The 72,089-nt window shown below is 35.4% G+C and overlaps 1 protein-coding gene and 1 long non-coding RNA gene across 3 annotated transcripts; one reads left to right on the forward strand and one right to left on the reverse strand.

The window, feature by feature from the left end:
• Positions 1–920: 920 nt before the first annotated feature.
• LOC135076121 (uncharacterized) lies at positions 921–40,623 on the reverse strand. Of its 2 annotated transcripts, XM_063970587.1 has the most exons (12): positions 40,600–40,623; positions 40,406–40,469; positions 23,609–23,670; positions 7,740–7,827; positions 7,384–7,497; positions 6,720–6,859; positions 5,602–5,838; positions 4,905–5,174; positions 4,331–4,427; positions 3,034–3,152; positions 2,158–2,229; positions 921–1,196 (listed from the first exon to the last, which is right to left on the reverse strand). In XM_063970587.1, the coding sequence occupies exons 3-12, from the start codon at positions 23,663–23,665 to the stop codon at positions 1,080–1,082; spliced, it is 1,311 nt and encodes a 436-aa protein (XP_063826657.1). In that variant the 5' UTR covers positions 23,666–23,670; positions 40,406–40,469; positions 40,600–40,623; the 3' UTR covers positions 921–1,079. The 2 variants fall into 2 exon arrangements, with proteins under 2 accessions (XP_063826657.1, XP_063826656.1); XM_063970586.1 differs by lacking the exons at positions 40,406–40,469; positions 40,600–40,623 and adding an exon at positions 24,879–24,985.
• A 12,139-nt stretch (positions 40,624–52,762) lies between these two features.
• LOC135075859 (uncharacterized) lies at positions 52,763–53,466 on the forward strand. The gene is made up of 2 exons (XR_010258131.1): positions 52,763–53,086; positions 53,348–53,466. It is a non-coding gene; the product is annotated as an uncharacterized LOC135075859 (long non-coding RNA).
• The last annotated feature ends 18,623 nt before the right edge of the window (positions 53,467–72,089 follow it).

Raw genomic sequence — 72,089 nt, forward strand, 5'->3', positions numbered from 1 at the left:
TTATTTTAGTCCATCTAAAAACGATTTTGCATTAAAAACGTTAGTCGCATTTTTTATATAAGTAGTTTGCCGTACGTTTCACAATATAATCATACACACTAACATATTAACCATTACTATAATCATCATAAAATGTCATTTTTGCTTGTTTAATGGACTAGTAGGTTCTATAGATTTTTATCGATTTGAAAATACATCACTTAAATAGTCCATTTTTTATCTATTAAATTCAGGAGATTAATGTCCCACAACGTTTTCTCCTACTAAAAAATGAGACTGTATATCATCGTTTTTATACTTATTCAAATAAAATTAAGTTACCAATATGTATCAACTGTGAAGAATATTGAATTATGCGCAAACACGGACCCACCCTTGAGAGTTCCGCCAATCGTTGATTGCGAAAATAGACTTTACAGAGAAAGCCATGGAGTGTTAATTGACGGCAATGTAACAATAAAAACAGATCTTGTGGGATATCTTTGGAGACTCAAAGTAAAAGTCGATGCTGGCGATGGAAAATTTCATCGTGCTAATGACATGAAATTCACATGTAGTCATATTATTGTGAAGCTAATTTTGGGAGCAATAAATGCCAAATATGACCAAAAAACGTGCACGATTAAGAAAGGCACTTTAGTTTATAACAAGATTGACGTAAGCAAAATCGATAGACTTGCTAGGTTACCAATGAGAGAAATGGGATTAAATCATTGGCTAATAAGTCTTTTTAACGCAAATGAAACAATATTATGTATACAACTTACTGTCATGATTTCAAATGATAAGAAGAGTGTTAAAAAAGGTTAAAGATATACTTGTACTGTGCACACGAATAAATTAAAGAATTGGAAAAGTTTGCGTTTTATTGGGTCAGGTATGTACCTACATTGTTCGTATTTTAGAAATAAGTAAATAAGTTCGTAACACAAAAAGTTTATTTTAAAATCTTGTATATTGGGTATCCTTAACTAAGTCTTTGTACAAACTTTTAGAATATTTTGTATAACTACAAAATCTACAGTAAAATATACCTAACTATCTAGTAAATAGAGTAATACAATATTAATTTGTGAATTTTAGTGGGATTCTGCGGTTTCAGATTTTGTTGTTTCTTGTTCGACGATAACAACTTTGTTGCCCCGTCTTCTGCCGTGAGGACCCCGGCGGACTCTTGCAGTTCCATCTTCTGAAACCTGTGAACCAAATAAAATATATTACAAAATAAATAAAATTTTAAAGGACTGATGTAGGTACATCCAGAATAAGATGAGAAAATTAAAGAATTTTGAATGACATAATTTGCGTCTTCGGACTGGTGGTTTCTATGCCGAACTGCTGCGCCATAAGTCATGGATTCAATCAACGAATAATGCAATAAATAATTTTATTAATACAATTCATAATCACAATATGTGTAGGTACCTATGCCTATGTGTTGGTGCACGCTTTTAAAAATACATATTATTTCAGTTTGTTCTGGTATGATTGTATGTAGGTATAGTCAGCGTCAATAGTTCAAAGTTGCCAAAAAGTTCGCAACACGTCTGTGTTACAATTGGAATAAGATTATGTTGTCAAATTTTTGGCTACTTTGGGTGTCACGAACTATTTGACGCTGACTGTATGTAGTGTAAATTTTATCCAAAGATGTTAACTTATTTTCGTAACTAATTAACAAAAATCATAAAACATAATTAACTTTTTAAAAAAATAAAACCGACTTCAAATGCGTGAACACAAAAAAAAACTAATAATTAAAAATATTGCGTATAAAAAAGTTCATCCCCAATTTTCCACCCTTGGGGGTGAAATATTTTCTTCAAATTCGCATGAAACCACCCTTTTGATAATACCTATTCAACAAAAAAATAATCGTTCAAATTGATTTATAATCGGCGGAGATATTGCGTATAAAAAAGTTCATCCCCAATTTTCCACCCTTGGGGGTTGTTTTTTCTATTATTAAATTTAAATGGGACCACCCTTGAGGTATTACCTATACGCCGAAAAAAGATTTGTTCAAATCGGTTCGTAATTGGCGGAGTTATCGCGTAACAAACATAGAAAAAAAAAAAACATACGGGTCGAATTGAGAACCTCCTCCTTTTTTGAAGTCGGTTGAAAAAGAATAATTAAAACCAAATTAATGCTAACCTGTACAGATTTCTTGGCAGGCACGTTGTTTTCGAGGAACTTGTTTACAGCACCGAGGGTGTTAATTGGTATCTAAAATACAAAACAACGTTAATTTTCTAAAGAAGGTTTTTGCCCTCGTAAACAAGGTAATTTAATGTATTTAGGGTCTGAACAAAAATATTTATAAATGAGACATAATAATGAACAAGTCTAAATATGACACAATATCCAATTTTAACAACAAAGAAAAGTAATTAAAGTAAACGCCATTTGAATTTAACAGTCAGACGTGATAAAATCAACTTTTACACGTTGGTTCTAAAATCAACACTTTATTTTGTAAATAGACAATTTCACATCCAAGGAGAATAATTTAAAAGGTATAACTTTTAATAAGTATTAAAAAGTTAAACTCACCCTTTCACTCACCTTCCGCTAGTTACTACTTATAAAATCAAGAGTAAATTATGTATTTACATAGTTACTATGTTAAAAACACCAAATCCAGCTTGATATTTTATCTATTTATTTAGTCCAATTCTTACCTTAACCGTAAACTTTGTGCCAACACGCATTAAAAAAAATTGGGACTTGAAAAACACCACAGAAACGAAAACAACATCCCAATACCAACAAAAACAAAATGTATTGCATAAAAATATAATATAATGGTTATAGTAATATTAAAAAAAGTAAATAATATTAAGCACAGCACAGGAATTGTAAATAATACAATACACATAAAATACTTACTGTAAAAGCTTAAAATTTTCAAATAATATAATAAATGATTAATTATAAGGAAATAAGGTTATAAGCTGAATAAATAGAAAGCATTATAATTATGAGGTTAGAAGCCAAAATTGTGTGGAAATTAGATGATGATGAACTTACTGCCAAAATGTCGTCTATGACTCTAGACACGTTTGGTGTTTCGACTGACACATGCGCAGCTGATGTTGATAGGGATGATGGTACTGCATGCTTGGCAGATATCAAGTCTGAGTCGGCAGCTTGGGGAATGAACAAAATGGGTCAGTAACATGCTGTGAAGAACAATGCTTAAAAATAAGAATAGCACAGACCACAGCACACCATTCAGGCGTTGTAACTTGTAATTATTTTCTTTCGTACTTTTTTCTTGTCTTTTTTTTATGCGATTAAACAACAAAAATTCAATTTCTGATGTGCGGTTGACTGTGCAATCATCCATGGTTTTTAGTTACAAAATTCGTTTGCGAAAGAATATAGGCAAACGTAACATTTTAGTAGAATATGAGAACGATAACAGAAAGATTAGAATAGTTATTGACAATTTGAACTCAGTAAGTAAAGATGACGTTTAATAACATTCAAATGGACGTGTAGTGTGTAGCGATAAATAAATTAGATAAGGATGATGCTCCAATCTTTTTCGTTTGAAGTTTACAGTCTTACCTATTGAGCCGATCATAAAAAATAAAAACATTATAGGTGATACCGTAAAGCTAGAGTATCATTGGTATTATGAGGGCAACGAAGCTGCAAGATTATCTCTGAACGCTCCCACTGGGTCGTTTTGTGGTCCTTATCTCTCTGCTATAAAATGGGTATGAATACATGCGTTTCGCGGGAATCGTGCAACACAATTACAGGAAATTCACGCGAAATAGTTTCCAAACTATCGACTGATATCGGAATAAGCAAAAAAAATACAATTTGGAATTTATTTTCGCATACAGGGCTTTACCTACTTTTATTTAGGGAGGCCTAAACGGTTTTTTCTACTTTCTTTTATTTTGATCACTTTACATTATTTTTATGTTCTGCAGTAATTTCATATTTTAATCAAATGAAGTTGATCCGTAATCTCATTATTATTTTATCATTAACTCCATTTAACTTCTTTAAAATTAGGTATGATTTTGGCTACCGATTTGAATCACCAAGTTATTGATAATCTTTTGGTAAAACAATCTTTGAAAATTATCAGATGGAAAAATAGGGAGCAAAGTCTTAACGGTTTCTTTGTAAAATGCAGAGCTTAAAATGCACAGTAGAAAACTGTTTAAGCTATTTTTACTTGAAGCAATCATAATAAAATCACGTTCTATCAATCTTTATTTTACAAAAACGTAAAGAATATAAAATTAACTTAGACTAATCAGCTTAGAATCTTAGGTCTATTGTATCTAATAATAACCGTGAGCACCTGTGTGGATAGAGGCCGACTTCTGAACCGAAACGTTGGTACTGCCGGCGGCGTTTCCAAGGAAATTGCCCACCGCTTTCAGGGTTGAAATAGGGATCTGTGGATTAAATGAAACGTTACAACAATTTCCGTTTATTTCGCTATTGTCTTTTACGGTGTTGTCCTCGATTATGAACGGAGAGATCATTGAAAATTTGGGTCCAATTTCAGCTCTGTGCCTATTTCCTTAATACGGTTTTAGATTAGACATTGTATTTATATGCTTTTGCTACTCGATGAGAGCGAATTGTGTAGCTGTGTTAGATGGTATTATTTATTTACTGGATAACATGTGGCAAAATATGCTGATAGAGATAGATAACATTAATAATATTGAAGTACGGGTATTGATTCCTGTTTACGTATTTTTGGAGGTAAGCTATGTGTAGTTAATTTCACTATCAATATGACACACAGAAGGAATCGCAGACTTCTAATTAAGTTATAACAAATTCTGGTCACAGCAAGATTTTAATTATTAGATTCCTTTTGATTGGATAATTGCATGCTTAAACAAATTTTGTAATATACTTACATTGAAAATATCCGCGAAGAAGTTGGGATTCCGCTGGAACGTCACTTGTTTCGTGTAAACCTGTCCAGCGTTTCCACCAGCTCCAACATCAGCTGCTGCTCCAGCGTTTGCTTCTACTCCAACATCAATCCTTTTCTGGATAGCTGGTTGAGGCTGAGCTACGGCTACATCGCCTCCAACGTACGCGATCTTACGAAGGTGGTGGCGAGGCTTGGTGTGTTTGTATACGTGCTTTTCCACTACCTGAGGTGGTGTCTGCACGTAGGTGGTCTGCAAATTTGTAGGACGATGTTACTCAGTAAACTTACTTTAAGTTAATTATAATCAAATAATTGGTGAACACAAATTTGTGCAATTATCCGGGTCTGCTGGATAACATATACAGATGACGATGAACATTTGAGGTTACTTTACAACAAAATACGTTTAACTGACTGAAGTAGGTTTCTGTGCACAATGATGGATCGTGAATGGCTGCCAGTCTGTCTTGTAGCCACATTTTGTACACATAACTAAATAAGTGTCACCGACCAACCTGAGGACTTCTGTAAATACTATTCAATTGTGGTCTCCGCCACTGTGTCTGCAGTCTATACTCAACATGTGGCATTCTAAATCGGATATTCATAACACTGTCAAGGTAATTATTGAAATAACTGCCCGTTCTATAGTTTGTGGGCTGAAACAAATAACTCACTTCCTTAACTACGACTGGTGTTTGTTCTTCTACAGATGGTTTATCAGCTGCCAAAGGAACAAAGTTGACTTCGTTTGCAGAATCAAGTTTAAATTCTTTGTGAACTTTTTTGACGTTTGTTTGATCTGGCAGAGGTTTCACTTCTACAGTATCGACTTTTCCTTTAGTTCCTCCAAGGAAGGAATTAGTTCCAGAAAAGGTAAATCCGTTTGCACCAGCACCAGAAGCATCTCCTCCCTGTAATAAATTTGATATTTGTAATACCTTATAAGTAAAATTAATGTAAAGGCATCAAGTACGTACATAATTCATGCAAACATGCGCTCATGCACGAGTCGATGAAAATATCTGAACATTTCCCCATAACGATCAGCATGCTTATATTTATTATTATACTTGTTACCTTATATCCAAAATACCATTTAACATGAACATTGTATCCATGTCTTGTGGCAATGACACGATGATTTGTTTTAGTAAGGAAAACAATGATTATAATTAATACAGTGAAAAACGAACACACATAATATACCTACACACGAGTAGATTTTGTTCTTGTTTACACAAAAACCTTGAGTTAAGACCAATAGAAAAAGCAAAATAATAACAGTCAGAAAAAAAGTATTGAAAGATTAAGGGAAAGGGGTTTTCGTGATTCCTTATCGCCAGACTGTGTCCAAAAAATGAGTTGAGATTTGGACATGGTGCATCTTCTCACAGATGAATTCTTCTGGGAGAGTCATCTCCTTGTACTTCCATTATTTTCCAGAATAATGAAATTTTCAGTTTTAAAATTTTTGTAAACATAGTTGTTAGTCTTAGTTTCTGTAAAGTGTGCCCACTTGAATGGTAACAAAAATCCCTCCCACCCTCTCCAAAACCACTGGATTAACAAAATAATTTCACAAACTACCATCACGTTTATTAGAAACATTGAGTATTACGGACATTACAGAATTACAGAACTGCAACATCTTATTAAATTTAGTAACTTTAAAGTTTATATTATAGTCCAGCACCAGTTAATATTTCTTTTCGTTAACACGCTTTGTTTTTTTCTGTTCTTTGCGCTTTCTCCTCTCTTCTTTTCGCTTCTGAGATGCTTCTTTGTCACCTACCAGTCCTGATGAGGCAAATTGGTTGCCTGCTTGAGCTGATGCGAAACCGTTCCCTTGCACTTTATTTCCATTCACTGCGCCGCCGATACCAGCTTGCGCGGTAATTTTGTTTCCAGCTGTTGCTCCAGCGAAGAGACCACCTAAGACATAGGCATATTAAAGAAAATCTACGTTATTTCTGTATCTTTCAATAAACGCTTTGTTAAGAGCTACTAATGAGAATTACGTCTGAAAATGTGACTAAAATTAGTCGTTGAGATAATCAAGTGCTGCTAGGTGCTGTATTTAGGCCTATTTAATTACTCAGACGTTAGAATAAAGTTCGTGTTTAAGTGTAAATCCAATTTCATTATTACGCTATCCAGAGACAATAGGCGTTCATTATCATGTAAATACAGACAGTATGAATACTTCCTATTGTTGATTAAATCTCTTTGATTTTATATCCTACTTAACCTTTTCTTTAATAGGTAGCTTTAAAGGTTATTCTAAACATTTCTAAAGCCCTCAAGTTTAATACAAACATTACGTGGGAGTAATCTAAAGTTTTGTTGAAGAAAATTTTACTGAATTAAAATGGAACTTTAGTGAAATGATCTCAAATTGCCAATTTGTGTGCTTGAAACCATTGAATGTCAAGAGAAATCAAAGAAAACGTATTTACCAACTGGTCGACCATCAGAATTCATTGAACCCCCGAAGCCAGCATGTGCCGCTTGACCGTAGGGTGTCCCAGCCTCTGCGAAGAGCCCGCTACCAGACGAGCTTCCATTTTGACCTGAAATTACCGTAACATGAAATTTAAAAAACCTTTTAATTTAATATACCTCTTTTGTAAATTAATTGGAATGGAAATTCTAAATTATCCTCATGGATAGTTCGTAAATATAAACAAAAACGATAATTTCTAATCACTAATAATGTAACAACAAATTAATAAGGGCTCAATTTCAAACTTGCTTTGTTGATGTTACAAAATCAAATACGCTTTTTAGCCAATGAAATATTGAAAATGTTTACCTAATATGCCACCGATGCCGACTGCCGCATGATAACCGCCGAAATTGACCCCCAATTTGCCGTCATTGAAGGTAATCCATTGGGGGGCCTGTGAACAAATTAAATTATTATTTACCATGGTTGATTTAAGGGAGCCCTTGTGTTTTGTCTCTCAAAATGTTTCATTTCCTCCGCCAAAGTTAACAATCACTGGAGTTTAATTTGTGGAGTGGCGTTCCCTTTGTGTTGTTCAACTGACTGTTTTACATAAACTGAGGGAGAAACCTCGCACCCGTCGAAATTGTTTTTTTAAATGTTCGTATAATAGTTTTCGTTGCTTTGATGTAGTGAGTGATGCAGCTTCGTGGCTCTAGTGAGTCTTTACTGTAGTTAATTCTTAGTAAAGTTAACTCGTAAACTGAGACAATAATTTTTTACGTTCAGCTTTTGTGTAAGTAGTAAAAAGTGAATGATATTTATGAACGATGAATATCAATCCAAGTCCTCTACTGTTGATATAAGTGTTCTTTATTAATTATGATAAAAATATGTTTTAATGACACGAGCAACATTTACAACTGACAATAAATTATTATAAAAACTTGCTTAATGTCATCTTTTGAAATACGTCCACAGTAAAAACTTTGGTGTGAATGCACTATAATGTGTTCTGAGTTATTTAAAGGTCACGACTGCAGTAAGTTACGTACTTAAAACTTGATGTATCTCTAATCTACTGAGATGTCAGTCCGCAAGTACCGTTCCTTAATGCAAAGATGCATTAAAGAGCGCTCACTTGGAACAGGCAAACTTCATCTAAGTAGTAAACAAAATGTAAGTGACTCGATTTATTTATAGTCTAATTTTGACTTGACTGCACCTCGCGGCACGTTAGAGCCATCTGGTGTTGCTATTATGAGACAGCTTCCATCACAAATTTGCAGCATTTCATCTAAATTATTTTCGTTTGGAGACTTTCCAAGTAGTTAATTACAGTTTTTGTGTGTTGCTGTCTTTTGAATAATGCTTGGTGGTTCCGAAATGAAATAAAGGTTTTTTGTATAATGAATCCTTGAACTATTGATGTTGCGGGTAAAAACCCAAAGCAGCCTTAAAAGACCACAGTTGTATACGTATTTTCTGATGGAAATATAAGTTATTACTTAGTATTAATAACATAAAACTAGCTCATTCGATAGTTTGGATATTATGAATAACTCAATGTCAGAATTCCGAAAAAGAAAAAGAACTATTAATCTCGACATCTTGAATAACTTAGCTCTTGTTTCATACGATGTTCTCGTAGTTAATTAGGTATTTGAGAAGTCAAGGAACTAAAAGGAAAATGCAGAGTTTGCTGACCCAAGGAAGTTAATAGAGACAACACGAGAAAGTGGAAGCGTTTTGGCAAAGTATATTTTGCCATTAGTCAATCCGACAACAAACGCTGTAGTTAAGTAGATAAGGTGAGTACACATTGTAGATTTGCAACATCAAAACAAGTCGTTTTTTTCCCGACTTGCGCACGTACCTTTATTAAGTTTTTTGCTCTTTGAGATCGTGGAATAATACTATAATTTTTACCCGTCACTTTTTTGTTGAAGATCATTGTTTTTTCTTTGCAATCTTCATTGCATTGATTTGATTACATAATATACCTAACCAATCGTTAGTAAAACTTAATAATTTATGAAAATGAGGCAACTGAAATAATAAAGGTACAAACTTTTACTCATATCAACCAAAAGTTTTTACTTCCCAAAGCATGTTTTAAAATAACTAATAAATTAATATTGTTTTAACCTTATCAATTTGGTTTTGTTAAGCTTTGAAATGGACTGTTGTTAATCACTTGCGATGCGCCATCACCTAAACTTTCTTATTAATATAAATCAGTAGTGAGGTGACCTGTTGCTCCAGGCTACCCATTATTGGTAATAATATAAGTTCCTGAGCCTTTGTGTTATGTAATATTATTGGCCGAAGTGCTTCTGATCATAGTTCAAAGAAAAACAACAGCCCCTTCTACACCAACATTGAAAGTTTTATCATTTATATATTTTTTTTAAAACAAAAAAAAAACATGTTGACGTCATCAAATTCTGAAATTACGGTATACTATATTTTTATTAAATTCAAATTTGATAACAAGTACCTACCTATATCAAATAAAAGTACCTACCTAAACCACAAGCCCTCTTCTTAACATTAATAAAATTGTGAACAAAAAGTGGTGGGACCTAACGTAATTCCTTTGATTTAGCTGTTCCTTCTAATGCTGCGAATCCCAATAGGGAAATTAATATTGCAACCAAATATAATTACTTATACGATGAATTTGCTATTAGTTAGTTACGAGTTACCTGAACAGATAATGCATTTTGGCGTAGCTAATTATTACACTAATTTAGTATCTGTTTGATCGACGTATTGGGTAATTATCTATTAGGTATTTCATCATAGTTGGTTCATATAAGCCAAATACAACATTTTGATTCATCCTTCATATTTTTATGTCAACCATTACATTATTTATTTGATTTTTATGTCTAAGTAGTTTTAGTTCTTAGTTTCAATAGATTCATATGACGTTATTTTTATCACCCATTCCATAATTTAGATCTACGATACCATATTGAATCTAGACAGACTGAATTCATGGCTTAAAAAGAACTCTCTCCTTTTATAAACAGTTGAGAAATTACAGATTAATCTTTACCTTGAGAAAAATAAATCGTGAGGTTCTTAAGAAACAATAATTTTAGGCAAAGACGCGTAGATAGGTAGGTATTTCACACTTAACATTACCCACTTAGTTTGGAGTCTCTAAAAACGTTGGTTGACAGTAGCATTGTTAAAGGAGTGGTACATGTAAACATGAACTTCATTGTAAGAATTAATTTACATTGAATGTGAAGGTTTGTACGCCCCTTACGAGTTTAATTTGTGCGTTCATCCAACAGCCTTACGAGCCAGCGAATGAAGCCAAAACGTTTTCTATATTCAAAGATCGAAAAGAAAACTAGCCTTCATACTTATTTTTGTTACATTGATTATGAAGAAGGTATTTTTTATTATATTTTTATCTCATTATTCTATAATTATTATGTAACAGAACTAACTGCTATAAGTATAAAAAGTGCGAATAAAATATCACATTTAATTTGAGCCATTGAACTAGGAAGATTTTGTGAACCCAAAAACGTCCATCCATCATTAGATATAACTAGCTTTCCGCCCGCGGCTTCGCCCGCGTGGAATTTTGTCTGTCACAGAAAAACTTTATCGCGCGCGTCCCTGTTTCAAAAACCGGGATAAAAACTATCCTATGTTCTTTCCCGGGACTCAAACTATCTCTATGCCAAATTTCATCAAAATCGGTTGCGAGGTTTAAGCGGGAAAGCGTAACAGACAGACAGACAGACAGAGTTACTTTCGCATTTATAATATTAGTTGGGATTGTAATCTGGAACCATGTTGTCACAAAAAAGAGATATTTGGGGAGACAAGATTTGTGCTAAGCTTCTAAAGGATCCATTATTATTTCAAACGCTACAGTTACTATATCCGTCAAATATTATTTTTAAGCGTAGGTACCAGGGCGTGTCCACCTGTCAAATTATTCAAAGGCTAACTAGAGTGTACTAGATAATGCATATGCAATAAATTATAACCGAGATATTTCCGCCATCAACCTAAATGATAAAGTAACTTGTGCAATTTTGTTCTTTAACTTTGTACGTTAATAGGTTATTATTGCACTTGAAGTTGTTTATTTGTTTATGCCACTCAATTATAGCAATTAGCTGTAACTCTACCGACTCTACGCACTGGAATTTAATCATTATGATCTGCAAATGGAAATCGTCGTTACTAGAACTGTTTAAGTGCTAACGTCACAACACAACGTATTAGTCGTTACCGTAACGTATTAATGAATCATGGAATCTTACCGCGTAATAACAGTGTAAGTTGCGCCATTAGTAGTTGCACCATAGTAAAAGATGATAGTAAAACAGCTTTACGTAGCGCCTTGAGTTTGCACGTATAGTATTGCGCGTATGTGACACAAATTCTCAGATTATGTTGCTTGTAAGATGGTTGATGGTATTTAAGACAAGGCAAGAAATATAATTATTCTAAGTAAGGTAGTTTTGATAAACATTGTCATGTACTGGTGGCGTCACATACAAGCTCACTTGCACTATTGCGAAATCAAATTACTAAGTATAAAGACGTACCTACTACTGTTTTCTTTTACTTGTGGTCATACTCCGATTATAAACTAGTGCATTATAATAATCACTGCGTTTTGTACGTTATTACTGGTACATTCGAGGTTGTTTATTTTTAAACCTTGTTCGATATGATGCAAAAAATAAGAGTATATTATTTATGTTACATATTAAATTAAGTGAGCTAGCAAAAATTGAATTGTTAATTAAATTCAGAAGCTTAATTGGCAGCTCCGGATATGAACTTGACATGAGTGAATACATATTGACATATATGGATATTTCATGCATATTTAACATGTTTTCGGTGATTGGATATTTATGGTCAGTTAAATCCTTTTTTAATTTGCTTCTCCACAAAAAATCGATTTACAAATTGGAACAGTTGATCGGATTCCGATATTGTTTTATTTGCATATCACAAAACTGTATTTGATGACAAACTGCGTTGGGAATAATTGATTTATTGGTTTTTACTATCTATCGCGTACTTGCGCAAACTGACAGCCCGGTTGTTTGTGCAATCACTACTGAATTTACTGGTAGGATGCAAATTCAGTTCCAATTGGCGTTTAACTCAACTGTAACAGCACTTTAGTAGTAATTTTAAGATTTTTTAAGATTTAAGTAAACTAGTTACAATGACATCACTTATACATAGATTAAGAAAAAATATGGAGAAACATTTTTGCTACGATTATTAAATGTGATACATAAATCTCATCTGTTTTCACTTAGATTGAAGAAAAGGTCCTTTTACGATGACATGTTTTTTAAATATTTATCTGATTAATGTAATGACCTGACAATAAATCCTTTCAATTACCTAAGTCAATTATTATTAATTTTAAGCCTTAGATACTTAAATTAAACAAGTCTATGTTACACACAATAACACAGCACGCAGAAAAAGCAATTCCATGTTAGTTTTGAACCAAAATATTTACACTAAGCTTTCATAGCTATGTGTAAGTTGCACTTCTCAGTTTAAGTGGGAAGTGCAAAGCAGTATAAACCCAGTTTGCAAATTACACTGTCCAAGGATTAAGTTTTGTCCACTTCCGGATGCAACTTTGACCGGGTTTGTAAGTTTTAGGTCACAAGTGTTTACGACACCTACTTATACCGACACTGAGTAAAAGATTTAAAAGATACTCTACATGTAGCCAGCTAAGATGCCAAAGTGGTTCAGCTTAGCGTGCCGTTTTCGTACATTGAGGAGTACTAAAAATAAAAGAAATAGTTCAGCTTAATTTTCCTGGGAAAAATAATAACGATATCGAATTTGCTGTGACGATCAGAATTCACTTATTAATAGATTTCTGCTGATTTGTCTTAAAAGTACGCTATAGTGTGACAGGTCATGTAATAAATAATTGTACCTACCTATGAGTACTTACTTAGATAGGTAATAACTACATCACGCAACGTACGTAAGTAAGAACAAAGGTGATGTTGTTATTGCGTAAAATACATAGTTATTCTTCCAATCATTCTAGATAAAAGAAGAGTTTTTGTAGTACGAGTATATGTCAGTTATAAAACAGATTGGCAGCTGGATTAATTTACATAACATTCGGAAACAACATGACTGACTTTGATAATATGATTTCAATGGAAATTTATTTTATAACAAATACTTTTTGTAGATCAAAAAATTAACCAGTCATGTATTAAATGTATATTTACTTCCTTTAAAGTCATTTGCATCAAAATGTTTTCATACCTTAAAGTATACACGACTGAAATTTCAAGAAAATCACGTAAACGTAAGTTTTCTTCAACTAAACATCACTAGCAGTTGAAAGTCAGTCATGTATACAACTTACCAAGTCGAAAGTTACGACTTGGCAACTTCAATCAACTCGCAATAAGTTTGTACACGGAGCACAAATTCTACTAAAATAATATGAATCGTTCTAACAAAAGACAATGTTATCACTTTAGAAAGCGAATTATGTAGAAGTTCTTACGTGTGGTATAACTTGTACGAGCCTTGTATAGTCTGCAATACATCTGTTCTTCAAAATTCATTCTTAATTTTGTCAATTAATTTTCAACTGTACCCTAAAGATGTAAAGTGTTGCTTATTTTCAAAAATGTTTGACCGACGTTGGTCACGTTTCTCCACTCACGTGGATATCGATTCGTTACAAAGCGTGATGACCACACATCCCTCAGCATCTGTGTGTTTTCCCGGATTAAAAGTTACCCTTGTCCCATTTCCTTAGCAACAGTATCGGATGTGGTAGTAATCCATTTTCATAAAAAAGGTCTTTACTTTATCTTGTAACTGATGTTTTGGGCTAAGTTGCACCATCTTACTTTAACTACATAATTTAACAAACGTCAAAAATCTGTTTAACAAACAGTTACGGTCAAAGTTAGGTGGTGCATATCAACTTACAATATCAACTTACAATATCAACGTTTTCACACACAAACAGACAACGTCACGCCTTCACTTTAAGTTAAATATATTTAATATTATTTCTTAAACATTTACATAATGGAGTTGAGGTAAGAAGCGTATTGCATAGTGAGATGCTCATAAAAGGAACGTTAAAGATGTTACCCAACTACGTTGAAGCACAGGTTGAAGCTAAAGGAAAGTATGTAGTTATATCAGTTTATTGGTCATTCGGTTTCTATGATATCACAACGTTTTAGATGGGAATAAAAAGGGAAAACATTACAATATCTGTACATAATTGCATGAAAAATTATGCAGTTTTGCCATTGACCGACTCGTCGGTTATGCAATCCATTGTGGCGGTTACCGACAATTACTATTCACGATTATTTTGAACCTCGCAATTGTTGCGACACGTTGTTATTATAGCCACGTTAGTTCTACTCACAATGGGAAGATTGCGTCGATACAGCTATTGATGATTATATGTGACAGTAAATACACCGTGTTACTTTGCATTCTTGCCATATTCACAGAGATAAAAGTAGGTAACAATACCTATTATTTAAGATAAACAAGAGACTCCCATAAAGAAAGTACACTAAGATTTTAGTAAATTTGGTTTTTCAGTACAAATTGGAATAAACCAATTTTGTCTCGCACGTTCTACAGGTGCAAGTGGAATAAACCTAGTGGGCGTGGCCTAGTTCTTTATTTTATGGCTCTGGGTACCAGCCTTTTTATCCAGTCATAATAACTATTTTAAAATACTCTTCAGTTGATTTCAGATTTTCCTTTCTACTTTACGGGCTTAGGACCGTCAAAAATACGTAATAATTAATAGGGTTTCAATTAATTTACAACATTGTACCCTATTTTTACAAATTAATAAATTAAGTATGAAATGAAATCACCTTATTCACAATTAATTATTTATTTATAAGTTACTACTTACAAAGTTTACGTACTGCGATGCAAGTGTTCAAAGTGTCCTCCGTTCTGATGAAGGCACAGTCTAGCACGGCGAAGCGTAGGTTTTTCGCTTTAGTTTTCGCAACACATAAACGTTTTGTATCACAGTTTCACTAAAACAATCCTTTCATGTAACGCGTTTACACTGTTTATCTCTTCTGCACATACCAGTCGTTTCAAGTCACTCCAAAAATCCATTGGTGTCAGGTCCGAGGATCGTGGTGGCCAAGCTACTGGACCCCTCGTCCAATCCACTGTTCACCAAACGTATGATTCGCGCACTTGACGTCCTTATTGTAGGGGAGCACCATCCTGCTGGTAGTAGAGCATTTGGTGTAACGCTAAGGGTACGTCATCAAGCATTTCGTCTAAGACGTCTTGCAGACACTCCAAGCACCATTTTGATTAAATTATTCGTTGTTTGAATACACTTCAGTCATTTTTGTATTATTTATAACGTGATTTGTGTTTGATGGATTTTTCAGTTTTTTACAAGTGTCAAAAAGACATTTTAAAGACAATAGATATTTAAAAATACAATAAAAAGTAAAAAAGTCTCCATCGCCATCGCCAACAAGTGATGTGCATGCGTTACGATAATTAGTGGTGTGTTTAACAGATCTATATACAGGGTGGCCAAAACAGTGAGGTCTAAAAGAAAAATTTAGATTCCTTACATCGAGGTGTACCTAAATCACCCCCATGTATGTAATACGATTGTGCATCGTTTAGGAGATAGAGTTAATTTTGTGATATTTTCAAATTTTGTGACCTAGTAGGCTTTAAACATTTTTATCTTTTTTTTGGGTTGACTTTTTTCAGATTTCTTTTTTTCGACAGATTTGTTATTAATTGCAGATGTTTGAAAAAAATAATCACCTTCCTATCTTTGATTCAAGATACAAAAGTTTTGCTAGAAACATTAAAATTATGCTTTTATCAGAACACTATCAAATTTTCAACTTAAAAGTTTAAGTAAAAAAAAGAACTTCCATAGGTCCAAAACCATTTTAAAAACTGCGCCGTTTCCTGAACATTCATAATAATACAAAAAAACATGTACTTAATGGGCCACTATTTCCTGTAATCGGTCCACTAAAGTGGTAAGTCGGAGTTTCCGTTACATGTTTTTGACTTTCTTAGAGTGAATTAATATTGGGAATCCTCTAAGTTTACATTACGTAGAACAGATTTAGAGCAGTAACTGGACAGAACATGTTTTTATTCTCAACGAGGAAGCTCTTGCCCTTCATCACACCTGGCGGAAACTGATGATTAGGCTGAAGGTGGACGGGAACTTCAACTACTAAGGAACTATGGCTTCCTACCTCCAAATGCCTGAATACAGTAATGCTATTAACATTATTTTTATAGTGACAGACTTGGGAAAATAGAGTTGCTAGCCAGGCAGACTTAGATCAAACCCTACCACCAACCAAACCGAGCAGAAAATTTCACCTCCACTGGGAATCAAACCCGGGACCCCTGAAGCTTACCTCTTACCACTTGAAGACAGAGGCAGTTGTTACATTTTACTATTACCCTTGAAATACCTACTAAAGTGAGAAGAAGAAGGAGGGATATTTGGTTTATGTTCATTAAAACTTACTTAAAATAACAATGTGTTCCGGAATTTGGAGGTAGGAAGCCATAGTTCCTTAGTAGTTGAAGTTCCCTTCCACCTTCAGCCTAATCATCAGTTTCCGCCAGGTGTGATGAAGGGCAAGAGCTTCCTCGTTGAGAATAAAAACATGTTCTGTCCAGTTACTGCTCTAAATCTGTTCTACGTAATGTAAACTTAGAGGATTCCCAACATTAATTTACTCTAAGAAAGTCAAAAACATGTAACGGAATCTCCGACTTACCACTTTAGTGGACCGATTACAGGAAATAGTGGCCCATTAAGTACATGTTTTTTTGTATTATTATGAATGTTCAGGAAACGGCGCAGTTTTTAAAATGGTTTTGGACCTATGGAAGTTCTTTTTTTTACTTAAACTTGTAAGTTGAAAATTTGATAGTGTTCTGATAAAAGCATAATTTTAATGTTTCTAGCAAAACTTTTGTATCTTGAATCAAAGATAGGAAGGTGATTATTTTTTTCAAACATCTGCAATTAATAACAAATCTGTCGAAAAAAAGAAATCTGAAAAAAGACAACCCAAAAAAAAGATAAAAATGTTTAAAGCCTACTAGGTCACAAAATTTGAAAATATCACAAAATTAACTCTATCTCCTAAACGATGCACAATCGTATTACATACATGGGGGTGATTTAGGTACACCTTGATGTAAGGAATCTAAATTTTTCTTTTAGACCTCACTGTTTTGGCCACCCTGTATATAAAAGAAAGTCGTGTTAGTTACTCCACTTATAACTCAAGAACGGCTGAACCGATTTAGCTGAAAATTGTCAGGGAGGTAGTTTAGAGCCAGGAGAAGGACATAGGATACTTTTTATCCCGTTCGAAATAAAAAAAATCTGCTTATTTATTGCCATTAAGGCGGAACAAAGTTCGCCGGGTCAGCTAGTTGTCGATAAAATAAAATACTCAAGATTAAAAAAATTTTTTTTCGGGCATTATTTTTTTACGGATTTGTGTTCAGTATCAGTAATACAGTGTGAGTCACGTTAAAGTGTACATATGAAAATAGATGAAACTAAACCTATTTTTATCGACAAAAAAGAGGTCAAATTTTTTTTTTGATTTTTTTAAAATTTTTTATAGATTTTTTTTTCTTCCAATTACTTATTGCAAAGAAAACGTAATAACTTTTAAACTAAGCGGTATATCCTGATAAAATAAAAACAGTAATAATGCTAAATAACAGGCAATACTAAAAAAATACATAAAGTACACAAAAAATGCCAAAAAATAATAAAAAATGATACTTTTTGAAAAAAATCTGCTTTTAAATTCGTGTTTTTTTGGTTATTTGATAAATTTCTCCAAAAAATGCCCCTATAACAGGTAGTTTTTATTACTTTTTATTATTCTCTATCGTATTATCTTTGTAAAACCAAAAATCGCATGTCTCTATCCCTATCACAACATTTGCTATGATCGTTTGAACAAAGGCCTGCCACAACATTATTCTCCGCTACAGGTAGAGACAATTTTAACTTTAACTAAAATGCTTATTTTACTTCGAAATCTTTTGTTTTTATTTCAAATCTAACTTGCCTTTATCAAAATTACAAATCTAGAGCCATTTTCAGTTTCGTTGATAACTAAGCTTTGAATGGCGCGCCCGGAAAGGCTTAGTTCACACGATCATTGCAAACGTTGTGATAGGAATAGAGACATGCGATTTTTGATTTTACGAAGGTAATACGATAGAGAATAATACAAAGTAATAAAAAACACCCGTTATAGGGGCATTTTTTGGAGAAATTTATCAAATAACCAAAAAAACACGAATTTAAAAGCAGATTTTTTTCAAAAAGTATAATTTTTTATTATTTTTTGGCCTTTTTTGTGTATTTTATGTATTTTTTTAGTATTGCCTGTTATTTAGCATTATTATTGTTTTTATTTTATCAGGATATACCGCTTAGTTTAAAAGTTATTACGTTTTCTTTACAATAAGTAATTGGAAGAAAAAAAATTCTATAAAAAATTTAAAAAAAATCTCAAAAAATTTTTGACCTCTTTTTTTGTCGATAAAAATAGGTCTAGTTTCATCTATTTTCATATGTACACTTTAACGTGACTCACACTGTATAGTAACCTCTGTAAATATGGCAAGAATGCAAAGTAACACCCTGTATAATAAACAAATAGTTTGAAAGCGATTCCGGAAAAACTTTTTTTGGGATCTTTTTGTATTTAAAAAATCCCGTGTCGTGTAACTAATAGGCTTTGAATTAAATATTTATGTTGTACTTTTTCTGTACTTAGATTGAAATGTCCCTAGGGTATCTACGTCTCTTTGACAAATATCGTGTAAGCTCGAATTCACCCGATATCACCGATAGTCTAGGTATAATGCAAACACTCCATTTGCCCGAGAACTTGATCCATCATTCGCAAAAGGTATATTTTTACGTTCAACTCCCGAGAGTCATAAGTAAATGTTCGCGATTGACATTTGAGCCAGCGGAGCACGACTCCCGTTCTCTAGCAAAACGAATACAACGGTAGAGAAAATAAAAATCGGACAAGTGCGAGTCGGAATCGCACACGAAGGGTTCTGTACCATCGTACGTGATTGAACGCCGTAATATGTTTTCATTATATCTATTAACTTTTTTCCTTAACGCTCTCTATGTGTTTTTATCGACGGTCAAGTTTCCTGATCCAAAATCTTGGCTATTGGCAGCGCGCAACAGTGAGAACGAAAGGTGGGAATAGTCATAATGTTTATTTTTTGTATTTCATAAAGCGGCAAAAGAAGTTCACATTCTGCAAAAATGTCAACTGTCTGTCGATTCATAAGATTGACCTCTACATACCGCTAACAGATGGACGAGTGGGCAGCACCTGCTAAGACTTAACATTAGGGTTTCTTTGGCACCCTTTGTGTACGGAACCCTAAAAACAAGTCATTCTCGTAAAAGAATATTGAAATCTGCTTAGTGCTGGTTTTTGGCCGTAAGTTAATGCATTTATTGTTGGTTGGCAATAAATAAATTACATTTCCTGCCCCAAACGTCTGATTATTATAATATAATGGTTTCTCAGAAACAGGAGCCGCTGTCATACGCATTCCGATTTCCCGGGAAGTTTGTCTTTATGTTACCCATAACTCCTAGTAAGTTTTACAAAACGCAGACATGATATACCATTTAATATGAAATTCAACGGAAACCACAGCTTTGATAAATACTTTCGTTTCCAGAAAATGGGTAGAAAAAGTTTCACCAAATGAAATCTTCTTTCGCAGCCTATGAAATGCGAAAGTTGGGGTTACATAGCTTATTACAGTAGACAGCACATCGTATTTTTTAAAATATTTATTGCAACTGCGTAAGATGTCACAGTGTCAATTCAAATAATGTATATTTACTATACCTACCTACCTAAATTATCTGCTTAGAATGAAGAGAAGTAGACAAGCAATCATAACGTAACGTTTACGTAACTTAAGCTGGGTTGAACCATCTTACTTTAACTGTGACAAATATCAAAAATCTGTCAAACTCCATACAAAACACACCTATAGTTACTGTTAAAGTTAGGTGGTGCAACTCAGCCTTAGTAGGTAGCACAAATTGTTTACTAGGTATTGGTTTTGAGTTTCAATGCAAAGTTTAAAGACCCTAATTAAACATTTCCTTAACTTTTGAAGATATCCCAATACTAATAATTGAAATTGTTGAAGCTTACAACCAACAGTTTCTGCGGAACGAAGTTCGGATGAACTTGAACTGATTAATTAATTTTGGTAATAAGACTTGACAGATTTCATTTTCGGAAGCGAACATTATTGAGTTAGGATTTTGGTAGAAATAGAGACGCGTTGCTTTCGACAGGAACACTTTTTTTGGCAATTTTCTTTTTATTTATCGTCGTATAATATGCGACCAGCACCAATAAAAGTCTACTAAAAACAGGGCGAGAAAATGCGTGGTTTTCCATCGAAAATAAAATCGGATCATTATCTGCCACATATCTGAAATCATCATTATTTTGCTCAAATGAATTCCAATGGATGAAATTCACCGGGATAAAACAAAGCCATTTCACGTAACGTCGAGACGGCGGTCCGCAATGGGAATGACGGCTCATCAAAGAGTCGGCGAAAAGACGTCACGATCCTTATCCCAAGAGACTGACCGACTTTTGAGTTTAATATAATTTTATAGCCATTCACAAGAGCTACGAATATTAATTACGTTTCCATAAAGTACTTAACGAGTGTGAGACAGGTCAGAGCGCAGCTAGAATCTGCGCGAACCGTGTGATGCTTGAATGAGCGACTTCCAACTAACTCATAGGGCTGTACCAAGCAGGTAGCAGTATTTGTGACTGAAGTTTGTGATTTAAGTATAACTAAGACTTTTCTAGCTATTTTACGTAGGTATTAACATATTATGGTTAATTTTAGTTAGTGTACGTAAATGATAGCGTAATGTTTCCACCTTTTCTGAAGGTAGGACTCAAAATGTCAAGCTAAAATTAACATAAAAGTTAGATACCTACAATAAACAAGAATGCATCGAGTTTGCGATGAAGTGACGTTATACGTTTGTATTGCCACCGTATACAATATCTAAATAGTAGCGTATTGACAACTCATAAAATGGTGTCAACTAGAACGGTGTCAACCCCACTGCATACGTGCCAACAATGTTATCGGTGCGTAAACTCGCATGTGCAGGGGTTTGTTAATAGTACGCCACCAGGGGGCGATGTGGTGTAGTTTGGTCGCTTCTGAACACCGTGTTTTACCCATTTTTGCGTGATTCGAAAGAACTTTATACTAGAAAGAATTTAAAGCACCACCTAACTTTAACGGTAAATATACCGACAACCGGTGATTTTTGTATGGTGTTTGATAGATTTTTGACGTTTGTTAAAGTAAGATAGTACAACCAAGCCTTAATTTAGTAAACGGCTTAAGTATCTTTTGTTCTTTTTCTCTGCTTTTTGGTATGTTATAATAAATTCTTTCCCTACAAATCCTTTCAATAACCATCTGCTTGTTAATGTTACACTTCAACGCGTTATCCTCAATTTTGCATAAGCGGATTACTTTAATTTCCCTGAGTGTTCCTTAAAAGCGAGACAATTTGGACAAATCGCTTTCTTTTCTGCCTCCGCCAACAGTCTGATTGTGCAACAATTACTTGTTTTCTTTTCATCAAATAAGGCTTATTTTCTTTTCATCAAATAAGGCTTATTTTCTTTCCCGGTAATAAATGAGATTTAAAAAAAAAATTCTATCTAGAAAATACGAGTAAGGTAAGGATAGCAGCAGGTAAGGTTAGTTTTTTTTTATTTGGTTGCAGATAAAATAAATGCTCTTTTTTATTACATTAGTAGCTGACATGTCGGCGCCAATGTTAGTGTAGAAATTGAAGGATTATAATCTCCTCTAACCTCTAATATAAAACTTTTGAATGTTGAAAAGGAGATTAAATTTATAAAAAAATCTCAAAGTGACTTATAAATTGATGTTCAAATAAATATTTTAATCGGTATGGAAAATTTATGGGTTTTAATTTAACTTTAATCTGGATTATTTTATCTTTACAGCTGTATGTTTTCGCCTTAATAGAGTTTAAAGAAGATTATAAAGTCAAAGAGAGCCCAAAAAAGTAAGAAATGTAAGTATGTAAATAAAAAATTGGGTATGAATTTAGAATAGGAGACTTAAAATATATTGGTGCACTTTTTCTCAAAAGAGTATATTGTACATAAGTATCCGATAAAAATTAGCTTAAGGTCCATTTGACGAACTTGAAACGAATCGGATGTGTGTAATATGAAACTTATCACCGAAATCCCTTGTTTTTATGTCATTTTCCATGCCAAATAATAGTTTATCTTATTATATTAGTAGCATCACTAACCTGTAATGAGATCAGTAGTTCTATGCTTCTGAGAATAAACTTCGCACCGTTGAATAATTTATGAGTATAGGTCAAAGAAAGCACAAAGGTTTTCAACTACAACTGCAATCCAAACTGGTTGGTGTGTTTTTCTCTTTTTCCGAATTACATGAGCCCTGACTGATTACTTTCGAAGTAGTACTGGTACTTGTTGAACAAGTTTGTAAAGATCACAGTAGGTATGTTATTTTGTTACTTTTAACTCTAAAAATGTTATCTTGCCTACTTTATAATAAATTTCATTGCTAAATATTTACCTACATCAAGTAAGCAGCTGTCTCATTAAACCAAACCTTAGTATTCGTTATTTCAAGGACAACTTACTGTCTACTAATAAATTGGTCAAAGTCCAAAATGTATTTGTATTAAATTGTCTATTAGAAATATTTCATCAGCCGTTTTATCTAAAATTATTACTTAACAATTTTTAACATGCAAAGCAGTCTTGTAAAAGTGACAACGGTAATTTTAATGTTAGGGAAATGCCACAGCCAAATAAATGCTCTTTCATCAGCAAATAATTTAATAGTTGCTTCAAGATTTTAAATTTGTTTCAAAGTTATGAAGCTACTTCGCATCTAAACAGATCAACTGGTAAGCAACGAAAAAATGAATTATCATAGCTCAAGGCGAAACAACTGAAAGCAAATAGTTATTCTGGAGAATATTACAAAATAAAAGAGAAATATGCTTATGAAATAAAATTACTCACCGCATAGCATTGTGACACTAGTGCCGTCGTTAATATAAATGCTGCGAACTGCCTCATTTTGTCTGTAAAGAAGAAAAAAATGCTAAATTAATGTTTGTTTATTTTTCACTTTACTTATTTTGTTATAGTGAGAGAAAGATGTATGTAAGTACAAGGTAATTTTGAATTTTGTGTTAAAATCATGACATTTGGTACAATAAAGGGTGGCATCTATTATTTATTATCCGTAAAGTTTGTTGCTTGACGAAACTCGAGCTAGAATAAATTGATTTTAGAATCAATTTGACCCTAAATATGCCTTTAATGAATGTAATCTGAACAGCAATTTGCAGATTCTCCCATTAAAAATAACTCAAAGATATTTAATACACGGGATTGCGTGCAAGATAATAAAACCATTTACGTTGTTAGATTTTGTTAATTAAATCTAAACCCAAGGAGTAAAACTCGTTTATAGCGTTGGCTTTACAACGGAAAACCTGATTAGTTTTTCAGCTTGATTTATAAAGAGAAACTCAGGGAATTTTATTTTAATTTTATTATTAACCAGACATTGTTTTCATTTAATCACCGTGAAAACACTTTTACCCTTACAAGACTTAGAAATAATTTTTAATTCAAAAACATTGCATTTATCCCTTACAATTAGTAAAGTTATTGGACCATGATACTGAAAAAATGCTCCCTAAGGAAGTGGTTAAGACTTTATCTTAGGTTATGATTAATAAAAACACAAATTAAGGAGGACTGTGTGTGTATGATTTTTTTAACAAAAAAACAAACTGATTTTATAAACTTGCCGCTACTCTACACAATCATGAGTATCATTAAAATCACACCGCGGAGGAAGCGAATATCTCATAATGTGCCATACATGATTCATTCAAGCAACCACAGTACGTGGAAGAAATTTTTAATGCCTAATGCATGCTTTTTATTAAGGAAATAAAATATTAAGATATTACTTCTGGTGGCTTTTAAAGCATTCTCGTATTTAGCAAACTTACAACTAAGCAAACATTCATTTGAGAACTGTTAGAGTAACTTTTTATCAAATCCACCTTCAGATTAAATTCGAAAGAACTGGAATATAACAGAAACTACAATTTTATAAATAGAAGATATTTAATATGGGTTTACTCGTGTGTTGAGTTTCGTAGCCGTTTTTACCGAGATATTTATTTTGTTTTTAAGTGCGGTAAAAGCATTTTGAAGAAAATGAAAACAAAATAATAGTAAAATAGGTATTTTGTTTCAATAATGAACTCACCGAAATGTTTTGGTTAAAACTTATTTCCTCAGACGTGTTCTCAAGTGAGTGAAGTCACTCGTATTGTGCTTGTATGAGAGTTCAGTGCGGTCTTAAATTCTCTCAAACAGTATTTAAAAGGTATTTCAGGCAACCCGCATTGTCTAAACTTCCCATGTATTTGGGCAACGGAATGTTATAGACATGTAGGTACATATTTTGTGTATCAGTCCACGCGGTTATTGTGTGTAAGATTTTATTTGGATGAAGTTCTCAGTATTAATGTTTTCCGAGTAAATATTGCTGTTTTAAATATTTTTTGTGTGCGTATTTTTTGGTGCTTCTCCAACGTTTTTGCATTCATTGCATCAGTTGAGGCAAAAAATATCATAGCTATCATAGTTAATTGTGTAATTTGCATTTTTACTCTTCATTTTTTTAGGAAGGATTTAAAATTTATCCCAACTAATATTATAAATGCGAAAGTAACTCTGTCTGTCTGTCTGTCTGTCTGTCTGTCTGTTACGCTTTCCCGCTTAAACCTCGCAACCGATTTTGATGAAATTTGGCATAGAGATAGTTTGAGTCCCGGGAAAGAACATAGGATAGTTTTTATCCCGGTTTTTGAAACAGGGACGCGCGCGATAAAGTTTTTCTGTGACAGACAAAATTCCACGCGGGCGAAGCCGCGGGCGGAAAGCTAGTTATAATATATTTTTCATTAAAATGCAGATACTACTCGTACCTAGTGGGTGGGTGGAGTAAGATTTTGCACCAAAAACTGACTGCCTGTTTATACTGCCGTCAGCTCCAACTTTTATGTATAGGTACAATAATTTGTTTAGGATGTCATTGAGAGTTAATTTGCAATAGCAGAATACATTATATGGTTAATTGTCTAGATTAGATAATTACTGTTGTAATGCGAGTGTAACAATTAACTGCGTATAATAATAAAATAACAATAATAAAGACTTTATCGCTTATTACATCTATATATATAAAAGAAAGTCGTGTTAGTTACTCCACTTATAACTCAAGAACGGCTGAACTGATTTAGCTGAAAATTGTCAGGGAGGTAGTTTAGAGCCAGGAGAAGGACATAGGATACTTTTTATCCCGTTCGAAATAAAAAAAAAGTTTGATTATTTATTGCCATTAAGGCGGAACAAAGTTCGCCGGGTCAGCTAGTTGGAAAAAAAATCTCATTATAGATTTATCAACTTTCTTTCCTCATTTCTATTAATTCATTGCTGTATCCATAGGGATGATCTAAATTATCCTAAAACATCTATTACGATATAATTAAAGTTTATATTTTTCCGGGTAGATACAGAAATATTCCGAGATTTAAAAAATATCACAGATTTTTGGGAAAGACACCTGTGGACTAGGTTTGTGGACTAGGTGTATCATTGCCTAGCAGATATTATTAATTTTACATAAAAGTAACAGGTTCTGATGTATAATTAATAGATACTTAAGCTGACTGGTTTCATTTAAAGACCCAGTTCATAGTTCGAAGTCGAAAATGGAAATTATTTAAAATTAATGTGGCAGCAGTATGTAACAATATTGATGGATTTTCACGTCACGAATTTTAAATTAACAATTCGTTTTTATATCTAGAAAGAGGATATAAATGGATGTTTTGACCTCCTCATATTACGACACGCAGCATGGACGAGCACGGCCGCAATGCACTTTGGCGTTTTGAAGCAACATACTAGTAAATTGCGTAGTTTCAACATGTCGGTCAATGTTTTGGTATAAATGTATGTATACTAATATTATAAAGGTGAAGAGTTTGTTTGTTTGAACGCGCTAATCTCACTAACTATTGGTCCGATTTGAAAAGTTATTTTGTTAGATAGACCATTTATCGAGGCTTTAGGCTATGTAATATCACTACAGCCAATAGGGGCGGAGGAGTAATGAAAAAAATGTTGCAAAACCGGGAAGTATTCAAACTATTTTCACGCGAACGAAGTCGCGGGCATAGCTAGTCGTTGTTATAATAACGACGGACGTGTTGTGTGGTTTGTGTACCGGACTAAGTTAGGGGCCGCGCGATTGATACCCTTTAATACAAACATGAATATGTTTGTTTTGGTCAGGGTGTTTTGTAAAAACATAATATTTACAGCAAACTTGGGCTTAGATGGAGCCTTGTAAAAATGTCCAAGGATGTAAGCCTTACATCCGACATTGTAAGGGATATTTTAAACAGTAATATCCTTAAGACTAGCTCTACACATTTAAATACCTTATTAAACACCTTAAGGAAGTAGTACACGTTTCGTACAAGGTTAAGGAATTGTATCGTGTTGTATGTACATTTATCAGAACAGTGGAAGTTTGTAATTATTCTATTTGCTAAACACGGATAGTACGTCAAATTATAATGTAAATATAGGAAACATCTAATTTAACTAATCATCATGTCCTTAGTGCAGTAACATATTGCAAAAAGGTCTCTGAACTAAAGGGAATTCAGTTATTTTTTTACTCTAAAGAATTCGTTTAAAAACTGCCATCAATGAACCAGTATGTATACTACTTTAACTATTTAGACGATCTGTCGATCTCTCTCAGTCAGTAGAGTCACCATTCTCGTATGAGATGGCCACTTTTGTTTAAGCAATCAACTTAATGACAATTATTATTCCAAAAGATATAACAATACACGTAGCTCTAAATTTTTTGGGTTTACCCAAACCGCATTCGATACAATTTAACCTTTGTGCATCCCGGATTTGAGACAATGAATAATCGACATTAATTGTTATCGTTTACCTGTTACGGTGCAGCATCGGTTAGTCTTAATCGATTGCATCAATCTCGGTAATCGTGTCATTCGTTCGTTCGTTCGTTCGTTTCAGCCGAAAGACGTCCACTGCTGGACAAAGGCCTCCCCCAAGGATTTCCACAAAGACCGGTCCTGCGCCGCTTGCATCCAGGTACTTCCCGCGACCTTTACCAGATCGTCGGTCCACCTAGTGGGAGGCCTGCCCACGCTACGTCTTCCAGCTCGTGGTCGCCACTCAAGAACTTTCCTGCCCCAGCGGCCATCAGCTCTTCGAGCTATGTGCCCCGCCCACTGCCACTTGATTTTAGCGATTCTGCGGGCTATGTCAGTCACTCTGGTTCTCCTACGGATCTCCTCATTTCTGATTCGATCACGCAGGGAAACTCCGAGCATAGCACGCTCCATCGCTCTTTGGGTGACCTTGAGCCTTCTTATGAGGCCCATAGTAAGCGACCACGTCTCAGAGCCATACACCATCACTGGCAACACACACTGGTCAAATACTTTTGTCTTGAGACACTGCGGTATTTCGGACGTGAGAATTTCGCGAAGCTTCCCGAACGCTGCCCAGCCGAGTTGGATTCGACGATTAACCTCTTTCTCGAAGTTGGACCTACCTAACTGGACTGTTTGTCCCAGGTATACATAATTGTCAACAAGTTCGAGTGTAGTGTCTCCAACCTTCAGAGGAGTGGGTACAACACGGGCATTTGACATAATTTTTGTCTTGTCCATGTTCATTTTAAGACCCACTTGTTGAGAGGCTCTACTGAGGCCATCGAGCATTGTGTTTAGGTCCTCCACGGTCTCAGCCATGACTACGATATCGTCCGCGAAACGAAGGTGTGTGATATACTCGCCGTTGATATTTATGCCGAATCCGCTCCAGTCCAGAAGCTTGAAAACATCTTCCAGGGCGGTGGTGAACAGTTTCGGAGATATGACATCTCCCTGTCTCACCCCTCGCTGCAACTGGATAGGTTTCGAGTTCTGATCCTGGAGGCGGACCGACATTGTGGCGTTTTCGTACAAGCCCTTCAGCGCTTCGATGTATCTATAGTCAATTTGGCACCGTTGGAGAGACTGTAGCACTGCCCAGGTCTCGATCGAGTCGAAGGCTTTTTCATAGTCCACAAACGCCAGACAAAGTGGCTGATTATACTCCTCGGTCTTCTGTATAATCTGCCGTAGCGTATGTATGTGGTCTATGGTACTAAAGCCTTTTCGGAAACCGGCTTGTTCGGGAGGCTGGAAGTCGTCGAGCCTGCGTGCGAGACGATTCGTGATGACTCTCGAAAACAGCTTGTAGACATGGCTCAGAAGTGAGATGGGTCTATAATTTTTCAACAAGGTTTTGTCGCCTTTTTTGAAAAAAAGTATCACCACACTTCTGTGCCATGCCGTAGGCGTTTTTCCCTCAAGTATGACGGAATCGAACAGCCTCTGAAGAGCCTTTAGTACCGGCGTTCCGCCTGCTTTCAGAAGCTCAGCCGTGATTCCATCATCACCCGGTGCCTTGTTGTTTTTCAGCTGTTTGAGAGCCATTCTAATCTCGTACAGGCTGACGTCCGGGATATCTTCGGTGTAGTGTCGGGTCAGTCTAGCTCTTGGGTCTTCGGCTAGATTTGTGACAGGTGTACGTACACTCGTGTATAATTGTCCGTAGAACTTCTCAACCTCTTCCAATAACTCAGGCCCCGACGAGATGTCTCTGCCATCCTCGGTCTTCAGCTTGGTCAGTTGACTTTGGCCAACAGACAGATCCCTAGAGAACACTTTAGAGCCTTTGTTACGCTCAATCGCCTCTTTAATACGATCTGTATTAAATTGGCGTAGATCGCGAGTCAAAGACTTGGAGATCTGTCTGTTAAGACGCCGATACTGAGCAGCATCTTCAGAGGACTGCAGAACCAAGTTTCGTCTCTCTTCCATAAGTTTATTGGTGAGGTCAGAGATCTTTTTGGTTCCTTTTGGACGACGGGTTTTAAAGAACTTAGACCCAGTCGTTTGGACAATTTCCACGAACCTGTCATTGTATTCGTCCACATTTTCGCAGTCTCCTAGGCATTCGAAACGATTTTGCAACTCGAGCTGAAAGCTTTCGGGGTTTTGGAGTTGGATGGGCGCTGGGCGGAGCGTAGACTTCATCAGTCGACGCCTCTCGAGCTTGGGTCTGATATTCAATGTGCCTCTTACCATTCGGTGATCGCTTCCTGTTTTGACCGAGTTGATCACAGAGACATCATTGAATATATGCTTCTTCGTCGACAAGATGAAGTCGATCTCATTTTTTATAGCGCCATTGGGATGCAGCCATGTCCACTTTCGCTGTTTTGGCTTCCTGAAGAAGGAGTTCATCATAAAGAGGCCCTCCCTCTCCATAAAGCCAGCCAGCAGTTGGCCACGTGCGTTCCTCTCTCCATACCCAAATTGCCCCACTTTCAGCTCATTATCGCTTCGTCTACCCAGCTTCGCGTTGAAGTCCCCCATCACAACGGTAAAATGGGACCGGGAGCTATGTATGGCTCTGGAAATATCCTCATACATAGTCTCCACTTCGTCGTCGGGGTGTTCCGTGGTCGGTGCGTATACCTGTATGACCTTCAGCGAATACCGTTTGGTGATTCTGAGTATAAGGTACGCTACCCTCGCCGAAACACTCTCGATCTGGACCACGTTGTTGACAAGGGACTTGTGGACGATAAACCCGACACCACCCTGGGACTGCTGGTCGCCCTCCCGGAAGTAGAGCAGGTTTCCGGATTTCAGGATTATGGTGTCCTCCCCCTCTCTTCGGACTTCGCATAATCCTACGATATCCCACCGCAACCTGCTCAGTTCTTCCTCGAGTTCGGCGAGCCTCACGTCAGTCCGCAGCGTGCGAGTGTTAAATGTTGCCAGGGCCAGAGGTCGTCGGGGTTGGTAGCCTGTCGGTACCCGGTGATTCTTAGCACCCCTCGCCCCACCGTTACCGTGACCGCTACCGTGGCCCGGGATAGTGGGGCCGCCGGGGACTAGGGGCCGTGTTTTTTTGTTCCTCTCCATGGGGGGGATTTGCCTTAATCGCCACGCTTGGCAGGCGGGTTGGCGATCGCAGTTTTTTATAAGGTTTCGCACGCAGACGCTGCTGCCCGTCCGGTGCTGCAGGGATTTTGTCGCCTCTTACGACACGCCTCCTGTTGGCGGTGGGGAAGAGTATTCTTTATGGCCGTCCCCACACGGCACACAATCGTGTCATAATACTCGTAAATAACCGAGTCCGACTTTCACTTTATCTTGCGACATTATACTTATTTAGCGCGTGCGCATGAAATAGATAGGGATGTTGATCTCCTCTGAACGCAAAAGGTTAACAAGTATTTGTTTTTACCATGAGCTTACGTTACGTGTGCTCGCTAGCGACTGCGACATTAAATGTATGACAGATTGTACAGCGCCCCTAGCGGCTACTTTCAAGAACTAAAATCTTCATAGATATTTTTTGACGTACTCGTTAGCGAGCATACCTAACGTAAAGTCATGGTAAGCACACATATTACGTAAACTGAGACGCGATCTAGGGTACATAAATACTTTATTTATTCGAGATGAAATGCAAAGGACAGTTCTCTTAATTAAGCACACAATTTTGAGAACTTAATAATTAGTAGAAGAAGTTAGTTAAGAAAGTTGTTTGTTTATTTACGTTAAACTCAATAGAAAACAAATCAACGTCGAAGGGAGCAATACCTTCTGCTAAATTGCTTTTTGTCAAAACAACAACACTTTTTATTTGTGTTCAGTTTAATAATTCTTACTTACATTTAATTCAATAAATAAATATTTTTTAATAAAGTCGAGAATTTTTAACAATATGTTGACAGTATTTTATTAATACTCATTTTTTATACGTATTTATGTCAATAATATAGAGCTTATATCAGACAAAACTAGTTCATCAAATCATTATGCTATTTATAAAATGCTGAATATTCCTGTCAGGCTAAATTGCAAGACTTTAACATTTTGGCCGGTGATTACACTGATTACTGAATTAAAACGGTTAATTTCACATTGTGGGACATAATATGATTTAGTTTGATTATGAAGGACATTGTGTTCAAAACTAAGTAGTACCAGATAATTGGATCCTAAGCCCTTTAATTGACACACGTCAACGTCAATGCTCGATTTTAATTACCACAAACCAAATTGGAGCATAACAAAGGCTGATTTAGTATGCTCAATGCTCATATTACTCGCAATTAAATTGAGTCCTAAGTGGTTAATTTTCCAATGATGTTCTGTAGAGTCAATTTCAACTAAAAATCTATAAGATAAGCTTCAACAACATTTAGCTGCATATTAATCTAAGTTCGTTTTGCAATTAATTTTAAGAGTCGTGATTATTAGTGTCCTAATAAAGACGACAAGTTGTTAATTTATACAGAAGCAACCGTTGGCACGCTATTTTCTCCGAAATGAATATCCATTCATTTCGGACCTATTCAGGTACAATATTATCGTCAAAGGGTTCTTCAGCGAAAGCTCCTTACGTCATTAATGAATGAAAACTATTCTAGAAGATTATTATTGTACAGTCGACAACATGGTATACCGAGTAATAAGCCCAAGTTCGAACTATTTGAAGATGACTGTACCCACAATTATTTTGTTGCAGCCGTCTGTGCAACAAATGAATACAATCATAAAAATAACAATAATTATTGCATTCATTAAAGGTACTACAATAAAAGCCTACTGTAAATAATCATTATGTATAACTTATTACAGTGATAGTTTTTGCTAATTACTTTGACCTATAAAAATCAAGACATAAGGGCTACTTAAGATAGCTGAGTAACCTATATGAACTTATCGAGTAGGTAAATGCAAAAAGTTAAGGTGAAAAATTTAAGTTCTTAAGATCTTTAAACTTTAGGTTGATTTGAATTTTAATTAAGATCGATACGTGCGATTCATGATGTTTTCTACACTAATATTATAAAGAGGAAAACTTTGTTTGTTTGTTTGTTTGTTTAGTTGTAATGGATAGGCTCAAAAACTACTGGACCGATTTCAAAAATTCTTTCACCATTCGAAAGCTACATAACTCACGAGTAACATAGGCTAAATTTTATTTTGGAAAAAATAGGGTCCCGTAAAATATTTGGGATTTTCATTAGACGTGGAAAAGCGCCATCTATCGTCATTGGTTAAAATCTTCTTGCGCCTGACAAAAATTTTTGAGGTACGTAAATATTCATGAAAGCAAAGCTGTCAAACGCCATCTATCGACATCATTAGTAAATTAGTAACTAAATATTACATGTACTATGAATAACGCTGCTCGTAAATAATATTGAAAATTTAATAAATAAAGATATTTTATGTAATTGAACCATTCACTGTATGTACCTATTTAATTCATTCCCTGTGTTTAAACGAGCAAATCAAAGTGTTAATTAGTGACTTTTTACAAACTTCCTTGCAAATTCTTAAGTGCCGCCATCTACCGAGATGAATATTAGGGTACGGTTCAGCGGCGGACAAATGGGATGGGCGCGTGGGCGATAGTAGTTAAATAGGATAAGAATTACTTCGTTTTTGTTTTCTGTATGTAATTTGTTAATTTTTTGGTAGGGTCTTTATTTTAATTACTTAGGTTGGTAGGTACTTACTTATTTGATTTTAATGATAATTACTATAGGTACGTATAATTTTAGTAGAAATAAAGGTCATTGAATGACTAAGTGACTCACTCACTCATCACGAAGTCTCAGAAACTACAAATCTCAAAAGAGTTCTCATAGGGGTTAATGGTCTATTCCACCTGGCTTTGATCACCAAGATGATCAAAGTGGACTCCAGTTAAATTATTTTTTTTAGTGTTCTTTGATCACCTATAAATAAATCATACCTCTGAATTGTCACATACATGTCCAATTTGTTTATTGCGGTTTTAGAAAATATCAAGAATGTTACAAAACAAAATGTGTAGTACAACAATTGGACATGTGACTATTCAGAGGAGGTGTGATTTGTTTGTAGATGATCAAAGGACACTAAAATAATAATTTAACTAGAGTCCACTTGGCTCACCCAGGACATCGTATCCGTGGGTGATCAAAGGCACAGAATAAATTCAAAGGACAATAAATTGTCGCTGTACGTCCACTTTGATCACCTGGCTGTACACCTCCTTTTAGAACGTAGGTAGTCACTAAGACGAAATTTTGCAAAATTCAAACCTTATGGGAGTTAAAAAGGGGGTTAGAAGTTTGTATTGCAGTCCTCGGTTTTTAAAGTAAGAGACTTGAAAGTTAAAATGTATGCTCACTATGATCTCTAGATATTGTGGAGGTGTACATATACTGTTCGGTACACTGTGGTACTGTGTACACATCGGTTTGCCGACGATATTGTGGTCATGGCAGAATCGTTGGAAGATCTTGGCACAATGCTCGAAGACCTTAATCGATTTTCCCAACAGGTAGGCCTGAGGATGAACATGGAAAAAACGAAGCTTATGTCGAATGTCCATGTTGCGCCCTACCCAGTTTCAGTTGGGAGCTCAATTCTCGAGATTGTCGACAAGGACAAACGATCCAGCTAGGTAGGTCCAATTTCGAGAAGGAGGTCAATCGTCGAATCCAACTCGGCTGGGCAGCGTTCGTGAAACTACGCAACATCTTTTCGTCCAAAATACCTCAATGCCTGAAGACTAGAGTGTATAACCAATGTGTGTTACCAGTGATAACTTATGGCTCGGAAACGTGGCCTCTCACTATAGGCCTTATACAGAAGCTCAGTTGCACAGCGTGCTATGAAGAGGGCTATGCTTGGTGTTTCTTTGCGAGATCGAATCAGAAATGAGGAGATCCGTAAACGAACCAAAGTCGCTGACATAGCCCGACGGCTTAGCAAGCTGAAGTGGCAATGGGCAGGGCACATAGTACGCAGAACTGATGGACGATGGGGCAGAATGGTTCTGGAATGGAGGCCGCGTACCGGAAAACGTAGCGTGGGACTTCCACCTACAAGGTGGACCGACGACATCGTAAAGGTAGCAGGGAAGCGCTGGACGCAGGCCGCTTCCAATCGATCAACATGGAAAGCATTGGGGGAGGCCTATGTTCAGCAGTGGACGTCCTATGGCTGAAATGGTGGTGGTGGTGGTGGTACATATACTGAAAATGTATCATTAGAAATCAACTACGGGGGCTAAGGAGATAAAAGGAGGGTTGGTAGTTTATATTATGAAAGTCCTATGTGTTTAAAGTAAGAGAGTTGAAATTTAAAATGCTATAGATGCTAAGAGCGGATTTTATGAAACTCTACCCCTAATGGAGTAAAACGAGGTCCACGCGTACGAAGTCGCGGGCGGCCGCTAGTCAAAAATAAAGACAAATGCGTACTATCTAATTAATGTAACAATGTTGAAGAGGAAGAATATTCTGCTTCTATTCATAACGTCTACTATGTATTATCTGATTCTGATATTAATAATAACTACACATTTATTTTTAACTAGCTTTCCGCCCGCGGCTTCGCCCGCGTGGAATTTTGTCTGTCACAGAAAAACAATATCGCGCGCGTATTTGCTCACCGTTTAGACCTACCCTGGACTACGACAAACATTTTAAAACCAAAATCAGCTCAATCGGCCCAGCCGTTCTCGAGTTTTAACCAGACTAACGAACATCAATTCATTTTTATTTATACAGAATTACTACTATTACATTGCATCTCACTTAATATCAATTGCGATTGCGGTCAAGCCTACCTTGTTCTGCATAAAAACATAAACTAGCAATTAAATGTAGGTATTATTACTTTTGTAGGGAAATCTCTTGCATACTTGGTCTAACTAAAGCACAGCAAAATACTTTAATAAAAATATTTATCAATATCCAATATGAGCACGTACCTAGAATGTGGCATTATTGAAAATATCAACATTGTTCAACGGTTAATTACAATAATTACGCAAATTAATTAAAGGACAATGACCAAAAGTGGTCCAAATGTCCACCACTAATGAGACCTATATTGGCTTATAGTCCATTAAGGCTTGGTATTTCTGCTAAAGTAGGTATTTCGCGCTGTCAAAATCTGCGCGCGCAATACTTCGCCGAAGACAGCAAGGGACGCTCTAGAGACTCAAGTCTACAAGGAGTCATATGAACTCCAGTTTTAAATCCGTTGTCATCTGCTGCATCTGTCATCTTTTTGGCTAGAAGATTCTTCTATCTTACAGCTTAGACCTTCAGCTACAGACCTTAGACAGTATTTTATATTATTTATTTGTGTCAGTGTGCTCTTCTAAAGAGTGTTAGACGATTGTATGTAGGTACTATTAAAGTGTAATTTTAACTCATTGGTTTTGTCTCATATTTGAGGAATGTACTATGTATCATGAGTAGAGTCTTCGTTTAAAAGGATGCGAACGATTTAAATTTCAATAGGTAGACAAAATTGATAATTCTTAATTATCAAAAATTTAAGCTTTCTCCAGTAACACTGATATTATTATACTGTGACTCATCAAAGTCACTATTGTCAAAAATATTGACAAATCGCGAACTGTCACGGCCAAAAAACTGACACGCGTCCGTCCTCCGTAAGCGCCACCGCGCGACTGATTGAGATTGTCCAAGCCGTCATGGACGATTTTTTCCACATTTTTTAACATTGTAACTAAATAAGACGCAATATAAAAATTTCATCCGTTAAAAGCCCTCAAGTTATTTCTGAACTTTAGTTTAGTAAAAGATTTAGAACCTCAAATCGCTTATTTTAAAAATAAAACCATAAATAGAAAACGAATAGAGGTAACTTTGGGAATATATTCTATCGAGTCAACTTCATCAAATCGTGTTTCCATCCGTTAATAGCCCTAGAAAATATCCTCAACTATGCCCAATAAAAATCTTAGCCTTTAATTTTACTGTTTAGTACCTCAAAAATGAAAAATGAAAACCTCATTTTCGCCATTTTCTCTGCTACCCGGCCTTAAATAGAGATTAACTTTCAGTATGGGACGAAAAAAAAATATGCTGTCAGTAAAAAGTTATGACTGTATGGAAAATTGTAGTAGTTTACGCGCTAATCTCAGGAACTACTGGTCCGATTTGAAAAATTATTTTTGTTATGGATAGCCCATTTATCAAGGATGGTTTTAGGTTATGTAACATCACCCTACAACACCAATAGGGGCGGAGCAGTAAAGACAAATGTTGTAAAAATGGGAAATATTATTCAAACTATTTTCACCCGTACAAAGTCGTAGGCACAGCTAGTATAAATAATATAATTCATCTATAACCCCGCAGCAGTTGGAAATAATACTATTTTTACCCCTTTTGCATTATTCCAATATTGTTGTCTTTCTTCGGAGCTTTTTTTTTTTTCTTTTAGTGAGAACCTAACACGGAACACTATGCGACATGACATAACATGCATAGATTAGTCCAAAATGTGCGTTGGATAGCATGATATCAAGAACATTTTTCGGATGAAAAGGTGAAAAACATGACTTTTCATTCAGTCATAACTTTTTACTGACAGCATATTTTTAATTGTTAAATTGTTCATCAAAAGTATAGAATTAGGAGATTAAGAATAATACAAATAATTAACCTACATAGACTAAATATTTACAAATATTACACACTGGCACCGTCTCATCTTCCGCAAACCTCGTCTGGGGCTGGTACTGCCGCTGCATCAGCGGAATCCCTCAAGCGACGCAAATATGTAGGTCTTAGTAGTACCTACATGTTTGAGCCATTTGGGGTCGAGACGCTAGGTCCGTGGGGACCAAGTGCTCATCGCCTGTACAGGGAATTAGCCAAGCGGCTGATTGACTGTACAGGTGATAGAAGAGCTGGCGCATTTCTTGGCCAACGAATCAGTTTGGCCATTCAGCGCGGAAATGCAGCCAGCATTCTGGGCACCATGTCGCGTTGTTTGGACAGCGATTTGGGACATATTTTTTATTTGTAAATATTTGTAAATATTTAGTCTATGTAGGTTAATTATTTGTATTATTCTTATGCCCATTTTCACCATCAATCTATAACTTTTAAGTGACCCCTTTGAAAACAAAATTCCTGTTATGTGTTACCATTGGGATCACTTAAAAATTAGGGAATGATGGTGAAAACGGGCATTAATCTCCTAATTCTATACTTTTGATGAACAATTTAATAAAATATTGTAGTTGGTTTTTTAATTGCGGTTTGGTTATAATGAATCAGTATTTAGTAGACTATTTTACTACATAGGTCTCGTTAGTGGTGGACATTTGGACCACACTCCATACATTTTTGGTCATTGTCCTTTCTGGGAAATAATTAATGGCCACCTTTATTAATCATCCATTGTAGTTAAGTTTGAACTTAGACATTTGGCTTGTAACTACATAATCATAGTCAATTACAACACCCGTAATCTTCTTGCCATGTGCATTAATACCTTGAGATCTGTATGAATGTCGAAAACATTAATAGTAGACTGACAAAGTATCTTTAAGTATAGGGCATGTTTCAAGTTGTGCGTGTGAGTAAGTGTAATTCTGTTGCAAGTATGAGTTACTAGTTATTTAAAAAAAACATTTTATTGACAAGTACGTAATTAGACTCTATCAAGTACTATTTAAAGGCTTCGGATTGTATGCAATACGTCAACTCCAGTCAACTTCTTCGAGAAGTTGGTAGAGTTAATAGAGTTTATTTGATTTTTATGTCTAGCCCTTATTTTCTATGTAGATAAAAATAAAAATACTACGTTTTTTGATACATAATCTTCAATTTTTTTTTGTTTAGAGTTAAGTTTGTGTTAGTTTTAAAAATGTCTGTTTACTGGGAACTATTAAAACGTAGGTACCTACCTAATATTTTTATCTATTAATACCTTAGGAAGGCGTTGGAAGCAGACCACTACCAACCGTTCAATATGGAAATCATTGGGGGAGGCCTATGTTCATCAGTCGTCGTTCTACGACTAAAATGATGATGATGATGATGATGAATATCGATAGGAGAGTTACTCATAACTTATTTAGTTGCAAATACCATACCATCAGAGCTATTGTGTGTTTGTACTCTATGTTTATTTATGTGTAGAGGCAAAATGGTTTATCTGGCTGCCATTGTGGTGAATCAGGTTGAAACTTGTGACTAGAATATAAGATTAATTAAAGCATTCCAAAACAATAGCCAGCTCAGTATAAACAATAGCACATGAGACTATACATTTTTGTTTCAAAATCGACTCTATCACAGCTAAATAAGATGCCTCAGTTCTTAGCTTGACGTGTCGGTACATTTTGGTGGTTACTCGTGCATAAAATAAACTAGACGTAATTACGATTAATAAATGATTAACAGATAATCATTAATTTGTGATATGTGTTATTAACGGCTTAATTTCTGTAATTTGTTAAACAGAATATTTATAATTGATGAGTATTATTTCTAATTAATTATGTATTTATAACGTGAATAAGTAGGATTAATTATTATTATTATTTTAACTAACGATTTCATTTTAATGATGCTAATTAGTAATTGACTGTATTTAGTTGATTTTTACATTATTTAATAAATACATTCGGGAAAATCGAATTCTCCGTATAATGTACCTAAACACTTTTTTAATTCATGGTACATAAAATGTTTGGATACGATTCAAATAAAGATATCAACTATTTCTTCTGCTACATTGAAAAAAAAAGTTTCAAGTATTTTTTCATTGTTTTATCACATTAATTCTTCAGTACGGGGTTATTCGCAGGCAATGGGTAGTTAAGACATAATCTTACTACAATGATGGAGAGCAGTGCCAACCTTTTGATAATAGCATGTTTTGTATTCGATTTGGCAAAGACGCCTATATTTTTTGTAATTACATTTCTCGCAAGGATTTTTTCTTGGCATTTGTCTGTTAAATTAATCTTCGCGAATATTATAAAGAGAAAAGTTGTTTGTTTGTATTGAAAAGGTTCCGAAACTACTAGACGGATTTGAAAAATTGTTTCACCATTAGGATTCTACATTATTTTTGATGAACTTTTTTTTTTATCCACCACGAGGAAGCTCTTGGCCTGTATCTCACCTGATGGTAAGTGATGATCAGGCCGAAGGTGGAAGCGAGCTTCACCCGGAACCCTCAACCGCGGAGGAATTGGATATCTTACCTCTTACTGCCGGAACACAACAATGCTGTTAACATTGTTGTTATGGCGAATGACGAATGTTATGACTTAGATGGTACGAAGTTTGCCAGGTCAGTTAGTATTAGATAATAATGACCCAGTAAAAAATAAAAAATGAAACAACGATAAGACAAATGTACAATAAATATCTCAATGCCAAAGGTTTGGTACCTACTTATCAAAACTATTTTCCTCTTTCGGAACCTCCGGGTAAAGTATGCGTAAGTCAATAAGTGTGTTACGCTCTATAAATCGTATCGTGATGAAATAATATAGCATTTCAATGAATTTGCCACTCTAATTAATAAGTTTAATAATTTAACCTTGTATATTCTTCAGTGCAATGTTGTACTTGCGTGCAAAGAGAGGTAATTTTAAACACAATGCAATTTATTACCGAACCATCTTTTTGCAATGATGAACTACTTTTGCATTATCGATTTGTGAAAACATTATAGAACGTAACCTACTTTGATGATTTTATTTGATAGTAATAAACATACATATTTTACATTTATGTAAATCAAAAGATAGCCTTACCTTGTAAATTTGTTTTCCTCCAAAAAACTTCAGTTACATTCACTATAACAACGCACTGTCTTTCTCTAAAACAAAACAAAACACGATAGATGTTAACTTTTCTATTTGACTGAACAAAAGAAAAACGATACAATTTTCGTGTTCCAATGTTCGAAGTTCAAATTTTGGCGGTAAGCAACTTTTTTTTAAACCTATCGTTGCGTGCAGTGACGAAGGCAACGCAATGAGAACTGGCCAGTTGGTGTGGTCGACTACCATTCTCTTTCATCATTGCCACAGCGTCATGAGACCGGTCTTTGCCATTACACCACATTAGTGATGAATAAATTGATAATAGAATTTATGCAAAATTAACACCTGCTTTTAACCAGTGCGAAACCTTAACATAATAGTTAAGTTATTAAGGATAATTAAGTAGACCGAAATTTACGTTTTTGCTTCAATTTTATGTATAAAGAAGAATATTAAATAAGTAGGGAATGAACGCATATTATTATTATCAAAAAACCATTTCATTACCCAACAAAATATATATTTTAAATTAACTTTTCGTGCCCTTATTAATTGGTTTCAATACCAGGAAGTATATTTACTTAATTAATTAAAATTTTCCCATCGCTTTATTCCGAACGGAGCAGATGCAGCGGTAGGAAAAATGCTGCGTTCACCAATTGCTTTGTCAAGTGAGAAAATCCAATGGAAAATTGTTTGTTTTCAATGTTTCTAAAGTACCTAACAAATGGAAATCTTGCCTGTGTGTGTTAGCAATTTATTTTTAACATTTAAAGATCTTAATAAATCGGTACAAAAATATTATTTTTAAGTAGGTACTACAACTTTTAAGTCAAAGTATTATAGTGTTAGACTTAGACCCGGTTTCCGCCAAGGCGGAGCGGAGCCGTGCGGAGCGGAGAAGAGAACTGGAAATAATAAAATCTGTCAAACGCTTTGTTTAACTGACTTTATCGTACGTTATGAACTGTCAAATGATTACGATTGCTTTACACAATTCCACCTCAGATTTATTATTGAAAACACTTTTCCGCTCTGCTCCGCTCCACTCAGCCTTGGAAGCAACCGGGCCTAAGTCAGTCTCACATAATGGCAATTACAACAAAGAAGTCAATTATTCCGTTTGTCTTAAACAAATTGTGTACGTTTAAATCATTTCGCTTGGGCGTATCATTTCAAAGCGACAAAGAAAAACGTTAGGGCGAGGGTCGCGTCTGGGAAACGCTCCGTCATTAATTTTGTATTAGCAAAAAACGTTCCACAAATTATCCGGCGTGCGAAGCGCCCTCTCCCGTTTTCGCTTGATAAACTCCGCTTATAGCTTATTAGGGTACTGTACTGATATATTTTTGCACAGATAATTGAGTTGAGCTCTTGTCTTTTAGCGTTAAGTACTTGTACTAAACGGTACACTAGAAAAAGAATGTTTTTTTTTTGGCTGAAAATCGCATCTTGCTACGAAGCTAACTGCCCATATCCTCAAAAATAAAGATGAGACTATACATGACTCAACTTACTTAATTTGACAACATTAATTTAATTTTAAAAATACTTCATAAAGAATAATTTAATTTTTGTATCTACTTATGCGTTAAATTATAAAACTCTTTTTTCTTCAGGTAAAACAAATCAAATACCTACAAATCAAATATCTAGCGTGTCATTTTGTGTTTAGATATCATCATTCACACAATGAGCCCCAAGTTATATTCAATCAAATGTTATATTTTACTTGTAAAAACCCCGTATTTGTAATGTGTGCCGATATGAAGCCTTTTACAAATGGACGGGAAAACACAAGCCTTTGTAAATATTGAATGGTTTTTATATTTATTTGGAAATCAAAGCAGGGCCCGGGCAAATGTCTGACAAAAAATAAGTTACAAAAACAGCTGAACTTCGACCATTGACGTATCGCTTATTCATGTTTGTACTGTATTAATTTCATGCCAAACGCCAATAAGTTAGTAAAAGTGTATCTAACAGCCTATGAAATGGACTGAAAACAGTGTTATTTATAATATTTTCTGAAGATTTTTATTGTTGATATCAATGGAAATGACAAACACACAACACAACACAACTACACGTATCAAAAATATTGTAGTTCTTGAAAGGAATAACATTGAAGCAGGTTTCATAAACGTTACTTCCTACTCATAAATATTTAATACATAACCTCGTTTCAACAGCTGCAACAAAAAAAAACTTTCTTCACCTAACACATTCTTTAGGACAGCTCTTACGAACAAAACTAACCTGTTCACTGTCTGCAAAGCCTAGGCTCTCTAAGACTGGGTTGCACCATCTTACTTTAACTATAACAAACGTAAAAAATCTGTCAAATTCCATACAAAAAACACCGGTGATCGTTATAGCTACGGTTAAAGTTAGGTGGTGCAACTAAGCCTAAACATTGCGGTCCCTACAAAGCACTCTTATTACACACAAACCACACACAGTAATGGTAGTAATCCAAAATGTTGCACAAGACACTGTGATTATGTCTCCGGCGTAATTATATTTTATTTGAGTAAATACAATTTGCAATTAGACACAAAGAGAGGGTGCGAGATCAAATTACTTATGTAAAGTAACTACGTGAGATTTTATACCGACCTCGGCAGCAAACTTCTTCGGCAAAAAACATTTTACTAAATTATCATTTTTTAAAACACAATGTATAAAACATGCATAAAATGTAGGCAATCATTTCGTCACATATGAGTAACTAATGAAAACATGTATTCTGTTTGTCATCGTTACGTCGTTTCATTTCGTATTTTTATGCACACTTTTGGTGTTTACTACTTTTGGATTTATGAAAATAATGATGACAAATCAAGCGATCTCAGGATTGTTAGGTGTTTTACATTATGTAGAATACATTAGTATTCCTGTTATGTGGCAGTAACGATCATTTAAATTACGCATTTTGAATAATACATGATTACCTCGTATAAAATAAATATTGCTCATTGAATTAATTTTCATGTTGTTTGTGGAAGGGTCATGTATACAATAGGATATACCTAGATTCTTAAGAGCCAAGGCACACGATGCGGTGCGGTGTCGCACCGCAAAGATTTCACCGCGGGGTATAGCGCGGTATGGCGCCGCACCACTCGTGTGCCCGCCACAGATATTTCTAGGTAAAGCCGAGCCCAGACGGGTGTAACGTGTAATGTAATGGAAATATAATGGGCAGCAACTTACATTTAATGCTTGTATTGCCGTCCACACGTAGAATTCGTGTTACACTACATGTAATCTTACATTACACATTACACCAGTCTGGACCCGGCGTAAGACGAGAGACATCGCTTCGGTGTCGCATCGCCGCCGCAACGCATCGTGTATTTTGTCTCTAAAGCTGTCGCGTTTGATGCAAAGGGCGAAGGATTTTGGTGTTTATAGGGCTCTAAACCTGTTTGGCATAGACGTTAAACTTGCATGACCCGGGATTCCGCGCCACGGTTTAATACGCTCTACCTGAGTGCTATTTTTATTACTCGTTTATGTAAGAGTTACAGACTTTGATGTACTGAAAATAAAGGTACTTGTAATGAATAATATTTTATCAAAAGGTGTTAAATATGTTTTACAATTCGCACTTTCCTTTTTTATTCTAATAATTAAGAATCAAACGAACTTACCTGTGATGTTTGATATCTAATTATACGAGTGTCTTGACCGAAGATGATTACGTTTTACATGCAGCAGTACCTGGGATGATGCCGTCCTTATCACACTTTTAGAGAATATTTATTTAAAAATATAAGTTTTAAATATAATAAAGTACGTGTTTTGACTCCTCAGCACCGTAGTACATTCCGCGGTCCGCCATATTTCTTGTCATTATTTTAGAGCAAATTTTTTCGATCGGTTAAGGGTAATTATTCTCGGGTGAGGTGGGACTGTAATCATCTTCGGTCAAGACACTCGTATAATTAGATATCAAACATCACAGGTAAGTTCGTTTGATTCTTAATTATACTTCGTATCTCTCCCGAAGATGATTACGTTTTACATGCAGATGTTTAGAGCATCGAAAAAATTACAACCGTAGAAACTATTAACTTGTTCAAGGTATTTTAGTTAATAAACAAAACATTGTTTACTTTTGTAATAATTAATGATGGTTTTGAAACGAACAGTTAGCAAAATCACAATCACACAAAAAGTTAAATTAAGTAAGTTTCTAGTCTAATATTTAAGAAATGCCTACTTGACAGGATTCGGTCCACCAGCTTGCAAGCGTTACGAATGACTTACCAATTTAAAATTATTTATTATTATTATTAAATTATCGCCAGCCCGGTGGGCGCAGACGTAGCCCGAATGGCGGGTATTATGAGCGCTATAAAAATCGATATTATCAAATTTGAAGTTGTACTGAGTTACCACTTTAGTGGTTTTTGGTAACGGACAAAAAGATTATCATCTGTGTGTATACCAATAGTCCTGTCAATGTAAGATTTAAGTGTTGAGGCAGTACAAGGTTTTCCATAATGTACGGTAATATATAGGTACAATAATAAATGGTTGATAAAATTAATCGAGACCGGTTTTAATGTTTTCATCAATTTCATACCTACTTTAATTTATATTTAGTCTGGATACTATGAAATATTATTAGTAATATTATTAGATAAACTCGGAGTATTCATTATCTGTGCAGAAACCAGAACTAGAAGAGTTATACACTTAACTGTAAATTTTTTCAGGGAAATGATAATTTAATACCAAGTAGTGTCATATTTAGGCGGTCTGAGGCGAAACACGCTTTTGATAAAACTTTTGATACAGTCATTAGTAGCAATATAATAATAACAGTATAGATAAAGTCAAACGGTAACCATTGAGAGTACTGTACTGTAACTAACACCAGAATAATTGAATTTGTCCGTTGAGTATTCCAATAAATGAGCTGAATTTGAATAACAACCATGATTTTAGACCTGAAGTATATTGTATGTACTATGTGAGAAAGATGTCATTAACATATCCAGAGAATTAGTAGGTGCGCCCCGCCTCAACAGCGATTGCCTGATAAGTTGCCGACCATCAGGGTTAAATCCGCATGGAGAGGATGATCAACTCTGAAGGGCGAACACAACAGATTTTTGTTAGGTTCGAAACGTATGACTTTTGAAACGAGGAGCTTTGACCACAATAGGTACCACGGTAGTATAGGTCAGAATGGTACTACTACAATGCCCTTAGCGCCATTCTTTTTTGTTTTGTATAAAACTGTAGAGAGTTACATTAAATGTGAAAGTATCAATAACTTCGGAAATAGGGTCTAACTCCCAAGATGCATTCGTAGAACATTGGTGATTTTGAATAGTAAATGTACTTGCAAATAAGACGAATTCTGAAATACCAAAATGTAATTTCTGTAAATGCGTAGTCTGCTAAATTCATAGTACGTGTCTATATTTGATTGACGAGATTCGAAATCTGTGACCACGTTTTCACACCCAACCACACAAATTCCATAACTCTCGAGCAATATTATTGAAATTTGTGTGCTGTATACTACCCCTTTTCTTTATTAGGCAATAACTGTTGTATTGTCTATTCTTAATAAGTAGGTGAGATGCAAATGTTTCAAGATCATAGAGTGCAGCGAGCAATTCCACGGTATTTAAATGTAAAAGTAACTGTAACTGGGACCAATTTCCGATGGCTGTTACACGTTGCGCGATTGCGGTTGAGGTTGACCAGTGGTTGAGGCATCGAAACAAATCATTTGATTGCACGGTACATGATGTGCTGTGTCAATGTAATCTCTCCAGTCTCCACTATGCTAAATTATGTTTTAAATACTTGGCAGATGCATTATAATGTTTATTGTAGTTATTTGAGTAATTGAGTGCCAAGATGTTTTTCCCGGTAACTTCGTGTACATCCAGCCGTAATTTTAACGGCGGGGCACTCTGAGGTCAATAACCCCAAGAATGAAGCAAATTACTCGAATGATATTTTTTGTAGTTTTTAGCATTCATAACTAGTGTCTTGCACTTTTGTTAAATTAAATTCATTTATATCGTATTAAATGTAAATTTTAGAAATGTATGTAACATTATTATTTTGATTGGATAAAAATTCTTTTGTCCTTCTACCCTAGTTGCTCTTATAAATCTCCCGTTGTTTGAATATTATTCCAGCATTCTGACCGTTCCAATACATAGGTACAAATTGGTACAGGTATTGGTACAAATAGATGGCCGAGTGATTGCAAAATGTGTAAAACTCGTTTTAATAATTTTGTAAAGACAAAAGGCACCGTGCGGATGTAAGACAAAAACGATCGATCACGAAGAAATTCAAACATCTGAATATTAAAGTGCTTGGAGTTCCATGACAAACGAAGCCAAATTCATCCATTTTCTGCAATTGGTAATAAAAGATACGAGTCTTTCAAATCTAAGGTTTTCACATAGTAAAATATATTGTTATCTAATGAATAATGTAAAGTCAGTGGTAGTATTGCATTTTAAAATAGTTAATATTAATGAATTTATTTAATTCCTTTAAATTTAGAATAAAATCTATGTCTGCAATTTGGTTTTTGTACAGTTGTCGAATATACCTACTACTCCCCTCAGGTGTAGTATGTGACCTACATTGGGGTACTCCAACTTGGCATGGATAAGTATAACATGGAATTTTATAACCCTGATCCAGGACAAAATAGTAGTATCATTTAATTTTGTTATGTTAGGTAAGCCATTTATTTTAGTAGTATTTAAGTCTACCAGCTACTAGCACCTTGGTGCCTATCTGCTGAAGAAAATTATCATCTCCGATTCGGTTGATGATAGTTGGGTCTCGGGCTAGCCGGAGACGGCCCCGCGGCGCAGGCGGCGGCGGCGGAGCCGGCGGCTGCTGGGCTGGTCGGGGTTCACTCGCTGCTCAGCGGCTGCCGCTCACAATACCCCCCTTGCGTTTAAAGTCTGATGAGTTGTAGACGTGCTGGGCTGGTATTACTGAATTACCTATATTAGTCATAGATCATTTCGAGTGGTCTGATAAATCTGAACCAAACAAGAGATTCGTTTTAATTTCTTTTATGATATCTCTTTTTTTGCTTGCTAATGGAATTTGTGATAGCGTATCTTCTTGACATTGATTCTCTAATGAGTGTCACAAAGTAACCGCCAGCATCGCTCAAGGTTTTATAATTCCTTACGGAATATAATTCCATTTGTGACATAGCTAGGTCATCAAATCATATTGAAGGCTCGGTTAAATCAGTTGCAATAAGGATGCGTACAGCAAACAGAAGCAGAATCAGATGTTCAAGTTGTATTGCTGCCTTTGTTGAAGTAATTATTATGCGCAATTTTTAGAAAGTAAATAATGTTTCATCAAGTCCTTTTTATTTGTAGGTAGGTAATCCATTAATCAATATTTTCCAACCTGTTGCTAGATCTTTGTGAAAATCTTTGAAAGGCTTTGTCTTGAAAAATACCCGTTATTTTCGTCTGATGAAGGTAATTATTGTATGCTCTTTTAGTGATACTTCACAATAAAGATTTTTGTATTTGATAGGGTAACAAATTATAAATACCCCATGTATATTGTATATTATTATATTTATAATTATGTTATACTATTTTACGACGTGTTGATACGTCTACCCACGTTATAAGATAATACGTTAGGAAAATAATCAAAGCAAAATGCAATCAGTTTAAAAATGTCTTATCCACACACGATATACGCCGGGATAATTATTACGCTCAAAGGCAATAAAGCATCCAGACACGATATACGTCGGAATGTTTAATGTATTTTGTAAAACACGATTTTTGTACATGTAGTTTAGTATCCACACACGATATACGCCGGGATAAGCAATAAAGCATCCACACACGATATACGTCGGGATGTTTATGTATTTTATATAACACGATTTTTGTACGTGTAGTTTAGTATCCAAACACGATTAAGTCGGGACACAGAGTATTACCACGGAGGGTAGTTAAAAGTATTCATTTTTTAAAAGATAGAAATTATTCACATTATTTCATAACAATTTCAAAATACACGATTCACAACTTACCAGAATGTTACCAGACATGATATACGTCGGAATGTTTAATGTATTTTGTAAAACACGATTTTTGTACGTGTAGTTTAGTATCCACACACGATATACGCCGGGATAAGCAATAAACCATCCACACACGATATACGTCGGGATGTTTATGTATTTTATATAACACGATTTTTGTACGTGTAGTTTAGTATCCACACACGATTAAGTCGGGACACAAAGTATTACCACGGAGGGTAGATAAAAGTATTCATTTTTAAAAAAATAGAAATTATTCACATTATTTCACAACAATTTCAAAATACACGATTCACAACTTACCAGAATGGTTTAAATATGTATCTATGTATGTCTGCAAATCTGCAGTGACTGCACGATGAAGACAACGATGTTTTTTCTGGTTCATCATCATCAGATAAAACTATAATTTGTCGTTGTCTATGTACATACGAGGTTTCTTAACAAACTTTTCACCATATCACTATTATCACCATTACTTGATCGTTTCCTTTTACCCATTTTCACGCTAAGTTATTTTTCTTGAAAAAGTACGTGTGAGTCGGACGAACACCAACACAAGTAATGACAAGAAATATGGCGGACCGCGGAATGTACTACGGTGCTGAGGAGTCAAAACACGTACTTTATTATATTTAAAACTTATATTTTTAAATAAATATTCTCTAAAAGTGTGATAAGGACGGCATCATCCCAGGTACTGCTGCATGTAAAACGTAATCATCTTCGGGAGAGATACGAAGTATAATGGAACCCAAACAAACCTTTAGATATTTACGTAGGTAAGTTTCATTCTGGGGCAGCAAGGTTCTGGAATGGAGGCCGCGTACCGGAAAACGCAGCGTGGGACGTCCACCTACAAGGTGGACCGACGACATCGTAAATGTATCAGGGAAGCGCTGGATGCAGGCCGCTACCAATCGATCAACGTGGAAAGCATTAGGGGAGGCCTATGTTCAGCAGTGGACGTCATATGGCTGAAATGATGATGATGATGATGAAGTTTTATTCAAAACATTTAGAAAATAAAAGAAAACTTTAAAAAAATAGAATATTACATTTGAAGTTAAATTAAAATACTTTTAGTTTTCAGATCAGATATTTTACTATTGTGTAAATACGCGTGTACAATAATACAAAAATCCTGGTTTGTTGGGTACATTTAGGACAACCGGCTTTGCACGGATCTAGATAGTGTTTCACGCGTCACAGTCGAATATTTAGGACGGGAACAATACTATTCGTAAATCTTTTTTGACAGGGTTTTAGACTAACGGTTAATCTAACGTGAGCCTGTTGCTCTATCTGTAAAATGATTTAGAATATACATAACTAGGTAGAGACTTTAAGAACAAAATACAAAACTGGTAACAATTTTGTCATAAAATACCAGTCCCGGTGTTGCCTTATTGTTTTTTAAATAGTTTGTCTAAATGCCTCATCTTAAGAATATTTTTTATTTGCGACCTTCATACTTTAGAGATGGGTGTAATCTCGAGTTAGTGCGCCTTAAACGTACTTATGAACGGTCCGCACTAGCTGCATAATAATATTAAGTATCCTAAATGATAGTAAAAGGTGCTATATTACAGCAAGTATGTTTAGTCTGATGTGCCGTACTAAATACCATAGGCTCATTAAGAGACTACCTACAAAACCTAATTAAAACATTCTCCTAATAATTCACCAGTCATATTTTTCTACTTTTAATACGAAGCCTTTTTAATTTGAATTATATTTTAAAAGCAAATTAAATGCTAATGATAAAAAATCCATCAAGGAAAATTAAAAAGCTCTACTAATGAATTTCTCGGAGAAAACGAACATAATTAATTTAATATTAAATCAATTAGGTGCCTTCTAATTGGCTTTCGTGAGTAACCTATTGCTATGCGGAACTTCTCGTTAACCTGCAGATTAGGCTCGTGTCAATGTCAATATTGATAATCATTAGTAGAAGGATAATCTTAATCCTACTAAGATAATAAAGGCAAAAGTCTGTATTGATGTTTGTTTCTCTTCCACGCGAAAAATTCTGAACGAATTTTGATGAAACTTTACATCATAATTGTATAAAGATCAGAATAAAAAAGCTATAATTTTTAACGATAAGTATTGACTTAACAAACCTGCTGGGGAAAGTCGGGTACCTAATCTTATGTCTGTAAAGAAATTTAACCCAAACTGCAGATCTAAAACGAAGATTGGACTATATTTTTTTTTCGTTTTTTAAATACTTAGTAAGTATTATCAAATTGTTAAAAATAAAGTACTTACAAAGGCACGTATAAAACGAACTCATTCTTACTCACGCTTACTTACTAGAGTACCATTATTTACCACCTATGCTACTAGCGATACTTAGATATTTGTTAGGTAATTTCCACACGAATCTGATGACAAACCCGAGGGAGGCATTTTCATTTCACACATCAACTAACAATGAGATTGTGTTATCACTCCATTATGGCATTATGGGTGTCGTCTTTCATATAAAATTTCATGCTCCTAGTTTTATGTTGATTAAAAATCTAATAATGTCAGACAACAAGAAAGAATAGGCGTTGATTAATGTTAAGATTATTACGAGTAAGTAGGTAAATTGAAATAATTTATTCCTGACGGATTTTTTTTTAAATAAATAGGTTTTTCTGAATAACTGTCAGTTCCCAAGTCATTTTTTGTAGTCAATAAAAGTAAGTAGAATTAAAATTATCAAAATATTTTTCTACAAGATGTTTAGATAATGTTTAAATATTTTTTTGCGAACTAATCTAAAAGCTGCACCACATCAAATTAAAACACAATATTATTATGTAGTAAAACAATTTACTTTACTGTGTTGTTACTATAACGGTAGTAACGTTACTGCTTTACCACGTTACAGAACATAATTATTAACTGTTGCATGGAATAATCGTTCATAATTTAATAGTAGTTCAGTCAATAAAGCATTATAGATGGAAAACTGTAGAACACAATTTCTGACTTCAGGACTTTATTTAGACTAGTTAGGAGGTGAACATAGCAAAAGTCCCCGTCCTTAGCCCTTGAGCCGGCGGGGAGAGGGGGGTTTAAAGGTGCCACTTTTCGGTTTTTCGCTTAATCCTCGGAAACTATGCGTCCTAGTGACATGACTACTATGAACCAAAAAAATCATATTCAATTTGCTACAGGTGAGATAGTCAACTTTTTTGATAAATTGTATAGTTTTCGCGGCATCTGCTCTAGAAGGTCTGTAATATTGGAAATTTCATTTTTGTCTTACATGTTCCCATCAGGAGAAAATCGACTAAATCAACATTGAGCAATCATTCTAGACATGCGGGAGCATTTTAAGCCTAGTTCTAGGGAGGAGACTGCACCGTGCGTATATTTAGACGAACCACTTTGAGCCACTATTGACTCCTCATCGCTCAAAAACTACTGTGCATTAACACTTCAAATTTGGCTCATGTGTTGAGACTTGCAAGATATACATCAGCTTCAAATTTCATAAATATGCCTCAAACGGTTCTTTAGGTATTGACGTCCAAAAATCTACATGTCTGACCTATAGACCAAATTCTAACCACTTCCAGATGACCTCGAAGGTTCAAATTTGGCATCCAGAAAGGTAGTTATGTAAATACAAAGGAACAAATAAAAAACCAGTAAATTTTAACATTTCACAGGTGATAGATAGTGGTAAAAATGTAATAACGATATCTGGCAACCCAGAAGCGTTGTATGCTCTATGGCCCCTCTATGGTCTCTTTTTCCTACCATTCAAGTGTGTGCACATGGTTGTAAATTATCTTCTCAATAAATAGAATATCACTGAAGTTAAGTGTCTTTTGTACCTGCCGCAACACTCTGTTCATGGTCCTTCAGAGCTGGATGCAGGAGTCTGTACTGGCAGCAGTTTTTTTCGTGTTGTGTGCTGCCGGCCCGGGGTGACGTTAACGCATTGCATACCACATATTGCGTGCTTTAAAAATGCCCCTAACCGGCGAGGATACCAGCAGTGATTTTGCTCATCAAGACAAGCAAAAATTGATAAATGTGAGAAGATACATCAAAGGCCGCATATCACTTGTGGAAAATGAGCTGGGGGACATTTCTACCGTAAAATCCACCGCCATGTTGGATGTTGCCGCCGAACGAATTAGCAGTCTTTTTACGAGATTGGAGGACGTCAATCTCAATTTGGAATCGATGGATACTTCAGAGACCGCTGAGGGATCGAAAATCGAGTCAAGGTGTCAAAGAATACTGACATTCGTGAACGTCGTGAGGCGCTGAAGCATCATTGTAACTCATCGGCGAGTGACTCCGGATCGACGCAAGAGCACCAGCATAAACCGAATCTTCCCAAGATATCGTTGCCCAAGTTCAGTGGAAGTTATGGAGACTGGCTGTCGTTCAAGGATTTATACGTCACTATGGTACACGGAAATGAAGATTTAAGTCCCGTGCAGAAGTTCTATTACTTGAAGTCGTGTTTGGTCGGCGAAGCTGCCTCTTTGGTTACGACTTTGGAATGTACGAACGAAAACTACGTGAAGGCATGGTCTGCGATTACATCAAGATATGACAATAAGGTTCTTATAGCTAATTGTCATTTGCAACACATTTTGTCTTTACATAAAGTCAATGGTAAATCTTATACACTAAGGCAATTAACAAATGATTTTATGCAGTATTATAACTCACTATTATCACTGAATATTTCAAACTTGCAAGATATTATTCTCATACATATTTTGTCAACAAAAATTGATTACAGTTCTTTGCGTGACTTTGAATTGCATAGAGATTCCAGTGATTTCCCTAGTTTGCAACAATTTCTTAACTTTATACAGCAGCGCTGCCAAGCATTAGATATGCTATGCCGTGATGAAGCAGTGAGCACTACAAAGGTCGTGCCTCCGGCAAAGAGCACTAGTCATGTGACTGTTGGCAGCGGCAGAAGTGCAAATGGTAAGTTATTTTCTTGTTTGTATTGCAACAAAAATCACTCAACTTACAAGTGTTTTAAATTCATTAAATTGAGTCCCAATGACAGACAGACATTTGTTAACAAAACTAATTTGTGTGTTGTTTGTTTATCAGATAAACATTGTACTAGCAATTGCACATCCAATATTGTCTGTAAAAAGTGTTTACAAAAGCATCATCACTTATTACATCTTGATTCGCAGACATGTAATGAGACTTCTGCCCGTAGCTCTACTTCAAATGATTCTCACATCAATTCCCCGAGTAATGTTGTAATGACATCTTCAATAGTTACACAAAATAGTACCTCTGTATGTCAAGTGTCCCTTCTGCCCACTGCATTAGTGAATGTGTGTGACAGTGATGGTAAGCGATATGACTGCACTGTGCTTTTGGACATAGGTAGCCAAAAGAATTATATTAGTTCTGCGTTTGCTAATAAATTGGACTGTGTTAATTTTGAAGATGCTAGTCAAACTGTGGCCGGGGTGGGAGGTCATACTTGTAAAATAAAGCATAAAGTTGCACTATCAGTTTATTCTAACTGTTCTGATTTTAAATATTGTTCAGAATTCGGTGTGTTAGATTTTATTACTGATCCTTTACCAATGGTCAATGTGTCTAAAGAGGCACTGCCGTCTCTCATGCATTTGCATTTAGCTGACCCTAATTTCAATGTGTCTAAGGACATTGATATGATTCTTGGTGTTTCATGTTTTGCAAAATGTCTTCGAGAAGGCAAGATCGATCTAGGTCCAAATATGCCCACATTAATAAATACTGAATTTGGTTGGGTATTTTGTGGTGAATTGTCTGTGGTAGGTCAACATGTTTCAGGTTTAAAAAGCCAATGTCATTTGTCTGTCCTACATAACGACATTAAAAAATTTTGGCAATTAGAAGAAATGCCTAATGATAATATGTTGTCATTTCAGCAGAAAAGGTGCGAACAGAGCTACCTTGATTCTGTGTCCAGGGATGTAGAAGGAAGGTATCATGTCGATTTGCCAATAAACAAAGAACTTCTACCAAAACTAGGTAATTCTTACAATGTTGCTTTTCGTTGTCTTATGTCATTGGAGAAAAGATTCCAAAATAATTCTGACTTTTTTAACGCCTATAAAGCTTTTATTGAGGAATTTCTTAAACTTGGCCATGCTCACTTTGTTCATATAAATCCACAAAAAAGTGATGAAATTGAATATTACATGCCTCATCATGCTGTCTTGAAGGAAAGTTCCTCTACTACCAAGCTTAGGATTGTATTCAATGGTTCTCAACCCACTTCTACGGGCTTGAGCTTAAATGATGTACTTCTTGTGGGTCCTGTTGTTCAACCTGACATGTTTACCATACTTCTGAGATTTCGTACCTATGCTTATGTTTTTGTGTCTGATATAACTAAAATGTACAGGCAAATTCGAGTGAAACCTCAGTATCAAGCACTTCAGCGCATCCTGTGGAGAGATGATCCATCGCATGATATACAGTGTCTTCAGCTGGATACTGTTACATATGGAACAGCATCAGCCAGTTACCTTGCTACACGGACATTGGTGAAATTGGTTGAGGATGAAGGTGATAATTTTCCATCTGCTTCTAAGGCATTACTTCAAAGTACCTTCGTTGATGACATTTTGCATGGCGAGAATGATCTTTCTTCTGCATTAAATACCATAAATGAGTTGCAAGAGTTGTTAGCTAAAGGAAGGTTTGAATTGCACAAATGGTACTCTAATAGCTCAATGTTAATGTCGCAATTTCCTCCTGAAAAACTTGAAAAATGTCATTTTTCCTTTGACAATAAAGAAGGTTCTTGTATTAAAACGCTAGGTTTGAAGTGGGAGCCAAACTCAGATAAATTTCAGGTCGAGGTACCTAAATATACTTCCACTAGTCATACCAAAAGAAATATTTTGTCTGATATTGCTAAGGTCTATGATCCCTTGGGTTTTATTGCTCCAGTTACAGTCTATGCTAAGTTGATAATGCAAGATATCTGGAAGGCAAACGTTGACTGGGATTCTGAGGTGCCTGACGCAATTTTATCTAAATGGAATTTTTTTTGTGCCAATCTTGAATGCTTGAATGTCATTTCAGTGCCTCGTCTCATGGTTAATACTGACGCAGAGAGGGTTGAGCTTCATGGCTTCGCAGATAGCTCCACGAAGGCGTATGGCTGCGTCGTGTACATCCGCTGCAGTTGTCCTGAAAAAACTACAGTCCACTTAGTATGTGCGAAGACAAGAGTTGCTCCTCTCAAACCTGTCACTCTGCCTAAGTTAGAACTTTGCGCTGCACTGTTGCTTGCTAAGCTTATGAGCACTGTTTCCAAAACTTTAAATATTAGTTCTGAGAACTCATTCTATTGGACTGACTCCATGATTACCCTGTGTTGGATACAGAGTGATCCCGCTAGACGAGATGTTTTTGTATCGAATAGAGTTGGCCAAATACAAAATTTGTCTCCTAAAGACAATTGGTTTCATGTAAAGTCTTCAGAGAACCCTGCTGACATGGCTTCACGTGGTTTGGAACCACAGGATCTTTCCAATTGCAAATTATGGTTTAATGGTCCTAACTGGCTTTTTCAAAGTGACTTACCTTGGCTTCATTCACCTCAAGTGTTTTCTCAGGATGACTCAGTGGGTGTTGACACTTGTAATGACATGCCAAGTGTAGCACTACCTACCTTTGAGGAGACTAAAAACGATTTTCTTGAATTATTTGAGAGATATTCGTCTTGGAGTCGATTGGTTAGAGTCATGGCTTATGTACGTCGATTTATTAACAATATGAAAAATGCTAAATCTAAAATCACTGAATTTCTCACAAGTAAGGAGCTTAATCAAGCATCAAGTTGTATCATCAAATGCGTGCAGCATGCTCATTTTCAAAAAAATGCTAATGGTAATGTTTCCTCGGAACTTGGTTCTTGTTCTAAGTCTTTGAAGTTTTTAAACATATTTTCAGATGGCGAAGGAATGTTGCGCGTGGGTGGTCGCTTACGTTATGCTGATATCCCTGTTGATCAAAAATTTCCATTGCTACTGCCAGCACGTTGTCATGTCACTGACTTGTTGATTAGGTATGAGCATGAGAGGTTGTTGCATGCTGGAACGCAGACAACTTTGTCCAGTTTACGAAGATTTGTGTGGCCGCTAAACGCTCGAAATTCTGTGCGTCATTTCATACACAAGTGTGTACGTTGTTACAGGTTTAAGGCAGAAACTGCTTCACAAATAATGGCTGACCTACCCAAATGTCGTATTACTCCTTCTCGACCCTTTCTGTTCACAGGCATAGATTTTGCTGGACCGCTGTCTGTCAAAGTTGCTTGTATAAGGAAACCTATTATAACTAAAGGTTATATTTGCCTTTTTGTGTGCTTGAGTACTAAAGCTATTCATATCGAACTAGTGTCGAATCTCACTACTAAGGAATTTCTAAATGCATTGCGTAGATTCATTTCTAGACGAGGTAAATGTGCTAAAATATTCAGTGATAATGGTACTACTTTTCATGGGGCAAAAAATGAGCTTCATGAGTTATTCAACTTGTTTAAGAACGATTTAGAACAAGTTTCAAATTATGTAATTTCAGAAGGTATTGAATGGCGGTTTATAATTCCTCATTCAGCTCATTGGGGCGGGTTATGGGAAAGCTCTGTAAAACTTGTAAAGCATCATTTCAAGAGAGTGTTAGGACACACTGTACTTTGTTATGAACATTTGTATACTCTCTTAACTCAAATTGAAGCTATTGTAAACAGTCGACCAATAACTCCATTGAGAGACTTGGATGGTGATGAGCAGTGTCTCACGCCAGCTCATTTTTTAATTGGGAGCAGTCTGACTTCGTTTCCAGAGGGTGATTTTGCAGAATTTCCTGATAATAGATTGGATGTATATCAACAAATATGTAAGCTACGGCAAACCTTCTGGAAGCGTTGGAAGACTGACTATTTAAATACATTACAAATGAGGTATAAATAGTACAAAGAAAACCCAGATTTAATGTTAAATACTATTGTTTTATTAAAGGATGATAATCAGCCACCAATGTCTTGGCCATTGGGTCGTGTAGTTGAATTATATAAAGGTAAAGATAATCATATTCGAGCTGTTGTTGTAAAAACTAAAACTGGTTTGTATTCTCGACCTATTACAAAAATTGTCCCATTGCCTATTGAGCAAAATAATTAACTTAAGAACTGATAAATGTAATTTTATAATTACTGTCTAAACTGTAAAAGTTAAAAGGTTAATTATGTATTTGTTTAACTTTCATTATTAAAAACATAGTTTGATTTGTTTCTACACTATGAGTGTATACTATCTTGTGTATTAAACTAAATATTGTATACATAATTACATGTTATATTTAAAGGATTTACAATAAGTAAAACTTGTTTACTACTAGTATGTAACTGGTAGGCTATTATAGCTCGTAGGACACCTTATGGTTGTGTACTTATGTATGATGCTAAGAGCTTGTACTTATGTATGACGCCAAGAGCGCTTAGGTTTGTTGAACTTACTTACCTTAATTAATCTCTTTCTTGGTAAGTGCATTTCTGTAGGTGTATTTCATTGCTAAAGTATTATATTGCAAAATGTAAGTTGTAATGTTAATAGCTTTAACTTCTTTGTTTGAAGATTGAAATGTAATTTCAATGGGGCGGGTGTATGGTAAAAATGTAATAACGATATCTGGCAACCCAGAGGCGTTGTATGCTCTATGGCCCCTCTATGGTCTCTTTTTCCTACCATTCAAGTGTGTGCACATGGTTGTAAATTATCTTCTCAATAAATAGAATATCACTGAAGTTAAGTGTCTTTTGTACCTGCCGCAACACTCTGTTCAGATAGATTTTAGTGTTCTAAATGTCGATTTTTGAACGTCAATACCTAAATAACCGTTTGAGGTATATTTATGAAATTTAAAGCTGATGTATATCTTACAAGTCTCAATACATGAGCCAAATTTGAAGAGTTAATGCACAGTAGTTTTTGAATGATGAGGAGTCAAAAGTGGCTCCAATTGGTTCGTCTAAATATACGCACGGTGCAGTCCCCTCCCTGGAACTAGGCTTAACATGCTCCCGCATGTCTATAGTGTTTGCTCAATGTTGATTTAGTCGATTTTCTCCTGATAGGAACATGTAAGACAAAAATTAAATTTCCAATTTTACAGACCTTCTAGAGCAGATGCCGCAAAAACTATACAAGATATAGAAAAACTTGACAGTCTCGCCTGTAGCAAATTGAATAAGCTTTTTTTGGTTCATAGTAGTCATGTCACTAGGACGCATAGTTTCCGAGGATTAAGCGAAAAACCGAAAAGTGGTACCTTTAAACCCCCCTCTCCCTGCCGGCTCAAGGGCTAAGGGCGGGGACTTTTGCTATGTTCACCACCTAACTAGGCTAAATAAAGTCCCGAGGTCAGAAATTGTGTTCCACGGATTTCTCTCTACACCGTCGTTAAGGCATTCATTGACTGGACTATAGCTTGAGAGACTATTTCACGACACCTGAGGGGCCAATAACCAATATACTTGCTATCATATTTTAAAATAGCTACGTCGTTCAAGAGCTTAGTGTGAGATACCTACTCGTTTAGTACTTTGAAACTTTACGTGCCTAAATTTCGATAGCTCTGGCCTTTGTTGAACTCTACGAATAAGCTAGCTGAGCAAAAGTTTAATAGAGTATCTAAGCTTGAAACTATATGAGATCTAGGGGTCTATTAAAATTAATTACTAAGCGTTTCAGAGCATAATTATTATATTAATAGCTTTTGCCCGCGGCTTCACCCGCGTGAAATTTAGTTTGTCACAGATCGTCATAAATTATAGCCTATATTATTGTAGATTATAAACAATAATATTGTAAAGTTTCGTCAAAATCCGTTCAGTAGTTTTTGTGTGCAAGAGTAACAAACATGTTGACATCCAAACATCTATACAAACTTTCGCATTTATAATATTAGTAAGATTAACGTATACTTACCTAACATGACTAAATTACTAAATTATGCTCTCCGGTTGGATTTGTTCCGAGTCTACTATATTTAATACTGTTAGCCTAGCTTATGAACTTATTCATTATTTCAAGACAATAATTGCGAAAATAAAATCTCTATTAATTATGAAAAAAACACTTTAAAAAGTTTAATGCTAATTTATTTTATTTATTTATGGATAATTTTGTAAGAAAAGATAAATGGTTAGATATTGTATTTTCAATACAAAAAAATATGTCAATATTCAGTAAGTTGACAATTGAAGAGCACTTTTACACGTCCCAACATTTTTTTAACATCAACCCTGCCACTGCTTCGAGACAATCAAGCAGGGCTGAAAATTAGTAACTGCTGTCAGCCTCGGCCCTCGTTAAAAAAGCAAGGAACAAAACAAAAAGAGCAATGAACTTGACAGTTGAAATTTCACAATAATTCAGTGAAAATTGAACAAATTAAACATGCTTGTTACATCGCATAGTTTATTGAGCTCTATGCGGTAACGAGCGAGCGTCAAGCGGCTGTTTTGGGCACAGCCGCCGCCGATTGAGCACGTTTGCACAATTCCGCGTTATTAATGACTGTAGACGTCGAAACTATTGCAAACTCACATGTTACCATAGAAAAAGTTATGCAGTTAGTTTATGGGATTAGAGAGATACAAGCATCTGTCCTCTCGATACAGGGATACCTACTCGTATGACTTATAAGTATCTGTTGTCAGTTTGATTAAATTGACTGTACCTACCTACAAGGTGGCCAGTTTTATGGGGATTTTTGCTGGAAATGGGCACGCCGAAACATCTTGTCCACTTACTCAGACGCCTGTACGAGAGCGGATTGGCATCAGTAAAGACAGATGAAACGCTGTCGAGACATTTCCATCCGGATGCAGGAGTACGCCAGGGCTGCATTATTTCACCTCTACTTTTCAACATCTATACAGAGATGATAATGAGAATTGCCTTAGAAGATTGGACGGACGGAGTCGTAATTGGCGGTAAAAAGATCTCCAACTTACGATATGCGGATGATACGACCTTATTCGCTACTGGTGCTCGTCATATGGAAGATCTGCTGCATAAGATGGAAGCTACAAGCCGAGAATTTGGATTGAAAATAAATCGCACAAAAACCAAAATGATGATTGTCGACCGCGCCAATAACAACTTACCAGGGATTACACACATAGGGAATTGCGAGGTTGTGAAATCATACATTTATCTTGGGGCATTGATATCCAATGAAGGCGGGTGCATAGACGAAATCAAGCGACGCAACGCAGTCACTAGGTCTGCTATGGACAAAATGAGGAAGATTTGGGGCAACAGAAACATTACCAAGGCCACCAAAACCAGGCTCGTTTATTGCCTAATATTCCCCATTTTCCTCTATGCGTCGGAAACATGGACTCTTCGTGAAACCGAAAGGAAGAAGATTGACGCATTGGAGATGTGGTGCTGGAGACGGATGCTGGGAATATCGTGGACCGAGTTTCGTACCAATGACTCCATATTAAAAGAACTCGGCATCAGACAGCGCCTATCAACCACAGTACAGTCACGCATTTTAAACTTCTTCGGCCATGTATCTCGGCGCAGTAATGACTCCATAGAGCGTCTCGTAGTGCAGGGAAAAGTTGAGGGCACCAGACCACGTGGTAGATCACCAATGAGATGGACGGACCAGATCAAGGCCGCAACTAAGTGCTCGGTTAGCGAAAGTACCCGGAAAGCTGCAGTCCGCGAGGAATGGCGCCGTATTACGAGGAACATCACTCTGAATCGTGATTCAAGATGATGACCACGACCACTCTGACAAGAGTGTACCGACTGAGAAGAAGAAGAACCTACCTACAAAAAGAATTTGGTCTGATCGAGCCGTCAAACGCCTTAATCACGGCACATTCAGCCTGACATCAGTGTTGTGACTTCAGTTGAACGAATCGTATGGTAGGAGAACAAAAATAATTGAATGATTCTATATGACTATTTTACGCATCGCATTATAGAAAAAGATTCAAAGAATATTTTTTATTCTACAAGAATATTTACCTAATTAATTAATGGTCTTTTTTTATAAATCTTGTAATGATAGACATTAAATAAGTACGTTACAAAACTAACGGTACTTATTGAACTACTTAATATGCGGTAACGAGCGCAAATGTCAAGTCGCTCTTAAGTTACATCGTCCACCGATTCAGTCCGTTTGCACTATTCTGCTTTTTTATGGAGTTTTGTAATAAAACTCATATGCACGAAGGTAAATAAAGATAATTATTAAATTAAGTCATATCTTTTTATTATGGTGTACCTGATTGTGTTTTGTTATCCTTATACGATAAACAAAACAAATCATGGAAAGGGAAATCCTAAAGTTTTCCTAATTATTGATGTTTATGATGAAAATCTGTAGCAAGAGCAGTGCATGTATTTCTGACTTAAAAGGGTGATAATAATATTCTGGTAGAATACACGATGCTGACCGCGTACCTACATTTTTCGTTGTCTAATGCAAAAGTACTCTAAACACCTGAAGCTCTTTGCGCTGTCGCGCTGTGATCTTCCTACCAAAAAGGCAATATGCACCAAAAGTAGAGTACCCACGTACTGGTATCAAATCATGACATACACTGGTACTCAATCATGTACACTTTCCCGAAAATTTTGCACGTTCTCTTAAAAAATCGGACCATAGTTGTGTTAATAACTATGTTCACTAATGCATGTATTCACAAACATTACTATGAGGTCTCACAGTGCGCGTGGACATACAGGGTTACACACGAACCAATCACAGAGCTTTATTCAACGCTGTGCGTTCGATTTGCTGCTTCATTTAAGCAAGGATCGTTTTGAATAGTACGGGTGTTAGCCTAGGTATGTTAGTAAGATACAAAAGTTATAGGACATAAACAGAAGCGGGAGCCGCTTACATAGCACTGATGGCGTGCTGAGCCAGCGTCCCAGCAGCGTCAAGTCCCAATACAGTTATCTTCCTTTAAAAATAAGGGAATGTTTTCTTTGAGTAAAATTTTCTATCTACAGTATTAAGAGTACTTTTCCTCCAGGTGCACATTACAAAATTCCACCTTGTAGATCTTCCTGAAAGCATACGGCAAAGAGCGAGTCTATGATGATACAATGCCATACATTTAACCGTGTGCATAACGCATACCAACACTAAACTTCACCACCGAACGGGTACAAGCCATAATATTGGTTCAAACGTTAAAATTCAAGTAGCGAATCGTATAATCAGCCGTTTTATTGAGCTTATGAAATTCATTTTTCATAAAACATTGAACCAGGTCAAACTGGCGTAGAGCTCGAATTTTTATGAAAGTTTTAACTGAAACTATTATAGAACATCTTAAAAGTTGAACTGTAAATTTTTAACATCAAGTTGAAGGTGAATGTCAACGTTGAATGCGTACACATTTTATATTTTTATGTGAAGCAAAAACAAAACTTTTCGCAAGATTGCATTAATTAAAATTGAGCCACTTTTAAAAAATGTAATATTGTTTACCCAATAATAACAAAATAAATTTCCATCACAAGATGTTTTTTAAAAAGCATGCTATCATCAAAATTCAAAACTATTTCAAGCGCATAATAATTTATTGCTTTAATAATAACAGCTCTATTCCCTAAGACACAGGCGCAAGAATGTTGACTCCTTACAAAAACATTTTAATTAATATTAGTTTAGGATCTGTTTACCCAATGTCCGTACATTCCTACCATGGACTTACGCAACTTATATTATTTGTCAGGTTGTGGTCATGTAGGCTTACAAGCCCTTGGTAACTAGGTCGTAATAACGTTGTGCAATACAATTAACAATTAATTTTGTCGCCTGTGGTTTCAATGTTTCGTAAATTAAAGTACTTTTCCACCTTTTATTGCCTTTTTGACCTGGAAAATCCTTTGAGAAAAAAAGTACACTGGCTGGTTTTGACTAGTGTGAGTTAAAAGGAAAAAAATAACGAGACCCGTTCGTATTCCAATGATTTCACTTTAATAGAGCATTATTAAAGTTCTTACATAAATAATTGTGAGACTCCCAAATTTATTTTTACTTGGGAATTTACTTTACTTACATATGAGTATCTCTAATGGATGTTTATTAAACGAGCGATTCGTGAAGATTGTATTTGTGAAAGACAAATATTATATACCCACTTGTCTTATTTGTCTAGCACTCTGCAGCATCTTTATATTTTGGGAATCATTATGAATACCAAGGTCAAGTTCCATGTATAGATTTGGCTCATGCGTATTCTAAATCTAAACTAAGTAAAGTAGTAGGTATTTACTATTAATATTACATATTAATATAATTACCGCAAAATATCGGCATATTTTTCTACAGCTGTCCTTTGGAAAAATCTTGCCTAAAGCGAGTCACTTTTCAGATTTAATTTTCCTCAATTATCTCCTCTTCATTTCCCTGTATTGTGATCCATTTTGCTGTGACTTATAATCACGTAAAAGGTATAAGGTTGAAACAGTTAAATCAGATCTCAAATCTTTAAAAACTTATTTTCAGATAAGAATAAAAACTTTACTTTGTGCGGTTGTCGTACTTAAAACTGTTAGTAGAAAAGTTGGGAGTCAACATCAAAGAAACAATTTTATTCTGAGGTACCGATCGACGAACTGAAGAAAAAAGTAAAGTAAAATGGAGGCGTCGTAAAAGTGAAGTTTCTAAGTGCTTATGATTCTTAAGAAGTTTATAACAATGTTTATGATAATCGAGCATGTGATTATTCGTGAGTGGTGGTAAATGGAGGGGGAAGAATTTCGTCACATAAAAATACGTTTTCCCGGTTATTTTCATAACGTTTTAGAGGCTTACTTTCTGTGACACCCACAGACGAACATATTGCTAGGCATTATTCCATCATTGTGCTTTGTATATTTCTGCCGATGTATGCTTCTAATTCGAGAACTGGTTGAATTTGTTAATGATTTCGCAGAATTTGACTATAACAACATCTTGAGAAAGAAAAGACTTTGTAAATTCAAAGAAGGCCTTGTAGACCTGAGATGGGTTCAAACGTATCTCGGTTGAATTGTGAGATCGGTCACACAATGTAGTTTTAATAATAATTATGCTCTAACTTGTAAGGTACTTAGAGAGCAAAACCGCGTAAGGCTCCAAATGGTACCAACGTGATCCCCATCAAATTCTAAAGCCTCATAGAAGACGGACAGAAGACCTTTATTTTGCAACAGTTCTGACATATTAATTTGTCACCCATCGATATATCGAAATCGTTTAGCGCGAAGTAGACCGCTAGTTTCAAATATTCGAATGATCGCGAAACTCGACTGCATCACCCTAATTTCTGCAAATCGCATAATTTGGAACATGGTTTAATTCAGTATGCTGTTGATTGAGCGCCAAATTACTGCATAGCGCAGTGATAAATGCACAATGCGTCATACTTAGGTATCATTTCTGGAAATGTGGTTGGAACTATCAACGAGATTGGAACTAAAATGTTACCGATCTTTCCAACAATGGCTTCCGCAGAATATCAGAATACCAGTGTTATACAGTGTGAGTCACGTTAAAGTGTACATATGAATTAAGGTAAAACTACACCTATTTTTATCGACAAAAAAGAGGTCAAAAATTTATTGAGATTTTTTTTTTATATTTTTTTTTCTTTCAATTACTTCATGCAAAGAAAAAGTAATAACTTTTAAACTAAGAGGTATAGCCTGATAAAATAAAAGCAGTAGTAATGCTAAATAACAAGCAATACTAAAAAAATACATAAAATACCCAGAAAATGCCAAAAAATAATAAAAAATGATACTTTTTGAAAAAAATCTGCTTAAAAATTCGTATTTTTTTGGTTATTTCATAAATTTGTCCAAAAAATGCCCCTATAACAGGTGGTTTTTATTAATTTTATTATTCTCTATCGTATCACTTTTGTAAAACCAAAAATCGCATGTCTCTATCCCTATCACAACGTTTGCAATGATCGTTTGTTTAAGTTTTATTTTATCAGGATATACCTCTTAGTTTTAAAGTTATTACGTTTTCTTTACTAGAAGTAATTGGAAGAAAAAAAATTCTATAAAAAAATTTAAAAAAATCTCAAAAAATTTTTGACCTCTTGTCGATAAAAATAGGTCTAGTTTCATATGTGCACTTTATCGTGACTCACACTGTATGTTCTGGGTTCTGCCTCAGAGCGTGACACACGCTGAGCGGTTGCCATTTTGGTTTTAACAACATAAAATTATTGTAGACTTATGTTTGTAAACTGTGTTACTTAAAATTTTACGTTACAAACCAAATAAATGTTTTATTTATTTCTAAAAAGTAAACAATTGGAAGAAAAATAACAGCGACCCCTTAAGTTCTAGAAAACTCGGAGGGAGCATAATTGTTTCCCAGTAGAGAGGCAGTGGTAATGACTCTAAAACAAGTTTAATTAATAATCAACTCTCTCATTGCATACTTAAAGCGCTGTTTCTCTTATCACTTAGTTTTCCTTCCACTAGAATAATAATTGCTTAATATTTTTTGCTCCATCCAATTTGTGTCTGTCTGGTAAAACCCATGATTTTTATATTTTATCGTATTTTTATATTTAAATGATAAATTAAGTGATTCATAAACTTGTTCTCGGACAAGTTATCAGGAAATGGACAAGTCTCCAAAGTTAATTTGCTCAAATTGCAAGTGGCTTAAAGATAATATTTATTAAATTCGTTATTACTTACCTACTTAGATCCCTTCGTCACGTCTCTAAAAAATTTACCTACAGTAAAAATATACGCAAGGGTATCTGATTCAGCTCTGCTTTAAAAAAAAAAGGTAAAGTATACTTAAGTAGTATACTTAAGTATAATATTTAAGTAGAAAATGTTGCTAGTACATAACTAGCAACATTTTCTACTTAAATTTCCCGAATGAGAATCTTAGAAAGTTTCCATAGTTTTTCAGTTTACACGTCGTATCTTTTGTAAGCACCCGGCCTTTTCATTCCGGAGTCTATCACAAGTTTTTGTATGGATGACAGTACATCAAGCTTCACGTTTTGTTGCAAAGTCGCCCCTATTGCAACGAAATAAGGTGCCACGGTGATTACCTTGATGTGCAGTTGTCTGTTCTTCAGAGTTGAGGAATGGGTTCTGGTGAAAAATAATATGTACAACTTTTGTGTCAGACTCGCTAAAACAAACTCTCTGCTTACATTAAAGTAACTTTCAGTATTACCATCTAGCTAAAGTTTGGGAAAGTATGGATGATAAAGGTGCCTGAATATAACGGATATTTTAACGGTTCGTTTATTTTTTTGGCGGAAAAGTATTGTTTGTTCTTTTTTGTTTGCTAGTAGGTTTGTAGTATTAAAGGTAATAAATAGGGATACAAAAAAATCTGTTTCAACAACGCAGCCAATATGGCAGCACAGACAATATGGTGCGAAATAGTACAAGTGCGTGTATTTCTGACGTTTTGCAGGAATTTATCAGGAGTTTTCAGTTATCATTTGAATTTGAAAGCTTTTCCATGGATACATCTCATTTATTGCAGGATCCCGTTAAGTAGTAGGTATTTGTGTTTTAAATTAACAATCACACACCAACATTCCGTTTGCAGTGTCCCGCAAAAAACCGAACCGTTCGAATTTGGATGTATACAGGACATATGTTCACAGGACAGTCCAGTTGGTCCAGTTTTGCGGGATCCAATAATGCAGGATCGGGCGGCTCAAAATCAGATGTCAAGAAAAAAGTAGCTGTATGTATGCAATATTCGAAAATTTCTACGACTATAAATGTCGTAGAAATTTTCCGAACTAAGAACAACCCCTCATTAGGTCAACATCTTAATTCCAACATCAAGCCTCAGCTTTTGTTGTTAGCCCTCAGCGCAAAGGGTCATATTATAAGTCATGATTGTCCGGGCGAGGATAAAACGCGAGAGGTCTGAGCAAACAGAGTGGGAGGAAGTTACCCTCTTGAGCACTGGAGTGTTGAAAGGGTGTAAAGGACGCGACCAGAACAATAAACATGGCTCAAGGGATGTTATAGAGTTAAGTGAACCGCAATCATGTACGATGTAAGCCTAAAATCGCGTTTATTAGGGATTCTCATTCCATAGGGGACTGTACAACTGGTCATATTTATTACGCAGTTACTATTGAAAAGTGTTTGTGTCCAGTTGTTGGGAACAAAAAAAAATAACTTAAGTTTTATAGCAACTTAGGCTGATGTTGAAAGGCGTAAAGTAGCAACCAAGTTTTAAGTCAGTACATATTTCTTGCTCAGTAAATTACTTAGTTTTGTATGACAGCTTAGCGTAAACTTAACCTACGAAGCGTGCCAAAAGTGCCGGCCCAATTATTAGAGCACACCAAAATCAAAATTGCACCAACAATTTTTGGAGAATGCTCTACTCTTACAAAACTTCTACTGTACGAATTTAAAGGGCAATATTTCACAACTTTAAATTGAACGAACAAAAGTCCACAATAACAACACAACAACGTCTTCTGAACTAAACAATACAGTAACGCAACTTGACTAAGCTAATGTTAGCCCAATCATTTCGAAATCAATATTAGCCAAGTATTTAGATTAATTTAACTTGGTGACAGTCAAGATTGATATATTGCTGAGACGCGTGCAACTTGCCCAGTTATTCCTCTAGCGAATACATCGTTCTGCCTAAAGTTTGCTTAAGTTCAGCAACAGAGTCGCCTAAAGCCGATGGGCTAAGGATTATAAACTGTGATTATTACGAGACCGCAGGAGAGTACACCTGCTCCGACATCTGGTCCGTATTAAATTGCAATACACAGTTTAGCCGGATTATAATTTTGCCCAGCGAAAATGTCGACAAACACAATATTAATTTAGATTCCACCAAGCAGACTGTGGCTATTTGAAATTCAATTCATGCTGCAGAATTAGGGCTGGTGCTTCCATCTGAATTCTGAGAGCTTAAGTTGAGACCTAAAATTACTTTGGGCTAGAAAGTCGGTAGTTAATTTAAGACACTACTATAGTTAAAGATGTAACGGTTAAAAAAATAACGCTCCCGATTTCGAGTTAGTATAATCTACTAATTAAAAAAATTACAATACAGGTGTTCTTCTAAACGAATTTAAAAAAACGCAATTTAACATACATTGCTTATTAGGTAATTGGTCATTCAAATAACAAATATTTTATTGGACATGCTAATAGGTGTTCACTTTTAGATGCCAGTTGATCATTAACCGCACAGGTTTAACAAATATCATATGAATAATTCTATATTTTCAGCTAAGTCATGAATTTCCAGTATATAATTTCGCTAAAGCGGTGCCAGGAATGGTTGAAAAGCTTTTCCGTAATGAGCACACCGCCCTAACACGCTGAAATGGGGTTTACAGGCTGCTAACGTGAATTGTATAAATATTTACACATAAATATTTTTAACGCAAAAAGTTTCCAGCAATGAAGACCAACAGAGTCAGACAGGAAAACAAAATAAATGTACCTAGTCTACGAGTATCTAGCGATAGGTAAGTAGGTATGCGTCGTCTTTCACCAAGGAGTTAATAATACCTACCTAAATGATGCAGTACAATCATTATATTTACGTCCTTAATTGGGGAGTGATATAAGGTCCTTTGAATTATAAAATACCCAAACTTATTTCAAACAAGAAAACAAAAATAGAAAAAAAAAGCCCTATGAAATTATGAATTCAATCCTTATCAAATCGCTGCAAAGGTCTTTTATCAAAGGTCTTGAATTTTTCATCAACCGAAAAATCAAAATAATCAAAATCAATCAAAATTAAAAATATTTATTCAGTTTAGACCACAAGTGGCACTTATGAACGTCAATAGAAAATAATAAAAAAACCAAAGGTAGCCCTTATGGGGCACTTTACATGTCTCCTTATCTTTTGGGCCCTACCAGCGCTTCGAGACAAACATATGGCAAGTGCTGAGAAGAAACGCCGGAACAAACTCGGTCACTACTTATTGCCAGGAATTATCTAACGGTAAGAATAGTCAAATTTAAGTACATCAAATATGTGCAGACTGAACTGACCACGCATCCTTGTCATCAATATAGTCTCGAACCTTGTAGTACCCTTTGGACATAAGGGTATTTTTATAAGTATCTTAAATTTGTTTGAAAAGGATAATGTTCAAGTTTTTTCGTTGCTGACGTCATTGGAAACTTGGTCGTACGTCACGAATATAATCTGGGCTATTGACCTTTGCAATCTTGCGTATAACTTTTCTTATACGTTAACATAAATAGCTAGGTATAGGTATCTAAGTTGGTACATTGAATGAACTGTTAAGGGCGTCATTAAGAAATGGCGTACCCCACCAAAACCAAGTTTTTGTAACCAAAAGCGCAAAATAAAGTTTGCGGCTCTTGCTACCCAATCTAATTGAAACATTCCCGTGCAGTTTTCACTTTCCTTATTCACTTGGGCACAAAATCCAATTTACAGAACGCGTGCCAAAACTGGTCCTTGCTTACTTCCCCGCGGAAAGGTCGACATAAGTATTTTTCCAATCCCCACTTTGGAGGTCCGTTAAGTCGTTTCCCTCTTGTCCAAATATATTGTCCGAATCTGTTTTGTACCGTCCGGTGCTTGAAAACAATCCGTACGAAACTAAAATTTGTTCCAATGTATCGGCGCGCAATCTAAGTTAATGAAAAACTTTTTGTTTAGATTTTTGCTGTGTTGCCAAACAACAAAAATAGGGTTTCGTTTCTGTCGAAATGTATCCTCCTATTTTAGTTTCTAACATGCGTAGGATCGTCGCCTACTCGTATTACTTTGCTCCAACTCTGGTACGAGTAGCTTTTCCAAATATAAAAGAGCGTGTGGATTTTTTTTTGACATTTTTACACACCTGTTTTTATCCCAATATCTCTTGAACAATACTTCGAATATAATGTCGGTAAATAGAACTGAAAGAGACTTTAAAAGAAAATGCGTAGTTTAAGTCTCCTTATGTAATTTATAAGTCAACAAAAAAGCCCTAGTTTTTGGATGTACGCAAAATGCTGTCCCTGTGCATTTCGCGTTAATCCTCAATCTAGTAGGCGCTTCGCACGAGAACAATAACGGCCTATTTTCCGCTTTCTAATAATGAGGATGAATAAAAATAAAGACGCAGTATATTAAAAACTTCCCGGGTAAGCTTCTTCAAACTCGTGTAAAAAAGAATCAAAACTTATACAGCTACGACGACTCTTGCTAATGATGCTTATTGTTTATGCATAGCATTAAGTATATTTGATGGTTGATTTTCGCGTATCTCGAAATAACTCAGGTACTTGAGATGAGATTTTCGAGAACACACTGTCATGGTTCAAAGACTTTCCTTGGGCCCACTCCAGTCCGTGTGGTCTACTGAGCACTGAGCAGTGAATAATAACGCTGACCCGTTTGTGTACAGACGACAGCACATTAACCTGAGCACTGCAGTATCTTATGTAGTCGTAATTTGTTCTATTTTGCAACAATATGTAAAGGCTGAAGTTCCGTCGACTGTACTTGCTCTGAAAAATACGACTCGTGTCGTTTTGAGGCCACGAATACTTTTATACTTAAAGAGAGCATAAAGAACTATGGGTTGGGTACTCGAATCAACTTGAAACAGCACAAAAATTATTATCATTTTATACACTTCACTAAAAACATTATTTTTATTTCAGAACCGTAAACTCGTTTGCTATTTTATTTTTGTAGGTCATACTCAATAAAAAATAAAATATTTTATCGTTTGCTCATTTATAATTTTGAAGCTACATTTCTCGTTATTAAAGTGATAGCATAAATCTCCTGAAATATTTTTTCTCATAATAAATGTTCAACCATAAGAAGTGCAACATTAAAATTTTAATAGTGTACTAATTATAATAACGGATAATGTTTGGTATTTTTTATTTCAATTGTTAAAAACAAGTCTAACCCACAATAAAAACCAAGTTTAGATTTCCCAACATTTGTTAGTCATGAAACTTTGAAAGTAGAAATCCGGTGAAGTTGTAATACGATGTGTTTTACGATCTTAGGAATAAAAACGACAATGAAAAGAATAATAAAAACTGGGAAAACTAGATCAAATATCGCTAGACCGTACTCGTATGTTATACGGAAGGCTTATAAGAAAACTAATTTAAGAAAGAGAGTTTCTGCTAAGTCATTGTTTTCACTGGTGCGGGGCGAGAACAGAAGGCGTAAAGGCACTAATTAACATAAGTTTAATTGGCTCAATGTGCTTAATCATTGTGTCTGGTTCAGCAACTTTGCTTGAATATTTTGTTAATAATATTTAGAATCTATACTTAATGAACTAGAAACTACTATTTGCTTGAACGCGCTAATCTTAGGAACTATTAGTCCAATTTGAACAATTATTTTTTAATTTGGATTTCCCATTTATCAAGGAAGGTTTTAGGCTATATACGAGTACATACACCCTACAGCTAATAGGGGCGGAGCAGTAAAGAAAGATGTTGCAAAAACGGAAAATATTATTCAAACTATTGTCACGCGTACGAATTCGCGGGCACAGCTAGT

The sequence above is a fragment of the Ostrinia nubilalis genome, chromosome 11 (assembly GCF_963855985.1).
Source record: "Ostrinia nubilalis chromosome 11, ilOstNubi1.1, whole genome shotgun sequence".
Classification (NCBI taxonomy): domain Eukaryota; kingdom Metazoa; phylum Arthropoda; class Insecta; order Lepidoptera; family Crambidae; genus Ostrinia; species Ostrinia nubilalis.

Bases quoted from the DNA above. Each gene is read 5' to 3' on its own strand.
- LOC135076121 (XM_063970587.1), bottom strand. From the start codon at position 23,665: ATGAGGCAGTTCGCAGCATTTATATTAACGACGGCACTAGTGTCACAA. The intron at 5,839-6,719 runs GTAGGTGACAAA...AATTTATTACAG, and splicing joins AATTTGCCTCATCAGGACTG to GGAGGAGATGCTTCTGGTGC. The intron at 5,175-5,601 runs GTGAGTTATTTG...ACAAATTTGCAG, and splicing joins CACCAGTCGTAGTTAAGGAA to ACCACCTACGTGCAGACACC.